Raw genomic sequence first — 68,035 nt, 5'->3', positions numbered from 1 at the left:
TAATGAAAAATCAAAATTAATACCCAATTGAAAGAAATGTTACTTAAAAGCTAAATTAATAAAATATATAACTATCACGACAATGTTCATCACTATAAGAAAACGGGGTAAAGGTTGGACGGTAAATGTCCTGGTGTCGCCGCTAAAGACCCTGATCTGCAATAGCGGCGACATGTCGCCGGTAAAGGTTGGACGGTAAATGTCCTGGTGTCACCGCTATTGCTTCATGTCGCCGCTATTGAGATAACCCAATAGCGGCAACATATGTCGCTGGAATTAAGTCGTTAATAATGGTATGGATTAACAGCGGTGACATGTGTCGCCGCTAAAACTCTTTTTTTCAAACTTTTTGCTGCATTTTCTATATTTTCGTTATATACAAACATGCCAATTTTCCAGTTTTATGCAACATAAACAAACTAAATAAACATAATAATTTGCATACTAAAATTGCATAAAATGATGCGGTGGCCGCAAAAGTGATGGTGGTGGTCCGATTTATGTAGCATACACACATACAAACACAAAAATTTAAGGGGATAACATATATAACAACAATTATAGAAGAAATCTAACAAAAACAAACCTTAATAATAGATATTGGAGCGATCCGGTCGTGCAGCAGAAAGGAGGTGAAGAGATTTGGGGAAAAGTGAGAAAGGAGGGAAGAAACCCGCCTTTTAGTGTCTGCAGCATTTTAGGGTTTTAGGGGTGACGGGTGTCGCCGCTATAATGTATACATGTCACCGCTATTAACTGGGTTAAACCCCAGCCATTGGATCGAGATAAAGAATGAGTGGTTGTGGTTTAATCTCAGACACCGTGTTCCTGTAGCCATCATTTATTTGCCTCTTTTGTTGGGATTGAACCCTATCAGAGGAACAGATAATGTAAAGCCAAAACCTGATCACAACAATGGATTCACAATAAGCAGAAGTTTACTCTAAACTCTCCCCTTGACAGTGGTTATCTAACAGCTGATGGATCTTGAGTGCTGCTCAACTACAACAACTGATAAACCAAACTCTGATGATTATCCAACGACTGCTGAAGACAAACACTGATGCTCTATCTACTGCTGTTTCCTAAGTACTGCTGAAGACTCAAGCACTGCTCTCTCAAAGACTGATCACCTTTGAAGAATGCACTGAAGATTCAACATCTGTGCTCAGGCTACAACAGTGGAACGTGAAGCAGTAGTTTTCCTTAGCTTTACATTTTATTACTTATCAGATGTTACATGTTAGTAGTTTGTATAGAACAGTGTTTATAGTTTGTTAGGTCGTTAGATGTCACTATCATGGTGACGTCAGCTGAAGTTCATCAGTAGTTTGGTTTGCCTATAAATATGACAGTATTCTGTACTGTTATATTTGATCGTTTTGAGTGAGTTCTTCTCCTCAATTCATCCTTTCATCTTGTGCAACCAACTCTGGTGTATCAGGCTGAGGGGGAGTTTAGATTGTAAGCTTGCATTATAATCTTTTGCTTTTATGTAAATCTTTTGACTCAATGAAAAGCAATTGTTTATCAATCTATACTTTCCTTCGATTGTGTTTACAAAGTTTGCTACTCATTTCCGCTGCACTTATATCATTTCATATGTTCTGATTAATCATTTTATGCCAACAAACACTATCATGACGACCCCAGATCCTAACAATTGGTATCAGAGCTTCGACAGTCAAATTCGATCTAACAATCAATTTGACATAACAGTTCAGCTCAAAAGTTATTGATACTAAAGGATTGGTTGTATTCAGTTGAAAAAAAAAACAGAGTAACGAGTGAATCATGGTCAAAATGGTTATTCAAAAACTCTGTAAATCAACCAAGATGTCATATGACACACAAATCTCACACAACAAGTGTTTTCATGCATATGTCACTCATAGGTTTCAGATCTGTAAAATATCTGATAAATTATGGGATCGTTTGATGTTTTCAAAATTGATTTCAATTGTTGTTTCGATATTTGTGATGTTTTCAATAAACACTAAAGTATGTACCTCTGTTCAGCAAAACTTGTGTTCATCCAAAACACTAGAATACTGCTGACATAGAAAAGGGGGAAATAAAACTTTAGGCAAAATCTCTCATGTGCTCAAAGGCAAGTTGAGTACCTTCAAAAGGACCAAATCAACTTTGTCCGAAACACATTGAGAAAATAAGGTGTCAAAACTGTCCTAATCATAGGTAAATGTGAGATCTGTAATAAAACATGATCAAATATGGTCAGATCTCTCAAAACATTGCTTCAAAGTGATTATGGACAAAGTATGTTCAAAATATAATCTCCTAGTGAGTATTTCTGAACATATGAATAAAAAGGGTAAAAAGCGAAAAAGAAAAAAAGAACAAATCTCAAAGTGTAGCTATCTCAAAAACTTTTGAAATCAAAAGCAAAAGAGTATAAGCATAAAACACTCTTGAGGATCTAGTCAGGTCATCAGTGGTCATTTTGCAACTGTGTGCATTCATCAATACAGGAATTGTTCTGGTAACAATAGCATCTTCAGTGATGGTGCTTAAAAGGAATTTACAATCAATTGACAAGAAAATGACCCAAACAATGGTCAAAATAACTTGAGAATAATATGATCATGAATTTACTGGAAAATTGTCGGATCCTTTTGATTATTTTCAAAACTTCCTTTGATTTTTGTTAAGGTGTTTTCCTCTAAAATAAAAACCAGATGTTTTTTTTAAAAAAAAAAATATTATGATCTTTTACTCATTTTTTATAGTAAAAGTTCATCTCTGGTCTGGATGTAATTACCTTATTTTTGTGTGTAATTACTATCCCTAAAACTGATCAAAAGGAAATGACACACATATCAAGGTCATGTTAAACTCAAGTTTAGTTTTCACAGATCAAAAATTGTTTGCAAATTGACTTATACTACTGAGATACTCATGTTCTAGTTCCAGTAATTAGACACAAAATGAGCAGATCTAGTAGAAATGTTTTCATCATCTGGGATGCTAAACCATTGTCTAAAATAATAGACATTTGGCAAATCCTTGAACAAAATTCCATGTAGATAACTGCTGACAATTTAATCTTGATAATTTACATCTAAAATGTATTTTGTTAAGAATAGCATCTCAAATGCTCAACAGATGTTAGATAAGATACTGTGCCTTCACAAAGCAAAATCAAGTTCTACATCTGAACAAGCAGATGCTAACATTGTTTGTCAAAGGTTGAAATACTGCTGCACTATCAGTTGTTGAACCAATTTTATCTTCTACCACTGTTGTTTCTAAAGTGCTGTTGTGCCTTAACATCTGCTCACTAAAGTCTGTCCACTGCTAAAGTGTCAACCTCTGTTCTCCAAAACACTGATGTTTAAAATCTTTGTTCCATCCACTGTTACATCCACTGTTTCATTTTATTACCGTTGTAACTACTGATACTTGATCCATCAGTAGTTGTCAAAACAATTGTCCTCCATTATTTACCATTCCATCAGATGTTTGACACGTGGTCAGTTTTTAGCCTTCAGATCAAAATAACCGCTGCCACATCAGCAATCATTTTTTCCCTAAAATAAAACCTTGATTAAATCCAAACAGGGTTTTACTGTCGAATTGAATTCCAAAAGTTCTCTTCTCATAGCAGTTTCCCTCCCATAACTCCAAAAACTTCTTCGATCTTCTTCATCCAAAATGACGAAACCAAAATCGAAATCAAAATCAAAACCATCATCTTCCTCCACAACAGCAGATGCCACTCAAATGGCCGCTGAAACACCAGAGATTCGTTACAAAGCTCCACACAACTATGTAGGTATTCTCACAAAACCTACCGATAATCACACTTTCGACTCCATCCTTGTCATCCTTTCTGCATCAAAGTACAAAACTTTGATAACAGTAGACACTCCTATCTACCTTGATACCCAGAGAGAGTTCTGGAAAAATGCCACCCTTGAAAAACAAGGAGATATCATCGCCGCCATCAACTCCTCGATACAGGGTAAGAAGGTAAACATCTCACCAAAATCCATCTCTGAAACCTTTAAACTCGATGATTTAAATGGAAAAACCTCATTTACAAAAGACGAGTTGGTAAAGGATTTCATGAACAGGGGCTATGCAGAACAACCAAATAGGGATACCCTACAAAAGGGTTACTTCCCTTCTGCACCCAGATTTTTATTCCACACACTGCTCATGTGTGTTTCTAATAAAACAACGTCTTTTAATGAGATACCAACAAAAATCCAATGCCTGGGGTATGCAATTTTAAATGATAAAAACTATAACTACTCCCAGGAAATATTTGATGATTTGGTAAAGAACGTTGATAATAAAGCATTTCTGCTCTTTCCAAGATTTTTAAGCTACTATTTTGAACAAAAGTTTGTTGAGAAAGATGCAGAATTGCCCAAACAAGGTGTCTCATTCAAAATAAACTGTTTAACAATTGAAACATTTTCAAGAATGATGGCACCAATAAAATTAAAAACAAAGGAGGCTGAGCAGGTTTTAGAAACTGCTACTGATCCTCAAGCAACCACTGCTGAGCCCACTGCTCCAGGTGATCAAAGTAGCACACCCATTGCTTTGAAACCAACACCTGCCACCAAAAAGACCAAAAGAAAAACTTCCAAAAAACCCACCAAACCCACACCAAAGGCAACTCTGGAAGATGAGATCCCAGAGTCAATGCCAGTGACAACACAAAAGTCACAAGAAACCACTGCTGCTACTTCCTCACAGCAGATGGAAGAAAAATCTCAACCCCAGCCTAAAACTCCTCCTGCATCCTCACAAAAGGATCAGGTTGTAAGCACAGGGACACCGAATTATGAAGCTCTGTATCCACTCGGATCCATCTTCCACAGTCCTGATCCCAAGGACATGTCTCTTTCAACACCCATACCCTCACCAATCATATTACCACAATCAATAATACCCCTGTTGCATGCAGTTGATATGGCACAGACACAAACCAGTTCCTCTCTATCACCTATTACTGAGAGTATACCTCCACAAGTGACTGAGTCTGATGCTCATACCTATGCTACCCCAGCAACAGCTGAGGAGGTTACACCCCCTGAGTTACAAGTAACTCTTGGTGGTAGTTCAAGTGGAGCAGCAACTATAACTGATGGATCAACAGATCTTCAGTTGGACAGTTGTTACATTACTAAGACTCCCTTGAAGGCAATTTCTTCCATGGCAACATCGGTAACCACCAGTAAGTTATCTTTAACTGCTGGTAACATCAAAGGTTTATCGGTTGCTGAAGAAAGAAGTCCCCAGTACCAAGAAAAAGGAGCATCAATGGATGATTTTTGGGACTCTGTTCCTAAGTCACACATTGATACAACCACCACTGGTGGGGATTCAGATGATCCTGTTAATTCAGGTGATGATTCAAAATATAATGAATTGACGGCCAGAGTTGAAAACCTGGAATCTTCAGTCGCAGAAATAAAAGATATGGTGCAACAGCTGTTAGAAGCTCAAAAAGCCCAATCATCTGCCCCTCCTGCTCAAGCACCTGCTCCACAAGCATTTGCTGCAAATGAGCTTTGGAATATCTTCCAGCCCATGCTTGAACAACAGCAACAAATGGCTGCTAAAAAGCATGCTAATCAAGTACAAATGCTGACCAACATGGTAGAATCTCGGTTCAAAGACACTCAAGCAGATATCAAAGCTATAAAGGCTAGCATACAACAGAATGCTCAAAGTGAGAAAGGTCCATCTACCATCTTCTTCATGGATACACCCCTGGCAGATAATGCCAAAAAGGGGGAGAAATTCAAGCTGAAAAAGAAAGGTATAGAAGATGGGTTGTACATTGAACCAGAGAAACCAAAAAAATTCAAAACCTTCAACTCAAACAGCTGATACAACAGCAGTTACAAAAACTGCTGTCAGTAGCCAAACAGTTGCCATCTCATCAACACACACACCACCAACACACACCACCACAACTACTGTTCCACCACCACCACCTGTGTCCACAGCACAAAAACCCTCATCAAAACCAAAAACCACCAAACCATCATCATCTAAAATTATACCACCATTCCCTCCTGCCATAAAACAGAAGACAACAGATGTTACAACATCTGCTGTAATGACAACAGTGATTGAAACACCAGTTGTTTCAACCACTGTTAGTCAATCACAATCACAAACCACTGCCATCAAATCTCAAACCACTGATCCACCCAAAACATCATCAGCCTCTCCTACATTAAAAAGGAGAAGGGTTCTCATTCCTGATGATGATTCACCACCACCACCACCACCATCCCCTGCTCAAAAGCAGAAGACATCTGCTGACATATCAGCAGTTGTAATGACAACAGTGGATGAAACACCAGTTGTTTCAACCACTGTTGGTCAAAAATCCACCACTAATCTCATCACTCCAACACCACAACCTACAAAGCTTCTCAAAAGAAAAAGAGAAACAGCACAGGCTACTGATGAAAAGTATAATCCTGTTGCGGCTAAGTATCCATTGGAATTAGAAGCTGTGAAAAATGAGATGAAGCAGTTTTACACCATAGATGATCCTATAAAAAGGAAATTTCCTTCTCTCATAGGTTTCATAATTCCAGAAAACATGAATGAATATCTTGAAACAAAAGCAAGACAAGCAAGGATAAGAGCCAAAGTTGAATGCAAGGATCAAGGCGATGAAGCCATTCTGGAAAGAAGGGAATTCATGCTCAACAAGGTCAAACAAATAGCAGAATATGCAAGTGAATTGAACAAAGAGGTGTCAAGCTTATTTCCTGAAGCAGAACAACGAAATGAATTAAGAAAGGAATATCTTGCATACATAATGAAAGAAAAGTTCTATTCTGCTAAAGAAACAAAGTTCAAAGACTGGCCATTCATTGCATTGAAGCTTGAAGCTGACAGAATTGAAAAGATTACACTTGATCCACGGAAGAAAAAGACAGCACCAAATTGGAATAAATACAACAAATTCATAGCTGATCTTATTTCCGAGCATAAAAGGAAGAAGCAGGAGTTGGTGGATGGAAAGGTGGATACTGCGGAGGCCATAGCAAAATGGTCAAAGCAGCAAATTGATGAAGCTTATGAAAGGCTTGAGAAGCAGAGGTTGAAAGCCTCTAACCCTCCCAAAAAGTCTGACTACAAAAAGCTACAGGAGCAAGTCAAAGCAGAAGATTTTGTCACAAAATTGAGAAAAGAAAAGAAAGAAATGCTATCTGCTGGAGTAGAAAAGAACAAAGAAGCTGAACAGATAGAAGAAGCTATGAAGAAAATAGCTTCGGATAAAGAAAGATTGGCAAAACTACAAGCCCTTGCTAAAAAGGTCAAAGTAGTAAGCCAAAAGTCATCAGCAGGTGTCACAAACAGTGATCTGATTGACAAAGAAGGTGAAGCAGACATAGCTGAAGCCAATAAGATTATTGAACAAGCATTCATACGAGTGTCTGAAGCTCATGATACTGCTCTGCACTTCTTTTCCAGGCCAACCATTTCAAGTTCATCAGTAAATAAACCTCCCCCAAGAAACCCATTTGGTTTTAAAATACTAAAGTGGCTCTCTGATCAAAAGACCCATGTATTGACTCTGATCAGAACCAATGGAGAAGTGAGACATATATCAAGGAATCAAGCACTAGGCCTAAGTGTTGAAGATCTACAAGATCTCCTTGAGCTCTCACTGTGCAGGGATGAGGATGATACAAGTTCCAAAGAATTTGAAGAAGAATTTAAAAGAAAAGCAAAGGAACTTCTGATGAAGAATAAAGATCCTGAATAAAGACAGGTTTTGGCATTATCTGTTCCAGGGGGAGATTGTTGGGATTGAACCCTATCAGAGGAACAGATAATGTAAAGCCAAAACCTGATCACAACAATGGATTCACAATAAGCAGAAGTTTACTCTAAACTCTCCCCTTGACAGTGGTTATCTAACAGCTGATGGATCTTGAGTGCTGCTCAACTACAACAACTGATAAACCAAACTCTGATGATTATCCAACGACTGCTGAAGACAAACACTGATGCTCTATCTACTGCTGTTTCCTAAGTACTGCTGAAGACTCAACTGATCACCTTTGAAGAATGCACTGAAGATTCAACATCTGTGCTCAGGCTACAACAGTGGAACGTGAAGCAGTAGTTTTCCTTAGCTTTACATTTTATTACTTATCAGATGTTACATGTCAGTAGTTTGTATAGAACATTGTTTATAGTTTGTTAGGTCGTTAGATGTCACTATCATGGTGACGTCAACTGAAGTTCATCAGTAGTTTGGTTTGCCTATAAATATGACAGTATTCTGTACTGTTATATTTGATCGTTTTGAATGAGTTATTCTCTTCAATTCATCCTTTCATCTTGTGCAACCAACTCTGGTGTATCAGGCTGAGGGGGAGTTTATATTGTAAGCTTGCATTATAATCTTTTGCTTTTTATGTAAATATTTTGACTCAATGAAAAGCAATTGTTTATCAATCTATACTTTCCTTTGATTGTGTTTACAAAGTTTGCTACTCATTTCCGCTGCACTTATATCATTTCATATGTTTTGATTAATCGTTTTATGCAAACAAACACTATCATGACGGCCCCAGATCCTAACATCTTTACATTCCCAACCATCTCAATCTCATCTCTCTTATCTTATCTGATATACTAGCCACCTCACATTGTTCCCTACAGTCCTCATTTCTTATCTTATCCAGCCTAGTGTGCCCACAAATCGACTTTAGCATCCTCACCGAGTATGAAACCGAAAGAGAAGAGAAGATAAAAAGGAGAGAGAGGGGGTTAATGGTGGGCCCAAACCCCTTTCAACCAATCACTTTTTTTTAATTCTTTACCACTCTCTATGTGTTTGACCATTGCTAAGGTTATAAATACTCTTGAGGCAATTCGTAGAGATTTTATTTGGGGGAGGAAAGCTGGTAAAGATAAAATACGTTGGATTGCATGGGGAAGAATGACTAAAGCAAGACAATATGGCGGTCTGGGATTAGGAAATCTGAAAATAACAAATCTTGCATTTATGTTAAAGTGGTGGTGGAAATACAAGTCTAAACCGGAGGAACTGTGGACGAAAGTAATCAAAGCGATTCATGACAACAAGAGAAGCTATAAATTTATACCTACTAATAATAATTTTGCAGGGGTTTGGAAGGACATATCGGCTGCAGGTAAAGAGTTGGAAGATATGGGTGTCTCGGTCAAGAACGAATTAATTCCGGAGATAGGCAACGGAAAAACAGTAAGATTTTGGCTGGACCGATGGAGTGGAGACAGGAACCTCAGAGAAACGTATCCTGCAATATTCAAGATCGCTTCAAATAAAACGCCTTGGTTGCGGAGAATGCTACAATATTACATGATGAAATCCAGTGGTTCATAACGTGTGACCGACCACCGAACACAGTGGAGGAATGGTGTCACACCCCAACCGATGGCGGAATCATCGGGGCGCGGCACTGAGCGAAACAGATTGTCCAGAAGTTTCCACAACAACTATTATTACAAATTCAGTTAAATGATACGTCCCATACCGTATCCCAAATAAATAAACGAGTTATCATAGAAAGCAACTAGGCAAATAAATTCCGTTCCGACAACTCAGATTCAAATATTATTACAGCAATTGTTTATCTGCTTCTAGACCCCTATTATGTTGACTTTCTGGCTGTAATGCCAGAGGACAAGATCTATAGACAACTATGCCTTAGACGCTTGTTCTTGGCAAACAACTATTTGTTGGGGGCTTCTAGAAGCTTATTCAAGCCTCGCTTTCCTAGCAGATAAGCATCCTAATTACCTGTCACATACATTAAAATAAGGTCAATACATAAAATGTAAAGGTGAGCACACAAGTTTGATAGTAGCATATAGAGTTCGAATAGTTTACGCATAACCAGGCACGTACACAGAGGAAAACGATGCATGTTAATTATCGACATGGGACCATCGATACCAACGACTGCGGGTTGACCGTCCGAGACGGTTCGCAATACATGATTACCACCGTAATCCATGCAAGTAATTGTCCTTAACAACCCCCGTGTGAACGGGTGCTGAGTCCAAACTATAGTACTACGTTACTAAGGCATGTAGATAGCACTCCACGTGTAAACATAATAAACAGCATTCATTTAGTCAAATAGCACATGCAATTGGTTAGCGTTCAAATAGTTTGTGTTTGATTGTGATTTGATAAATAACGTATGTAACACCCAAAAGTGCTAAAAGCAAAAAGGGATCGAGTATACTCACAGTGGTTGATTGTGGATTGAAGGGAGCGCTGAGAGTAAGATTAGCCTGAATAGTTCGATAGCATAACGATAAGTAACACAAAAAAGTAAACAAGTATGGATGGATCGAATGGGCTGGTCGATCGAACGACAGGTTCGATCGAACGGGCTGTTCGGTCGGCTGGTATGTCCGGTTGGACAGTCCTGTTCGATCGGCCGGCAGGCTCGATCGGCTGGGCCATTCGAGTGGATTGTTTCTTCCTCTGGTGTGTTTGTGTTTGAGGATTTGAACTTTTGAAGTTTTTGTTGTAGTATTTGAGAACACTGAAGTGTTCCTACCTTTCAAGTCGATCGATCGAATGATTCGTTCGATCGGCTAGCTCACTCGATCGGCTAGCTCACTCGATCGGCTAGAAACTTCAGAATTGGTCCTCAACTGAATGTCACTCGATCGAACAGTCTGTTCGATCGGCTGGCATCCCCTAATACGAACGAGTTGTGAAAACGATTAAGTGTTGAAGCATAGTATCTCATGATCCGAACAGTAATGTTCACCAATCGAGTGCCATATTCGATCGAACACCACTTCGTCAATACTATACCTCAAAAGTTTGGAAAAGTGAGACGCCATGTGCTAGCCGATCGGCTGGCCCGGTCGATCGGCTGGTGTGCCCGATCGGCTGGGCTGTTCGGTCAGCCTAGCCGTTCGGCCAGCAAGTCTGACTTGGTCGGCCTTTCGTCTAACACTTGGTTGTCTGATCACTTGTCGTTATATCGAGGTAGTTTAATGAGTTGAACTATGATACCTTTGTTCTTACTTGTCTCTCCGGTTCGGACAGGAATCACCCAAATCCGTCCGTCGAGCGGCTCGGAACGTCGGCTTAGAGTTTAACCCGAAATCGATGAACCTTGTTCATAGAACCCGAATCTTGAACTTTTTAACTTGTTAGAATGATTAGTTAGCCGGTTCAAGCTCCGTTTCTATCGGTTTGAAGGCATTGAGTGTAAAAGAGTTGAAAGAAAGTTGGAATTCCTTCTTTCAATCCTTCACAACTTGTGGATGTTTAGATCTTTGATAGATCTTAACTTGTTTATGTGGAAATCGGTTAGATCTAAGCTAATCATAGTGGAATGAGGCCAAAACATGGTGTTTTTCAAAAACACCATGATGACATCACCCAAGAACACCTAGATCTTGGTGATTTCATGGTTAGAATCCAAGTTTTAAAAGATAGAAAGGTGTAGAATCAAGTAATGATAAAAAACGTACAAGAATTAGAGTGAAACCTTACCGGGATTGAGAGAAATCTGAGAAAAGGTGAGGAATAGGAGCTGGCCGGTCAAAACTTTCCAAAAGTGAAAATGAAGACAAGGACAGCCCTATTTATAGGCTTCCAAAAGAGGAAAGTGGCAGCCGATCGACCAAGAGCTCCGATCGAGTGGGCTGCTCGATCGGCTGGCAAGATGCTAGCCGATCGGCTGGCCTGTTCGATCAGGTTGCCTCCTGTTCGATCCGCGACACACTTTGGGTATTTTGTGACGATTTTCGACGTTTCGATTTCGATGGACGATGATACGAATACGATAGAGTTCCTAGTCAAATTACTTTCAGTCCCAACTACTATATCTAACATACAATCCTCTATAAGTCATGTTTCGATGTCGGTTCGATTGAGTTCGATTGCCTTTCGAGTTTCGATTTGATTTTCGATTAATTTGCTTGAATACCACACCAAACATAAAGTAAACATGCACAAGTAACACATAAGGCACACACACACGTTCAACAATACCACAATTCGCATAATTCGAGTCTCGGGTTTGATGATTGTTAGATCGGTTTGATTACTGATTAGGTTAACTTTATCGCATTGTTACTTCCTATCTTTCACAGTCGTAGATCGGTTCGCTTTATAACACATTTGATTACTTCGATTCTTGCTGATTACAACACTTACTCCACATAATACAACTAAAACATAAATACGACTATCTACAGTCAAAGAAAGTCAAAGTTGACTTGGACTTTGACTTTGACTTTGACATTCAAAAACACGGGGTGTTACAAATGGGCTCAGTGGTCCAAATTGATGCAACAGATCAACGACATAAAAGTTAGGAAGGGCGAAGATAGGTGGGTATGGAAATCGGACAACAGTGGATCGTTTTCGGTTGCTACAATACGGAACCATTTAAGCAAAATACAAGCCAACGGTGACACCGACGAACGGAAGTTCTGGAATGGCTGGTCTCCGCCAAAAGTAAATTATTTCATATGGAGAACAGTGCTAAAAAAGATACCGGTGAAGCAGGAATTGGCGAGGAGATGTATTCCAATAAGTAGTGTATTGTGTGCAAGATGTGGACATCAAGAGGAGTCTATGGACCATCTCATTTGTGAATGCAGGAGATAAGAAACAATATGGAAAGGTATTTTTATTTGGTTGAAACTTTCATATGCATATGGATTTCGGTCATGAAAAGAAGTGCTGGAATTTGGTTATAATTTAAAAGGATCAAGCGAATGGAAGAAGGTCATCAATGTAACATTCCAAGTGACCATTTGGAATATTTGGAAATCCCGTAATAATAAAGAATTTGAAGATTATTTACGGATGGACAAGGAGATAATAGAGATAATAAAGGAGGATAGTTTCATTTGGCTAAAAACAAGGTCGAAAATGCAAAATATGGTGTGGGATTGATGGGTGGATTTTAATATTAGAGATATAGTAAGCTAGACGTAATGTAAAGGGCGTGTTATTTTCCTTTTCTTGTACTGTACTGTTGTTGGGTTTTTACAGCATATGTTGTCCCTGTTCTATTTATCATAGAATCTTACCGTTCAAAAAAAAGTACAAAATAGGAAGTGGAGTGAAGAATTGATATGACATAATATTATTGCTAGATAATAACTTAAACACTTATCAGTCATTGATTGACCACTCCCTCCACACTAACCACGTTAAATTCAAACTTCGATTTCCATTAAAAAAAATTTCTTTCCCCTTTCCGAACGGAACTTGAAAGAAAGTAAAACCCTCGTAATCTTAGCTCACTCTCTCTGAAACCAGAGGAAAAGATGATGGATGCTTCAAGGCAACGGAACGGCGACGGTGACGGAGACTATAGGTCTGGTAACCGGAAGAGAAAAAGCAGCAGTTTCCTCGATTTATTCAACGATGAATGTGAAGTTGAGGAGAACGGGCCTTCTAGCGACGTTGAGTTCCAGATAAAGAGTAAGCATTCTTCCGATCATCGTCATTGCTTGCTAAATTTTGTTGATTTAGGGCTAATTGTCTGTTAGATTTTTTATATTCTTTACGTTTTAAACAACTGGCGAGATAAACCGTATCGATCATCCTCATTGTTTTAAAATTTTGTTGTTTTAGGGCTATTTATTTGTGAGATTTATCAGATTTTTGGCGTGATAAACGCTAACGATTCTTCCGCTAATAAGTTGTTGTTTTAGGGCTATTTCTGGCATTGTTTTTGCTCCTGTCTGATTTGGTGGTTGGTTTTTTTCGTTATTTATTTTTTATGCCTTTAAAGTTGTTTTTGTGTGTCAAGTAGAGGAATTATAAGGCAACTGGGCAAGATATAACTCAAGGATCTTTCTTTCACACATACGAACACAAAAGTGATGGTGGTGGTCCGATTTATCTAGCATACACACATACGAACACAAAAATTAAAGGGGATAACATATATAACAACAATTATAGAAGAAATCTAACAAAAACTAACAAAAACAAACCTTAATAATCGATATTGGAGCGATCTGGTCGTGTAGCAGGTGAAGAGTTTTGGGGGAAAAGTGAGAGATGAGGGAAGAAACCCGCCTTTTAGTGTCGCCGCTATTGATGTATACATGTCGCCGCTATTAACTAGGTTAAACCCCAGCCGTTAGATCGAGATAAGAAATGAGTGGCTGGGGTTTAATCTCAGACACCGTGTTCCTGTAGCCATCATTTATTTGTCTCTTTACATTCCCATACCATCTCAATCTCATCTCTCTTATCTATACTAGCCACCTCACATCGTTCCCTACAGTCCTCATTTCTTATCTTATCCAGCCTAGTGTGTCCACAGATCGACTTTAGCAAACTCACCGAGTATGAAACCGAAAGAGAAGAGAAGATAAAAAGGAGAGAGAGGGGGTTAATGGTGCGCTCCAACCCCTTTTAACCAATCATTTTTTTTAATTCTTTACCACTCTCTATATGTTTGACCATTGCCAGAGTGCAAAATAGGGAGTGAAGTGGAGACTTGACATGAAATGATATTATTGGTTAGAAAATAGATTAAACACTTATCAGTGATTAACCACTCCCTCCACCCTATTAATGTTAAATTCAAACTTCGATTTCCATTAAAAAAAAAAAAACAAAAAAAAAAAAAAACAAACCTTTCCCCTTTCCAAACGGAACTTGAAAGAACGCAAAACCCTCATAATCCTAGCTCACTCTCTCTGAAACCAGAGGAAAAAATGACGGATGCTTCAAGGCAACGGAACGGCGACGGTGACGGAGACCATAGGTCTGGTAACCGGAAGAGAAAAAGCAGTAGTTTCCTCGATTTATTCAACGGTGAATGTGAAGTTGAGGAGAACGGGCCTTCTAGCGACGTTGAGTTCCAGATAAAGAGTAAGCATTCTTCCGATCATGTCATTGCTTGCTATTTTTTTTTTTATTTAGGGCTAATTGTCTGTTAGATTTTTTATATTCTTTACTTTTTAAACAACTGGCGAAATAAACCGTAGCGATCATCCTAATTGTTTTAAAATTTTGTTGTTTTAGGGGTAGATATATGTGAGATTTATCAGATTTTTGACGTCATGGCGAGATAAACGCTAACGATTCTTCCACTAATAAGTTGTTGTTTTAGGGCTATTTCTCGAGCTCGTGGCATTGTTTCTGCTCCTGTCTGATTTGGTGGTTGGTTTTTTCGTTGTTTATTTTTGACATACATTGATCCCTTTTAAGTTGTTTTTGTGTGTCAAGTAGAGGAATTAACAGGCAACTGGGCAAGTTGTGTGTTGTAGAGAAATACACAATGGCAAGATATAACTCAAGGATCTTTCTTTCATCGTCATTGTTTGCTTATGTTATTTTACGGCTAATTATATGTGTGAATTGGTAGATTCTTGACGTGATTCACAGTAAAACGTAAACGATTTTTCCGATCATTGTCTTTTTTTGCTAAATCATGTTGCTTTAGGGCCAATTATATGTGACTTGTTAGATTTTTGACGTTTTTAAGGATGACAAAGATAAATGCTAACGATTCTTTTGAGTTTCATCATGGTTTGTATATCTGCTATATTTTGTTGTTGTAGGGCTAACTGAACTCATAACTAGAATCCATACACTATATTTTATATTTATCCTGCTGCATGATGATTGACTAAACATATAAATACAATCCAGATACTAATAAATAAAAAAGAGTAAACTATGCTGTCTTTCATTACATCTCTATTTACCAGCTGTCCATCTTTGTTGGTTCTTGTGTGAAGTAGAGCATTTTGCATTTGATATATGTAATGTTTTGTAATGCAATCCATGTTAATTTTAAATTCAACTAGTAATGTTGAGAGTATTTTTAATTTTTTGTTGGTGAGGTACTTGGTTTAAAAAAGCACGCTTAAGCGCAAAGCGCATCTAGGCGCAAACCCCATCGCCTTGTGTGACATAAGGCGCACAATGTACAAGAAGCGCAGCTGAGGCGCGCTTTTTAGGGTGAAAATCGACCTAAGGCACAGCTGAGGTGCACGCTTTTTGTTCATGGGGTGTTTCCATGCTTCTGAGTGTTGTACAACAGGATTTTTATGCTGTACATTTATGTTTTTTTTCATTTTAAAACATATATAAAGCTTAATTATAGCTAAATCATAGGTATTGGATGCTAAACACTTATGGTATATATAAAATAAATTATATAATCACTTTGCGCTTTGCGTACGAAAAGCTCACCGCTTTTGCGCTTCGCTTTTTAAAAATCGATTTTAGACCTCATCGCTTTTGTGCGCTTCCCGCTTTTTTAAACCAAGGTGAGGTAACATGCATATTGTTCTTGCATTTTGGGTGTATACATATATGCTAGATAAACGGTAACGATTCTTCTGATTCTCGTCATTGTTTGCATATGTGGTCATGATTTTAATTAATCTTCCCGCATCCCTATTAACTAAACATATATTAGCTGGAGTGATGTGGCTAAAATAACCAAACAGCAAGACATAATAGTAACTATTTGGTTCTTTGCTGTTGGTTTTCTCCTGGTTCAATCTTTGTTTTAAATTCTTGACAAATAGTGATATTTTAAGCTGGTTTAGTTTGTGAAATTATCTCTGTTATAGAGGAATGCCATTTGAATGTGTGATGTCAGATATGTTAACTTTTCTAATACAATCGATATTACTTTTGAACTAAAGAAGTAATTATTTGACTTATTATCTTTGTTTTTCCTTGTTCACATATATTATTAGTCAAAACTGCCACTGGAAAGATCATATCCCTTAAAGTCAAAGACTCGGACACCATCGGCAGCATCAAACTCAAGATCCAGACTAAGGAACGTATTCCATTTCACCAGCAGGAACTGATCTTTAAGGGAAGGGTTGTTGAGGACATCAATACTCTTGCCGACGTGCGCGTCAAGAAGGATTCCGCCCTCACACTTGCACGTAAATCAAGCGCTTTCATGAATATATCCATCAAGAATGTTGAAGGAACGGTAACATATTCTCTTGAGGTCAAGCCCACCGATACCATTGCCTCGGTGAAAGAAAAGATCAAAATGAAGGAAGGTATTTCTGTTGATGAGCAGGTGCTGATCTTCAACAAAATGGTTCTCGGGAACAGCGTCACCCTTTTCGACTTCCATATCAACAGTAAATCAACCCTCACACTGATACGAAAGTCAAGGGGATTGATGACTGTCATAAGGGTCAATCAAAAACCTAAATAAGCTACGTAGATAGCGTAAGTAGGGTATCGTATCCACGGGGAATTTGTGGTCAGTGTCACGTTTCTATCTAAGAACTAACTTAACTAGATTGAGGGTTTTGTGAATTTGATTATAAAAACTAGAAAGCTAATTAATAAAGTTGTAATCAATACGAGAAAGAGTAACCTCTACCCGGAATCCCAATTACCCGTTTAACATCAAAACCTGTTTACCGATTCAAAACACCACATAGACATGGCCTCGGAATTAATGAGTCTGATTAATTATCAAGGATAGTTTTTAAGATTCACTATGCCACCTAATAACCCGTTCAATTGTATCAACTACCCGCCAATTTACCAACCCGCTAACAACGCAAGAAAGTTGCCAATACGCTTAATAAACGACAAATAATTCAAACACAATGAACGTTTACCAAGAATCCAACACGAGTGGTCAAGCTGTACCAGTTATACGAATCCATAAACAAGAATTAATGCAAAACAATGTAAAAGTTCATCCGAGTAGAAGTTACAAGCGAATTAGCCGCGCATCATGGTCATTGTTGCTTCAGGATCTGCCAGAAATTGATTAATCATGAACAAGTTGCTTGGAAGATGGAAGATGATGGAAAGTAATCGCCCAAAAGTGCTCCCAATCGTCATCTGGCGGCTGCGTAATCAATTCCCCACGTTTTCTTCGAACTAGGTTAAAAATTACAAATTTCCACGCTGTACCACTTTCGCGCCACGTTACAGAACCTCTTCACACCCTCGCGTGGCGCGAAGAAGCTTATGCTGACTAATCGTTGACTTCCACCTGTCGCGCCACGTGACACCTCACATAGACTCCCTCGCGTGGCGCGAGGGAGCATGGTTTCCAGCATTTCTGCTTCCTCATTCCGTATTGCCTTGTAACACCCGTTTTCCAGCTTGTATGATCATTGTACTGCATTTACGCGCTGTTAAGCCTGAAAAACCCGACAACCAATAAATACACCAATTACTATGAATAAACACACTCTAATGCTTAAAACCGCCACAAACTATACATAATATGACGTGTTTACACCCGCACATCACATCCCCACACTTATCTTTTTTCGTCCCCGAAAAAAATTATTCGCAGTGGAATCACAATCAAAACAAATGGCTTTCGATATCTTCAATGATATTATTAGACAAGTCTAACCACACGTTAACCAAGATTGTGAATATACGATCCACTTAAACCCAACCGCCGGTTTCCAAGCCCTTATTTTCGATCCGTTAAGTTCAAGTAATATATAGTCATCTATGGGTCCCACACTCAAAAGACTACGGGTCCACCTATTTCCGTTTCAAGCTTATGAGATTAAAAGCTATTAAATCTACCGTCTTATATAACAAACTCTTATGTTAGTCCGATTAAACTTTATGATGGAAGAATGGATGATATTGCGAGCTTACATGCTTTTGTATACGATCAGTTTAGCGGACATACGCCACACGAGTCACCATCCCCATGGTTAATGCCATAAACCTCACGTTTTTTTTTCTTTATACATGTGCTCAGATGAATGGACGGATGGAATGATAATATTTTTTTTTCGGGCGCCACACTGTTTCGGATTTGTTTCACAAAAAGAAACAGGTGTGCCAGTTTAATCGGAGAAACTTATAAGTTTCTTACTTATGACGTACCTCTTATACCCTCCACAGTTTCATTTTCACTATAGCTCCTAAGGCGGGAACCCACAAGACTCCTATTTTAAGTTATTTTATATCAAGCCTAAGGAACCTTTCAACCGGCTGGGCCTACCCACATATCCTAAACTAGACGTGTGACCGATTTTTTTTATTATCTCATATATATAGTAATCGAAAGGCCACTGATTTAATTACACCTATCATTTTCCATTTTGTGCGAAAACCTTAACGGGATATTTTCTATTTTTTCAATTTTTTTTCTAAACGAACTAACTATGACACGACAACCTAAACTAGACACTAGTTTCCCCCTCCCCACACTTATTTCCTTCATTGTCCTCAATGAAGAAGGAAACTATGACTCAAACAAACTGAAAATAAAAATAGAAATAAAAATAAAAAAATACAACAACAAATGGAACAGACTCCCCTGATTTTCGTGCCGCTCTGCATCTGTCTAGTTCCATGCCTTCCAAAGCGCACTAGTACTCCAACCACAGTTCCCAGCCAAATACCACTCATGACTAATTCTAGCAACATCACCAACATAATCATAGCATAATATATATATATATCAGCCCAACCGGTTAACCCTTACAATTTTCCCCAAATGTGTCAAATATCAAGTTAAGTACAGACCATCATCAGCTAAAAACAAAATAAAAGGGAAAAATACAAAAGATAACCAAAATCACCGGCGCTAATACTGCTAGAACCATCTACTCGTCATCCCCTCCAGACTCCTCATCACCCCCAGCAGCCTGCTGTGGTGGTAGAAACCAATCCGGCACCTCTATGTGCTGACGCTCCATAATGTATCTCAAGACGTCATTTTGAACCAGCAACATATCCCTCAACGACTCCAGTGTCAATGGTGCTGATGCAGGCACACGTACCTGGCGTTGCGCACGAGGATGTGCAGACGGAGGACGCTCGGACTGCAGACGCACTCTCTGTCTGTGAGGAGGACCCTGCTTTACCGCCTCCCAACGAAGCGGCTCATCCAAACAAATCATCTGCGCTCGACGCAGCTCTTCAATCCCAAACTCCACTGTAACTGGACCAGGGGTCAATAAACGCTCCTCATATATATCAGTAACCCCCAAATGCCTTGCCAACCTAGTCACATAAGTACCCAATGGCAACCTGGGTTGACCACCCTTTCGACGACCCCGTGCAAATGATGCCAACATCACTGTCGCCAAATTCACTTCTTTCCTATTCATAATGCAATACAAACAGAACAGATCATTCTGACTCACCTTATCTTCTCCACCCTTCCTACCCATGACTGTGCATGCGATGATCCTATGAATATATCTAACAAACGGGTCCCGAATCGAAGATGCCACCGCACGTGTCGACCATTCTGAGTCCGCTATCGTCAGCCAAAACTCAGCTAACTCTGCTTCCGTCACATGATAATCCTCTCGATTAACTGTAACTCCCCGTAACGATCTCCTAAAACCCACTACACTTGACTCCTCCCTGGTGTAAAACCCAATCGCCTCTGCGAACTGGGGAACACTCATTCTAAACGGTTGACGCCCCAACATAAACTGAACCGTATATGGTTGCATGAACCTCTCAGGCGAGTACTTAAAAGTAGAATGGAACTCAACAGTGAGTTCTGCATACTGTGGCTCTGCGCACCGTATCGCCTCTAACCATCTACGTCCTAACAACCCTTCCAATCTCTCCCGCTGATCCATAGCATCAATCATTCCCCAATTCACGGTCCTGTGCTGAAATAACTCCATTTCCAAAAACTTTTCGCATCTCTCATATTCGTCGGTGCCCAACATGAACTGTAACAGTGTGTGATTTCGCAACTCCCGCTGATCAAGAGGCACTGCCACTGCATTAGGTTCCGGACGCTCCTCTGGCATCCTATATTGGACCGGTTGATTCTTTTTCGTTGCTTTGCGCTTGCGTTTTCCTCCTGCGCTTGATGCACCTTCGTCCGACATCCTGGATCTCGACTTAAACTCGAATTTGGAAGAAGATTATAAGCACTCGCTGGTTACTCGGCTCTGGGCGGCGCGCGGCAGTGACCGGTCGGCCGTCAATGGTGTTCTCCGATGAGTAATCGGAGATGGTGGGTGTTCGCCGGCGTCGTCAACAGAAGTTGACAGTGAACGATTGGGTGGTCGTCGCCGGCTGCACCGGTGGTTATGGTGAAGAAAGTGGTGGTTAGGAGATGATGGATTCACGGCGGGTGATGGTAGACGGTGATGGAATTTGAGTACCGGAAGTTAAAGGGGGGAAAAAGGTGAGAGGAACGGTGAAACGAGATAAGGGTTTTATGAGAAGATGACTAATTTTTAGGTTAAAAAGATTGGGGCCGGAAACCTGGACCGTCGCGTGGCGCGCCAGGAAATGTCAAGCTCTCGCGTGGCGCGAAGAAATATGGTTTCCAGTGAGTTTACTCTTTTTTATGGCTTCCATGCCTTAGAAAATTTTTCTACTTTTTCTTGTTTTCCTTTCCTTCACCCCCAAACGAATTTTTATGAAGATTTAGCAATAGAAACGTACCTGGGGCTCCTTTTCTGATAGCTTTCTTTTTCCGAATCATCTCATATCCTGAAATACTCCGAAAACATACCAAAAACAACCGAAAATTGTGCAAAAATGCTCCCAAAACTGATTTTCCGGCCGTAATTTTTATGTGATCATAAAATCTCTTCTCTTTGCAAATCACCTTGCCCTACACCCCAAACGAGTGTGCGTTGCCCTCAACTGCACTAAAGCTTAACCAAACCACCCGAGCATCCCCACACTTGATTAACGGCACGGTTATACTCGAAAACTCACTAAAATTAGTCTAACTAACTACGAAAGCAAGAAAAATAATTACAAATGAGCCTTAGGCTGCCTCCTAAGAGCGCTAAGTTTTAGATCTTCAGCCCGATCGTACCTGTGCGATTACTCAACATACTCGCGGACTGTGCTCACGTATAGCACCTCCACGTTCTTCCCATGACCGTTAATTTCTCGAGCATTGAAGTACGGCTTCAGTCTGTGGCCGTTCACCATCTGGCAGATATGATCATCAAAGTCCTCAATCTCAAAATCACCGTGTTTTCCGACCTTCGTCACACGATAAGGCCCTGTCCACTTACTCTTCAGCTTTCCAGGGAACAGTTTCAACCTGGAATTGTATAACCACACAAGCTGGCCAACTTCAAACACTTTCGGCTTAATCTTCGCGTCGTGCACTTTCTTCATCTTATCCTTATATGCAGCAGCACAGTCGTACGCTTCATTCCTTATCTCTTCCAGTTCACCCAATGTCAATTGTCTCTCCTTACCTGCAGTATCATAATCAATGTTAATCTGTTTAACTGCCCAAAATGCACGATGCGCAATTTCAACCGGTAAGTGACATCCTTTCCCATAGACCAATCGATACGGTGTTGTTCCAATCGGTGTTTTGTACGCTGTACGATACGCCCACAAAGCATCGTCCAATTTATTGGACCAATCCTTGCGGTCGGCTCGCACAGTTTTTTGTAAAATTTCTTTAATTTGCCGATTAGAAACTTCGACTTGCCCACTCGTTTGAGGATGATACGGAGTGGCAATTCGATGATCAACACCATATCTCTTAAGGAGTTTGCCAAAGTTGAAATTCTTGAAATGAGACCCCCCATCACTTATGATCACACGAGGGACACCAAATCTCGAAAAAATGTTCGATTGAACGAACTTGCAAACAACCTTATGGTCATTAGTCTTGGTGGCAATGGCCTCAACCCATTTGGACACATAATCCACTGCCACCAAGATGTAAAGATTTCCAAACGAATTCGGGAATGGGCCCATAAAGTCAATTCCCCATACGTTGAAGATATCGACAACGAGGATTGGCTGCATGGGCATCTCATCCCGTTTCGAAATGCTACCCATCTGTTGGCATCGTAAACAATTCTTAGCGTATTCAAACGAATCCCTAAACACCGTAGGCCAATATAGCCCACACGATAGCACTTTTCGTGCCGTTTTCTGTCCACTGAAATGTCCACCACATGCGGACTCGTGCACCAATGACAAAACTGATGGAATTTCTTCATCCTCAACACACTTCCGGATAATCTGATCAGCTCCAACTTTAAACAGATCCGGTTCATCCCATATATACTGCTTTGCTTGTGAAAGAAAGTGCGCCTTCCTAGATCTCGACCAATGGTCCGGAATGATACCTGAATGAGCATAATTAGCAAAGTTAGCAAACCATGGTTGAGTATCAATAGTAAGTAAATGCTCATCTGGAAAAGTTTCCAGAATGTCATGTTCAGGTCCTTCAATCTCATTCACCGCTCGTGACAGATGGTCTGCCACCACGTTTTCGCTTCCCTTCTTATCTCGTATCTCCAAATCGAATTCTTGCAATAAAAGGATCCATCTGATAAGCCTTGGCTTTGCGTCCTTTTTCTCCATAAGATACCTAATTGCAGAGTGATCCGAAAACACAATTACTTTACTACCACAAATATATGGTCTAAACTTGTCTAAAGCATAGACAACAGCAAGCAGCTCCTTTTCCGTGGTTGTGTAATTCAACTGAGCATCCGCGAGAGTCTTGCTCGCATAATAGATTGCCACCGGTTTCTTGTCAACTCTCTGTCCCAAAACTGCACCTACTGCGTAGTCACTCGCATCACACATTATTTCAAAAGGAAGTGACCAATTAAGGGATTGTAGGATGGGTGCTTCAACTAACTTTTGTTTTAGTGTCTCAAAAGATCTTTTACAATGCTTGTCAAAAACAAATGGGACATCTTTTAACAAAAGATTACACAACGGTTTAGTGATAACTGAAAAGTTTTTAATGAACCATCTGTAAAAACCGGCGTGTCCAAGAAAGGAACGGGCGCCTTTGACACTTGTGGGTGGTGGTAATGTCACACCCCCAAATTACCACATAGGGAGTGTCCCTGTTAGGCGTGTGACATACCAATAACGAGCCACCAATTACATTGAACCCATACAAGTTATAAATAAAATCCCTATTATTAATTAAAAACATCCTCAATAAGTTTAAACGAAAACCAATAAGTTCAGCGGAAGCAAATAGTAAACGAAGTTAAACTGTTTCAAAACCCAAGTATAGTTTCATGAAATCAATCGCATAAATCCTCCCAGTCGACCCATGACCACTCCAGCTACTCCAGACAGCAAGTTCCCCAAATCCAAGATACCTAACGACCTGCGAGCATGCAACAAGTGTATCAGACAACGCTGGTGAGTTCATAGTTTTACAAAAACGTTAGTTACCAAGTGTTTAATCCAGTTCATTGAATACCATTTTGAAAACAATGTTGATAATAACCCGAATACAAGACGGCTTCTGATTATTTTGCCCTTTCTCCAATGCCCCTATCAAAGCATTGGTCATGACTAGGTCATTAGTTCAACACCCGTCCTCCCAGGTACGGGGTGAGGTTGCCAAACCTAAGTAGCGCTACTAACTAATACCATGTTACCTTCCTGGTAACCAAACAACACGGAGGGTCTTTAAAGGTGATAGGAAGAGTATATTATCCAACATTCCCGTTTTTACCCAAAAGACTTATCCCTTCCCAGGATACCCACTGACTGTCCCAACCACCGGGACGCATGCTCAAGAGAGATGAACTCACCTTTGGTTTGCTCGGTAAGATTTGTTACTTGTTATTCAATTGAACAATCACGTCCTAAAAAGGTTACCGATAACAGTCAGTTCTACATGCACATGTACCACACCTTTCACGTACAAATAATCCAAGCATTCATGGTTCACATCAAACACATTTATTGCACACGTAACGCACCCACATAATTCAAATCATGACAATTTATTCATTCATTTAGCACCACCGAACAATCGTTTAACTTGTAATCGCTTAAACATACTATATACATACGTACATGCAAAATCTCCTAGCACACGCTTCAAGCCTAGTTGTCAAACATGTATGACCCAATGGTTTTAACGAGTTCTTTACGAATGTTATGCAACCCAGTGGATGTATGTGTAAGAGTAACCCAGCCGGGGCCCATAACGTCTAGCCCGAAGGCTGTTTGCCCGGTATCAATGGACCCGCGATCCCGCTGCCAATCTGTGGCCCCGTTTTATTTATTTATTTATTTTTTTATCCCAGCCCAACGAATAAGATCCCCGGCCCACAGTCCATTGCAGTTCGTCTTGAGTTACTGGCCCAACCTAAACGACCCAGCTATGACTTTATACTAGTCCAGTTCTTGTCTAACTTATGCATAGTTATGTAGCCCAAACCAAGAGCCCACTCTCATCTATTACTACTTAACAATTTCAACCTCTAAATACAACTTGTTGACATTCTGGAAACTATCAGTAATCCACATGAAAGAAAACAATAATAGATCATCATAAGTGTGTTTATTATGAATTTATATCTATGCACTCCCTACTTCACTTGATTCCATCGACCACTAACATCATATATATATAACAACACTCACAGATTCGCAGTTCATCGAGCTATCATATGATATCAACAACAACAATAATTATTTCCCAGCCGAGTTATTAATGGCACAAAACAGTTCTCTCATATCATCGATTATATATCATTAATATGTTTTAATCGTGATGTTCGTACTACACATGCATATCTAACGTTTCTTATCATATATTTAAGAAAGCATGATCTCACAAAATATCACATATATATGGACAGTTCATGTAATCACTTTGTCACGCAACCTATTAATCCTATTCATGTTATACCGACCCAAAGACTCGCATCCCACTATTTTCTTATTGATTCGGCTTAGCATATATATCTAGATTTCATATGATTTGCCACTGTTCCTATGATCATGCTTCTAAACCATACCAACAACTTTGTTAATCACTATCATTCATTCACACAATCATTAGCACTTAATACACTAAAACACAGCCATGAATCATAATAAAGATAAAACACAGTCATGTATATGCAGAATTTAGAATCACACCACGTAACATACTAACCGAATGAAGATGCGTAAGGGAGTTCGAGCAAGAGGGGCTAGTGAGAGAGAGAGATAGCAATGTGAGAAGGGGGCTGCTGCTGTCATGCGTCCAGATGAGAGGGAGTAGGAGTTAGGGTTTGTTGAGAGTTATAAAACAAGAACAACTCATGCACCATATATTTAATATATTGAGAACATGAGTTGTGGCAGTTTGGAGCTGCACAAGGGCCGAAATAATATCAAACTTGGGCTGAATCTTTAGTGCAAGTGGATATGGGTTACGCATGGCATAGAAGGTGGGCTTGCTCGCATTCTGTTTCTTTTCTTTTTTTTTTTTTTTTTGAATGTAATTCATTTAATAATTACTACAGTTTGCCAAAAAAAGAAACCTCATATGGTTAATACGTAATATCTTAGTCAAGTGAAATTCCCAATCTATTTTATACAAGTTTTACAAATAGATGAGTGTTAAAGCATGTTGGGTGAACCTATGGTTTAGCAATAATATGAACAATATACGACATGTTCAAAAATTAAACATGACATAATGATTGATTAACTTAATTACTAAATATACTCGATCAGTATTATCATTGTTAAACTGAGTGTTTGCCATATTTATAATATGAGGTAAATCGCTAAACTTTTCATGTCGATATTTTCAACACTGTGAGATTTCTTGTCCTATTGGATTCTATCTCATAATCTTAAATGAAAGAAACGTAATAATAATAAAAAAAAACAGTCGATGAGAACGAGCAGTTTATCTTGGAAATACGGGTTGTCACAGGTAAGGTCGAAATGACTTGAATTTTTGCGTGGTCCACTTCAATCCCCTTACTCGAGACAACGTGTCCCAACACGATGCCTTCCTGAACCATAAAATGGCTCTTTTCCCAACTTAACACCAGGTTTGTTTCAACACATCTTTTTAGCACTCGTGACAATTGTTCCAGATAGGCCTCAAAAGATGTGCCAAAGATTGAAAAATCATCCATAAAAATCTCCAAAGACTCCCCGACCATATCTGAAAAGATACTCATCATACACCTTTGGAAGGTGGCCGGGGCATTACACAGTCCAAACGGCATTCGCCTAAATGCAAAAGTACCGTAAGGACAGGTAAAAGTAGTCTTTTGTTGATCATCAGGATGAATAGCAATCTGATTATAACCTGAGTAACCATCAAGAAAACAGTAAAATTGCTGACCTGCGAGCTTTTCCACAATCTGATCAATAAAAGGAAGTGGGAAGTGATCCTTTGAAGTTACAGCATTCAACTTTCTATAATCTATTCAAATTCTCCACCCGGTTACCGGCCGGGTGGCCACTTCCTTACCGTCTTCACCTGTAACAATCTGGATGCCCGCCTTTTTAGGCACCGTCTGTGTCGGACTCACCCAAGTACTGTCCGATATGGGATAGATGATCCCTGCATCCAGCCACTTTAAAACTTCCTTTTTCACAATTTCCCGCATGTTTGGGTTCAGTCTTCGTTGAGCATCTCGAGCCGGTTTTGCTCCCTCCTCCGTGATGATCTTGTGCATAACAATGGATGGACTAATCCCCTTGAGATCAGCGATTGTCCACCCAATTGCAGCCCGGTTGGCTATCAACACTTCCATCAAAGCTTTTTCCTGTTCAAGTGACAAATTGGAAGCAATAATTACCGGTAGGGTGTTGTTGTCGCCCACAAAAGCATACTTCAAATGCTTTGGCAATGTCTTCAACTCGACTTGTGGAGGTGACTCAAGTGATGGCTTCAATTGAGTGTCAATATGATCCGGTAAATTCTCGACTTGATGTGTCCAAGTCGGCTTCAATTCCTTAACAGCCATCACCTCCAACTCTTCTTCCGCATATTCCAATTCCACCTCTATTTCTGCCAAATCCCTGTCACAAACAAAACACGTCTCTATAGTGCATTCCCCACTTTCGTGAGGATAACACCCGTCAATAATGTCCGCCATAAAGCATTCATCATTGACTAGAGAATCAGATGCACGGGCAAAAGCATTTAATCGGACCTTACGATTTCCAAACGTGATGTCAACCGTACCATTTCTACAATCGATTAGTGCATTAGCGGTTGCTAAAAATGGTCTACCAAGTATGACATTAGGTTGTTTAGTATTTTCAATTTGCACGTAGTCAAAAACCAAAAAGTCAACTGGGTAATAAAACTCGTCAACTTTGACAATGACATCACGTAAGATCCCCCGGGGTAGTTTTAACGTCAAGTCGGCCAACACCACGGTGGTGTCGGCTTGTTTCAATGGTCCGAAGTCGTATTGATCGTATAAACTTCCCGGTAAGATGCTAACACTTGCTCCCAAATCCAGCAAGGCTCGACTCATCTTAAATTCACCCACTTGAATGGGGATTAGAGGAGCACCTGGATCTCGGAGCTTTGGTGGAAGCTCGCCCGACAAAACGGCACTAACTTTTTCGGTTAAAGCTATCTTTTTCGGAAATTTGTTGTGCCGTTTTTGGGTGCAAAGCTCTTTCAAATATTTTGCATATGCCGGAACCTGCTTGATTGCGTCTAATAACGGGAGATTAATTTTCACTTGTTTAAAAACTTCCCACATCTCATCCTGTTGTGGGCCCCGTTTATTAACAACTTTTGTTTCGGGATTAATTAAAGCCTTAGGAAATGGTACGGTATTACCCTCCATACCCTTCTCCTTTTTATCACCCGGTTCAGTATCTATCACCCGATTATTTTCAAGATTTTCTTTTTTATTCTTTTTAGGGCTCATAGGTTCCGGCTCCGCGTCGGACTCGTTTTCCTCATCAACCTCCTCCACAACACCTTCAACAAACTGTGGAGGAGTCCCAACCTGATTATCATAAACTTTCCCAGAACGAAGAATACTTACCTGATTAATTCTGGCGTTAGACGAACTCCCTTGATGCTGTGGATTCTTCGTGGTATCACTAGGTAATCGACTCGAATCTTTTCTCCCTTGTGCCATCTCGGTCGCCAGTTGGGCGACTTGCTTTTCCAATGCTTGATGAGATTTAGCTTGCACTTCTTGGTCTTTTTTCATTTGCTTCAACATTTCCATAATCTCCCGATTGGAAACCTCCTCATTTGAAGTATTTGCCTTGCCTTGCTCCTGTTGTTGTTGATAACTTCTTTGGTTGCCCTTGTTGTAGTTTCCTTGAGGGTAATTCTGATTATAATTCGATTGACGGTTCTGGTACGGCTGGCTTCCTTGATTCGGTACCTGAAAATGAGGATTCAATTGATTAGTATTACTATACCGAAAATTTGGATGATTACGCAAACCTGGATGATATGTGTTTGAATTCATATCATAATTCCTTTGCTCTCCATAAACCATGTTCACGTCCTCCTCAGCCGCTACGAACTGACCCGGACATGCATCCACCGTATGTCCCAAATCTCCACATGAATCACAAACCGGAAAGGTTTGCGTCGCATGCACTGCATTCCGTTCGCCCAAACCTCGAAATTTCGCTAACTGGCGTTCCAATGCCTCCTTTTCTCTCTCTAACTGAGCAACCCTTGCATTAGAGGCTCCTGTACTTGATGGTGCCACAATTGGATACTTTTTATTCCTATCCGACTGTGCCTGCCTCTTCGAATCTGCTGCAACAATATCCAAATAATCCCAATCTACATCCACATGATTTTTCAAAAATGTACCCCAGTGATAGCCTTAATATCCCGTCTATCTTCATTGGAAATCCCATCGTGGAATGCAGTAATCAACTCCCATCTTTGAATACCGTGATGAGGACAATTACGGATCAATTGAGAACCGTTTCCATGCCTCGTAAAGAAGCTCACCCGGTAATTGTTGGAACTCTCTAATTGCTAATCTCCCCGTTTTAGTTCTTTGCGGGGTATAGTACTCATCCAAAAATTGTTGTTGCAGCTCTTGCCATGTATAAATGCTAGCATATGGCAACGATGTAAACCAATCCCTCGCAGCATCCTATAATGAAAACTGAAACAATACCAACTTAACCTGATCTGGCGTGAAACCGTGTCCCGCAATCATACCACAAACTGCCTCAAAATCTGCTATGTGTGCATATGGCTCTTCAGTACCTTTCCCGTGAAAGGTAGGTAACATGTTCAGAATATGTGGTTTTGCTTCAAACGAGCGTTCTACATTACCCGGTGCAACTGGCATCACTATCGGTGATGCATGCTCAGCAATGTGTGGCCTGAAGTGGCTCTCAACCCCTCGAATATTCGGATCCGGAAAACGAGGATCTCTTTGTCTTTGGCGAGGTGCAACCGGTGCCCTATGAACCTGTGGTTGGGTTTGATAAGCATCTACTCCCCGTGGCTGTCTTTGTTGCTGATACATCGGTTGATTGCGATTAACTGGCTGATTTTGGTACCCAGCTGGATACCCCATATACCCATCGTTTATCCCCCATTCATCGTCTCCGTATCCATCATCCCATGTCTCTGTTCTTGCCCTATGATCCACTTGCTCAAACATAGCACCCGACCGGTTCGGGTGTGGCACCAGGTTTGGTTGATTCACGGTCCGTAAAGGATCGGGCTGTGGTGGTAATCGGCTTTCTAGAGAATAAAGTGGTCCACCAATAAAATGAAATTCTCCAGTTGGAGCAGAGGTTGGTTGGGTGGTTGTGCTTGATGATGGTGCAATGGGTGTGGTTTGTTGTTGTGGTTCAGATGTAAATGGAGGCGGTGGCATTGGTGGTAATTCAGTAGTTGATGTTTGTTGTGGTGTTTGCTGTTGTGGGGTGGATTGGTTTTCTGATGGATTCATAGTGTCTTGAATTGCTTTTCCTATCAAGGCTGAACGAAGAAGAAGATTTTGGCGTGCGGTTTTTTCAATTTCGGGATCGAACAAGAGCGGAGAGGATCTTCCTGAAAACCGAGTATGCATGCAAAAAGATCACCTGCACACAAGTAAACAAGAAAACAAAGTGTAATACCGAACAAGACAAAACTAAATAAAAAGAAATATTTTTGGTTTTTTTATGATTTTTTAAAAAACAATAAAACAATAAAAGAAACGACTACTACTAAACTAACACTAAGCGCACGAACTCCCCAGCAACGGCGCCATTTTGATGACTGTCGTAAGGGTCAATCAAAAACCTAAATAAGCTACATAGATAGCGTAAGTAGGGTATCGTATCCATGGGGAATTTGTGGTTAGTGTCACGTTTCTATCTAAGAACTAACTTAACTAGATTGAGGGTTTTGTGAATTTGATTATAAAAACTAGAAAGCTAATTAATAAAGTTGTAATCAATACGAGAAAGAGTAACCTCTACCCGGAATCCCAATTACCCGTTTAACATCAAAACCTGTTTACCGATTCAAAACACCACATAGACATAGCCTCGGAATTAATGAATCTGATTAATTATCAAGGATAGTTTTTAAGATTCACTATGCCACCTAATAACCCGTTCAATTGTATCAACTACCCGCCAATTTACCAACCCGCTAACAACGCAAGAAAGTTGCCAATACGCTTAATAAACGACAAATAATTCAAACACAATGAACGTTTACCAAGAATCCAACACGAGTGGTCAAGTTGTACCAGTTATACGAATCCGTAAACAAGAATTAATGCAAAACAATGTAAAAGTTCATCCGAGTAGAAGTTACAAGCGAATTAGCCGCGCATCATGGTCATTGTTGCTTCAGGATCTGCCAGAAATTGATTAATCATGAACAAGTTGCTTGGAAGATGGAAGATGATGGAAAGTAATCGCCCAAAAGTGCTCCCAATCGTCCTCTGGCGGCTGCGTAATCAATTCCCCACGTTTTCTTCGAACTAGGTTAAAAATTACAAATTTCCACGCTGTACCACTTTCGCGCCACGTTACAGAACCTCTTCACACTCTCGCGTGGCGCGAAGAAGCTTATGCTGACTAATCGTTGACTTCCACCTGTCGCGCCACGCGACACCTCACATAGACTCCCTCGCGTGGCGCGAGGGAGCATGGTTTCCAGCATTTCTGCTTCCTCATTCCGTATTGCCTTGTAACACCCGTTTTCCAGCTTGTATGATCATTGTACTGCATTTACGCGCTGTTAAGCCTGAAAAACCCGACAACCAATAAATACACCAATTACTATGAATAAACACACTCTAATGCATAAAACCGCCACAAACTATACATAATATGACGTGTTTACACCCGCACATCAGGGATTCATGAAGATATTCATCAAGACCCACACCGGAGAGACTCTTATTCCGGAAGTCAAACCCTCATACACCATCGGCAGTATAAAAGCCAAGATCCAGAATAAGGTACTTATTCCGTGTGACAAGCAGGAGTTAATCTTCAACGAAATGGTTCTCCATGACATCAATACCCTTGCTGACTATAACATCAAAGGGGAATCCACACTCACACTAACACGTTTATCAAGTGGATTCATGCAGATATTGATCAAGCCTCTCAGTGGAATTGCTTTTACTCTGGATGTCAAACCCTCTGAGACCATATACAACATAAAAGCCAAGATCCACGATAAGGTACATTGTCACAAAATAAACATTCCATGTGATGAGCAAGAGTTGATCTTCAACGAAATGGTTCTCCACAACAATGATACCCTTGCTGACTATAACATCAAGAGGGAATCCACACTCATACTTGTGGCTATATCAAGGGGAGTCATGCAAATATTCATTAATCTCTCCACTGGAAAGACCATTACTCTAGAAGTCAAACCCTCAGACACCATCCATAATGTGAAAGCCAAGATCTTTGATAAGGAAACTCATCTTCCAAGCGATCTGAGACTGAACTATAACGGAAAGTTTCTCGCGGATGCCCCTACCCTTGCTGACTATAATATCAAGAGGGAATCCACACTCACAGCTGTGCATGGAGTCATGCAAATATTCATTAAAATCCGCACCGGAAACACAATTACTCTAGAAGTCAAACCCTCAGACACCATCCACAACGTGAAAGCCAAGATCTTTGATAAGAAAACTCATCTTCCAAGCGATCTGAGACTGAGCTATAACGGAAAGTTTCTCGTAGACTGCCATACCCTTGCTGACTATAATATCAAGAGGGAATCCACACTCACAGTTGTGCATGGATTCATGCAAATATTCATTAAGATCCGCACCGGAAACACCATCACTCTAGAAGTTGGACCCTCGGAAACCATCCACAATTTGAAAGCGAAGATCCATGACAAGGAAGCTCATCTCCCATGCGATCTGAGACTGCACTATAATGGAATGTATCTCGAGGATAGCGGTACCCTTGCTGACTACCACATCTACAAGGAATCAACAGTCCATGTTATTGCACCTGTGCCTTTCTCAATGGAATCCATGCCTATATTCATCGAGACCCCCACTGAAAAAATCATTACCCTAGATGTCTATCACTATGAAACCATCGGCAATGTAAAATCCAAGATTGAGGAGAAGGAAAGTATTCCCCGATGCCAGCAGGTACTGGTTTGGAATGGCAAGATACTGATGGATGCCATCACCATTGCTTACTATGGCATCCCGGAGGAATCAACCCTCTTTCTAAATATAGAAGGGGATGAATGATGAATGTGTTAGATTAGAGCTGCATATCTTAAGATCCATTATTATAGTAAAAGACGATGTGTATATTTTGAAGTAGTTTTCTTATGTAAACTTGTTATCTTCTATGTGTTTTGAGTTGGGTTGAAGCCTGCACACTCAGTGGCGGATCTTGCCCGTTGAACGTGTTAGGGCCAAAAGACACGGGCACTAAAAAAAGCCCGGGCCAAACATAGTATATATAAAAAATTTTCGATCGAAATGCGGAAAATTAACACTACGGCCGAATAACTTGTCCGGGCCATGGCCCTGTCACAGCCCTTCTAAGAACCGCCCCTGTACACACTACAACCATGTTTAAAATATTGGATGAGTATGTGTGTTGAATGTTGATTAGTAGTCGCACTCTAGCAGTATTACTTGATATTTGATTCACAAGTATGATTTGAATATAAGAATTATGAAATGTTTCGTTAAGGCCTCCTCTTCCTATTTTGCATCACTCGTATGATTTGAATATAAGGTCATGGGTATGGGGCTTGGGTTGGGGGCGTGGGTTGGGGGAAAACGCCCAAACCACCACCCCGGGCGGGCTTGGGTTGGGGCGTGGCCCTAGGGGCTTGGCTTTCAAGCCGGGCATGGGGCGGGGGAGCAAGCTGACATGGCGGGCTGTGAATGGTTATATATATAGGTAAAGGATCCTGTAAAAAGTCCATCTTTTGTAAGAAGTGTAAGAAATAATCTTGGAATGACAAGTGTCCCTCCTCTTAATTAATTCAAAAGGGTAGATTAGTAATTGTACATTTTTGTCATTTAATTGATTTACAATATAACTGAAAAAAAAAACTGGCCATGAGAATTTTTAGGGATTGATCGTTTCATATCCATCTCCGATTCAGATCATCTTCTCCGACCATCTTGTTAACCTTCCGTCATCATCATCACAGTTCACGTCATCTTCTCCGATTTGAACACCTGCATCTCCGACCACCGTCACCAATTTTTTTCGCCTCCACAAATCATTCACTGTCATCGTCTTTTATCTTCGTCATCCTCATTTCTGATCGTGACTTGAATCATAGTCATGGTGTTTTAAAATCTGGGAATGTTTTGTATTGATTGTCCAGATGTTAAAACACCATGGATGTAATCACAATACAATGTTTTCTGGATTCTAGATAAAACACCATGACTTGAATCATAGTCAATTTATCCAGTTATTTTAAAACACCACGCCATGAATCTGATTATACAATGTCTCCATATAAAACACCATGACTTGAATCATAGATGTTTAAAACACCACACCATGAACAATGTCTACAGATAAAACACCATGACTTGAATCATAGTCATGGTGTTTTAAAATCTGGGAATGTTTTTGTATTGATAAAACACCACGCCATGAACAATGTCTCCTGATAAAACACCATGACTTGAATCATAGATGTTTTAAAACACCACGCCATGAACAATGTCTCCAGATAAAACACCATGACTTGAATCATAGTCATGGTGTTTTAAAATCTGGGAATGTTTTCTATTGATAAAACACTACGCCATGAACAATGTCTCCAGATAAAACACCATGACTTGAATCATAAGCGTTTAAAACACCACGACATGAACAATGTCTCCAGATAAAACACCATGACCTGAATCATAGTCAATTTATCCAATTGTTTTAAAACACCACGCCATGAATCTGGTTATAGATCTATTTATGATAAAGTATGAAGAAATTCGTTGATTTTTTGGAGATTGATGACGGTTACCATATAATTCGCTGATCTTTAGGAAGTTGATGGGGGTTTTGAAACGGTTACCATATTTGAAACGTTGGAAAAGTCACTATTGCCCTTCAATTTTTACATAAGGTCCTTCTAATTAAAACACAATTTACATTTTATACCTTATTGATCTCAACCATTAGATCAAATATCCAATGGTTTAAAACACTTCTTACCCTTCTTACATTTTAGACACTTTTTACCATATCCCTACCCTTATATATATATATATATATAAAGAGTAAAATACAACCAACTGGGGTAGCCCGGTTGGCCACCGACACCCACCTTCGAATCTTGGGAGTGGCATATGTCGCCCAGGGTAAGAACTCGGCATGGGGAAGTCACCGCGGAGCTAGCTTGGTCGGGTAGCGGCTCCCGGAGTGAGATCACTCCGGCGGTTGGGAGGACCGTGCACTATCCCCCCCCCCCAAGAGTAAAATACAAATGCGCTTATCGTACGATACGTACGCGATCATCCCAGCCGTTCGATCAGGTGCAGATCTGGTGCGAATTCAATACATATCGCATGTGAAAAAATGGTTAGCATGGAGTAATGTGAAAAATGGCATGGGGTGTGTAGATGGACAAAATCGCATGTGGAAGATTTGAATATCGCATTTGAAAAAATGGCATGGGGTAATGTGAAAAATGGCATGGGGTGTGTAGAATCGCATGTGGAAGATTGAATATTGCATGTGAAAAAATGGCTAGCATAGGGTAATGTGAAAAATAGCATGGGTTGTGTAGAATCGCATGTGGAAAATTGAATATCCCATGTGAAAAAATGGCATGGGGTAATGTGAAAAATGGCATGGGGTGTGTAGAATCGCATGTGGAAAATTGAATATCGCATGTGAAAAAATGGCTAGCATGGGGTAACGTGAAAAATGGCATGGGGTGTGTAGAATCGCATGTGGAAAATTGAATATCGCATGTGAAAAATCTGTGTGTGTGTTAGTGTTCATCTTCTTCGATTGTTGATCGATCATTGCCAGTCTTCTTCCGTTTGACCCTTACAACTCCCAAATTAGCAGTTCTTATTATCGATATCGCACTAAAAGTAACGAAGGGAGGTTGGGGAAGAAGATTTTCAGGTTTTTGAATTTGATTTAGGGTTTGATTTTGAACTATCATCGGTCAATTACAGAGATTTATGACCTCGCAATGACGTTTAACCTTCCTGGTATGATTTAGATATATTAAAATGATTAATTTAATCATTTAAATTAGTTTCGCTCGCGTTTGATCGATTGAAGATCGTACGGCTGAGGGCATCGCGTACATAATGTATGATAAGAGGTATTGTACGTTAACCGGCCTCTATATATATATAGGGGAGCGCTATGAAAACCACTCCCAGTTGTAAGAACCGAGGGAACCACTTTTCAACCATTAGATCTTCAAGATCAATGGATGAGATTAAAAGTGATTAGAAAATATTATTAAATATTTTTTGTCTTATTATGTCTTTAATATTATAACCTAAAAGGTTAGTTTAGTAAATTTACTCAATTTTGTCTTTTTGTCTTTATTGTTTTATATTACTATTTTTGTATTATTATATTAAATGTTATTTTTTAAACAGAATTTTTTATTAGAAAACCATTTTAAATTCAGATTTTTTAACAAAACATTTTTTTTGCGTGCCGTTTTTTACGTCCGGCTTTTTCACGTGTCGTTTTTAACGCGCCGTTTTTACGCCCGGCTTTTTCACGCGTCGTTTTTTAACGCGCCGTTTTTTACGTTTTACAATTTACATGAAAAAAAGTTTTTCGTTTTACATTAAAAAGTTTACGTTTTAGGTTAAAAAGTTTACGTTTTACGTTAAAAATTTACGTTTTGCGTTAAAAAGTTTACGTTTTACGTATTACATTAAAAAGGATTACGTTTTACGTAAAAAAGTTTACGTTTTACGTTAAACTTTTTACGTTTTATGTTGTTACGCTTTACGTTAAACTTTTTACGTTAAAGTTTTTACGTTGTCGTTAAACTTTTTATGTTTTTACGCTTTACGTTAAACTTTTTACGTTTTACGTTAAAAACTTTACGTTTTACGTTTTACATTAAAAAGATTACGTTTTACGTTAAAAATTTTACGGAACCTTTTCTTCCAACTAACGACAATTCACAGAAAACAACGGAAGACAGAATCACAACCAAATCGATCTCTTCAAGTTATACAAAACTTTTTTTTTATGAAACTCATCCACAAAATCACCCCGATCGAGTCGACACCGACCAAATTTATGAAACTCATCCCCAATCAGCAATCCAGCTAATGGTGATCTAAACATACATAACAAGTTCAACACGAAATTACATTTCTAGAAATTTAATAAAATCATCAAGCTTCTGGAAATGGAGAAATAAAACAACCATGCCCCAAAAACACAACCCACTGGGAAAGAACAAAGATTCTTCCGTTTTTTTCTTTTTTTCTTTTTCTAGCAGTTTCTTGAACAAATCCAACAAGAACAACTAAAAACCACCCTTTTTAAACCATAAATAACACCCCAAAATTCAGAATAAATATGAAACTCCTCTCCTTCATCATACTAAACAAACCCAACTTATAAAGTTCAAATCTTTATGCAAAAAAAAAAATTATAAAAAAAACTTTACCTAGGATTCTCATTAAGAAAGTTCATGCACCTATTGAAAGGAAAAGGGGGAACCCCTGCCCCACCCATGGCTGCAATCCTCTGTTGCTGTTGTTGAATAGCTTTAATTCTTATCAAATCATCAAAGAATATCAATCTTGATGGTCGGAGACACAACAACACCGGTCAGAGAACCGAACTCTTCGGAAGCGTACGACGCGGGTCCAGGGCTGCTACGGTGGTCGGAGAACGACGATCATGGTTGCGGCTCGTTGAGTTGTTCGGTCACCTGAGAAGCAGTGGTCGTTGCGCAAACACCCACCCCCGACCTGTGCTGCCGTCGTTGTCATATAGGGGTGGCGCCACCGCGGTTGCCGCATGAAACAGTGGTCGGTGGCCGGCCCTCCACCTCCGCCATCTTCCTTTCTCACTGCTCTATCTTTAGGATTATGTGTGTATTTAGATTTTGTGGGTGTTTGGGATTCCTTCTCAAAAAGGACTTTTGAGCTCAAAAGGACTTCTTAACCTACTAAAAGTCAAAAGGAATGCCAAACATCATCTAGAAAAGGACTTATATATCTAAAAGGAATGCGAAACAATCTGTGAAAAGGACTTATATGCATTTTTTTGCCTTCAAGAAGGAGAAGTCAATAAGTAAGAATTTCTTACTTTTGCTTCTCAAAAGTCCTTTTGAGTTAAAAAGGAATCCCAAACATGCCCTTTGTGTGTTGGAGATTGGAGGAATATGAGAGATGAGAGAGGTTCACTTTTTGGGTTGGGGTAAAGTAATTCAGTTGGTCTGCAACTTTAAATAAAGAGAGAGAGAGAGAGAGATTGTGATGGACAAGACATTTGGGGTAAAATGACCAAACTATCTCTTTTTGTGATTGGTTGAGAGTGGTTCTCGCGGTTCTTACAACTGGGATGGTTTCTATTTTAGCGGCTCCCTATATATATATATATATATATATATATATATATATATATATATATATATATATATATATATATATATATATAGAGAGAGAGAGAGAGAGAGAGAGAGCCGCTAGAATGAAAACCACCTCGAGTTGTAAGAACCGCGAGAACTACACCCCACGGAGCGCCGTTCGCCATTATTTTTTTTTACAAGTAGATGTGTATATTATAAACACAGCCGTAAAAAATCATGGCGAACGGCGCTCCGTGGGGTGTAGTTTTTTACACCACAAGTTTGGTGAAAAAAAAAAGAAAAAATAAAAAAAATTAAAAACACCAAACTTGTGGTGTAAAAAACTACACCCCACGGAGCGCCGTTCGCCATGATTTTTTACGGCTGTGTTTATAATACACACATCTACTTGTAAAAAAAAATCATGGCGAACGGCGCTCCGTGGGGTATAGTTCTCGCGGTTCTTACAACTCAGGGTGGTTTTCATTCTAGCAGCCCCATATATATATATATATATATATATATATATATATATATATATATATATATATATATATATATATATATATATAGGGTGGGGTTCTAGAGTGAACACTAGTGTATTTGCGAACTGAGTGAACAAATCCTAGCCATTGATCTACACACGTGTATGGCCGGGATCTCACCATCAAATCGTAAAATACACTAGTGTATTTCAACATTAAATCCTGGACATTGATATACACACGTGTATGGCCAGGATTAGTTCACTCAGTTCGTAAGCTACACTAGTGTTCACTCTTGAACCTAATCCTATATATATATATAGGGGAGAGTTCATTGGGGAACACTAAAAAAGCGGGGAACGGGGGAACACTCTTAAAAATTATACTTAACATGTTAAAAAAAATGTTTTTCTAACTTTTTTTAGCGCTTTTTCTTATAAATACAAGTAGAAGCATTTTTGATAAAAAAATCAAAAACTAAAAATATAAAAAAAGTTTAAAAAACAGTTATATCTTATAGAATTAACTTAACATGTTAAAAATATTTTTTTAAACAATTTTTCAGCGCTTTTCTTTATAAAAAAGAGAACTAGTCAAGCAAAAAAATTATTTTTTCTAAAAAGACATTTTTTAGCCTTTTTTAATTGTTTTTTTAATTTTTTTAGTTTTTGATTTTTTTTATTAAAAATAATTCTACAAGTATATATAAGGAGAAGCGCCGAAAAAGATTTAAAATAAAAATATTTTAACATGTTAAGTTAAATTTTTAAGAGTGTTCCCCACTTTTTTAGTGTTCCCCAATGAACCTCACACTATATATATATATATTAAAAAAAAAACTGAACCCAAGCCCCCTTCAAAGTGGGTTGAAGACTTGAGTTTTGAATTTCCACGTGTTAACCCAAACCCCAATCTAAGCCCCATCATACCCCATGGTCTAAGAATTATGAAATGTTTCTTTAGCGCCTCCTCTTCCTATTTTGCATAGGACGTTATACTTATGATACTATATTATATATAATAACTTTTTAAAAAAACTAAAAATAAACTTTAAAATGATTTGTCGTTTACATAAATGGTATATATAATAGGTGAAGGGTTCAAATGAGAGGAAATTTTTTGTAAGAATAAAAAAGAATAAATTTCAACCAATAAGAACCCTTCATTTACTTCATTTAATTTTTGCATTTAATATTAGTGTATGGGTATATTGGTAAGCTTAAATAGATCATTAATTGGTAGTCTTTCTTTTTAATAACTAACTACATTAAATTTGTAACTTATTTTCAAAAAACATATTTTTTCAAAGAACAAAAGAAAATTAACTTAAAGTGTATGATGATTTACGAGATGTGTATGATGAATTAGGAGGTGTGTAGGATAAATTTAATATGTGTAGGATAAATTTCAAAACGCGCAGGATAAATTTTGATGCGTGTACGCAAAAAATTTAGTGTGGAGGATGATAGTCTTTATGACTAATTAATTAGTTAAAACAATCATAAATGAGATGAAAAAAACTATTTAATGTTTTACAATTATATACTTTGTTCTTTTTCTTCTCAAATTAATTTTCTTCTCAAATTAATTTTCTTCTCAAATTAACCTTCCCCTATATAATAGTGCAACCAAACAAATAAAAGGATTCTACGTTTGGTATATATACTATGTCAATGTCAATTAGGATTCTCTGTTGCTTTTTTAATAACTAGAATTTAGCCCTGCGCGTTGTGACGGGTTGTGTAATATGGTGTCAAGTAGCATCAATGGTAAATTAGACACTATTTTGGTTTAGTATTGTAACTACCCGTGTATTACACGGGTCGAATAAATGAATTTTATATACTAAATAATAAAACAATATTGTTGTAAAACAACGGCTTACTAGCGACTAGTATATGAATATGAACATAATCAAAGGAACACATAGAGAAAGATAGAATAAAGAACTATTATTCATTGAGATGTACATCATTTACAAATGCCAATATATATAGGCACTATGACATTAATACATACATAAATGATATGGGAGTTGGTAATGTGGATGGTCACTAGTAAATAATATATTCATAACACTCCCCCTTGACTATCCACATATGATAAAAGCAATGGGTACATTATCCTTTTAATATGCTTGGATATGCTGCCTCGTTAAAAACCTTGCCAGGAAAACCCAGTGGGACAAAACCTCAGCTAAGGGAAAAAGAGTGCAGCGCGTATTGTCTCCACCTGATACTTCTGGATCAGGTATGTTGCCTCATTAAAAACCTTACTAAGAAAACCCATTGGGATAAAACTTAGTTAAGGGAAAAAGAGTGCAACTTGAATAAATCTCCCCCTCATTATAATATGTATCCTTTAAGTAAAGTGTGTCCATCATCCTCGAAAGTTGCTCAAAACTTTTGTAGAATGATTTGTCGTTTGATGCCTTGAAGTGCAATCCTTTATATTGAGTAATGTTGTAAAATCTTCTTGTGAGACTTCTAGTGCTTCCTCTTGCGAACAAATACCATAAGATCCAAGACTATTTGTGTTACATTCTTTATATCTACAAGACTAACAAAACTAGCTTTCATGGGTTAGTAAAATTTAGACACATATCATTCTTACCTTTAGAGTATCGACATATCTGCTTTACCATTCAAATGAATCCTCATTGGACATGTGCTATATCATGTTGATAAATTCAAATAAAAAAATATATATTATCTTGCATAGCTAGAAAGTTAAGTTAATGCACAATTGCACTTTAGCCATGGTACTTTTGAAATAAGAATCTCTACTTTGGTAGGAGATGATAATAATCATTTCTTATAAAAAGTGTCTGAACAACCTTTAACATACTATAAGGTTGAGCTCTCTACACACTAAAATGTCCCACCAACATCTTCTAGATGTAGTTTGATAGATGAATAAAAGTATGATTACAAATATGTTCGAACTGCAAGTCGAGTAATAATTAGACTGTGCTAGGGTCATTAAAAAAAATTCCCATTCTAAAAGCTCGCCAGTTTCTCTTGATGATGCTCAGGCATCATCACTGTAAATTGCGATTATAGTGAACTTTTAAGAAAGAACATTTGATAAAGATAGATAACATTATCAAACTTATATTGCTCTTTATCAGAATATATCATGAGTTGTACAACACTCAACTTGACTATTTTAGTTCATACTATCTTTAACTTTATAAAGATACATTCTTGAGGACTTGAAATCAATGTTTCAGGCATTGGCAATCATATACATACTTCTTTCAACTTTGAAAAACAATGTATGTGCATTCACTCTTTAGGAGTTCTATTATATATTCCTCCTCATTGATTTCTATATCATATGCAAGGATATCTTGAACATTTAATCCATATTGTACCATGCTTATACATTCTACATTAAGATGTCATAATAACCAGGCACAAGATTCCTATGTATAGTTATTGGTGCACAAGAATTACATCATTAAGATGTTTCAACTAACCTTATAAGCACTTAAATGCTTTACGATACTCATAAGGAGTTCCAATTATATTCAACGTATTCAAATATGAAACTGTATACAACGATCGTATCATTCTCAAGAACTCATTTTACATGATTTTTGATAATTCAAATCCTTGAGGGACTTTCATGTAAACTTTTAGTATCAAGTGATACATAACATTCATAAGACGCATATCAATTCTCTCTTTATATTACCAGACTAATAAAATATTGGAAAGTCATTACATCCACCACTAGAGAATATGTCTCAATATAATCAATCATGGGTATTTGCGAAAATCCTTGTGCCCCATATTTGCCTTATCTCGTTTAATTTGATTTTCACATGATTCGCATAAAAGTCCCATTAATATCCAACATACTTTACAAATTCAGTTGTATGAACTGTTGGTCCGAAAACTTTCCATTTCATTAGAGAATTTAAATATGCCATACTTTGCGTCTTTCCATTTTGGCCAATCATTTATGTATTTTCATTCATAGGCAGATCTTAAATCTTGATCCTCGTCATTACATCATTTCAAGCGCTATATTATATACAAAAGTATAACGACGTCGATTTTGTAATCTAAAAAAGAGAGTCCGACTTGCATGTGTTTCGATTCCATACATATCTTAGACATGATACAGCTTATCGAGATCTCTTTATTTTCAGGTACCTGAGGTTCTTCTTGAACCATCATGTCTATTATCCCTTCAGGGGATCTTATTACTGTAACCTCGACTTGACCGTCTTAATTACTTGCTCCAATTTTCGAGGAATTTATTGTTGGAATCAACTAGTCTACCACGCTATAGGCGTGCAATAGACTCATTACAAAAATATGTGGTTGTCCTCTTAGGACTCAAATATAACTGGAGCATAAGCAGTTGATTATGTGACTTACTTAGTCACTCTATTTAGGTCAGTGAACTTGTCTGGTAATTTGTTCTTTAATATTGGTAAATGAATTATAATTTAAACTTCTAGTTCATAGTTTATAGTCTGAGAATCAAGATGACATGATAATTCATTTCACTTTTCACTTTTCAACTGCTTGTTATCTCCCCCTAATGTTGGGAACATTCATTCATTAAAGTGAAAACCAATGAGCCATAAACGAATTTTTCTCACTAATGGCTTTAAGTATTTAATCATAGACGATTATTTATACCCAACATATTCTCAAACTTTTTTATAAGTCCCATCTTTGTGCGGTGTGGTGGATGAGTTTCAATATTTGTCGCACAACCAAAATCTTTGATGGGACATCTTTGGTTCCTGACCAAAAACCAACTGTATGGGGAGAACTATAACTTATTAGCTTGATGTGAATTGATGGTACACATGTAACATCACATGTACCCAAATACAAATATGAACTCTTGCTCTTATGATCATTGGCTTTGCAATCAATTATGAACCTTTAGTGGTCGTCTCAACAAAGAAATTCTTGTATAAACATAAGCCGTATGAAGTTCAACATTTATTCCAATAATCATTAATAACTTTGGAAATGAATTCACCGTTATTACCAAAATAAATATACCAATCTGGATTAATATGCTTGCTATCACATTAGCTAAGCCACAATCACACAAACTTCTGGTTGTGGATTTGATAACCATTTAGACGATGCATCGATTTAAAATACTAAATGGTATCATGTTGGGATATGCATATTCTTTAATCACTTCCAGAATATTTAGGGATTTAAACCATACTCTACTTGGTATATCATTAACTTCATTTGAGAGCAAACATTACATGCATAGTTACCAAGAAAAAATATTGTTCAATACATTTCACATCACCAATGACTCGGTGTGGTCTAACCGGTCATGCCAATTACATATCGTGATCCATAAACTTATGGTTTATAACCATAAAGTATTAGTTGCACTACATATTATGTGCACATCGTTTGTATAAGAAACATATACAATATGAGAACATCGTATTATCATCTCAAACTTTCAAGACTTTATTCTCATATGATCACTCCATTTTTTCACTCATTCTGGTGGTCTATTATTACATTTGTTGATAAATGATCTCATTATTAATATGACCATCGTAACAATTTCTCAAATACGTCCATGATCACAATGATCAATACATAGTCACATTTACTTCAAGGAATGGAGTAGAGCCAAAAATAGCCTCATAGGTCAGGTGGATATAATATCATTTTAAACTTTTCATAATTTCTTGATGATATTACTTCTTCAAGAGTATATCTTAGATGTGACAAATGGAAAATTATTTATCCAACTTTTCCTTCTAATTAATCTTCTCACCACATAATGTGAATTTAGAAGATATTACATGACCGAGTCATGTATTATTGGTCTAAAATAATGAGAATTAGAGAGTACGACACTTCGAGTGTCATATTAGGTATATTTATACTCTTTATATGAGATCGATAATAAACCACCACATTGGTTTAATTGTTTGTTTAATATTACCCAATAAATAATAACATAATCAAGGTATACATAATATTATAACATGTCACCATATAACCAAATGATAAGACTTCATAAAATAAGATTTATTCATCCCGATACAAGAAAATATATGTTTATAAATATCTATATAAATATTCAATAGCATTTATAAAACATATATAACACAAAATGGTTTGATCTAACTTTTCATCGGTTTATTAATATAAACTACATGACTTTGAAAACGTTATCGTTCTATAAAGGACAAAAATGATGAAGATATTGTAAAATTATGCATCTTTAATACTTATCATGTGCATATGGAATTCATACTTTGAATGTTACCTATTTTTCTTATTACACAAATCATTGTTGACAAAATAAAATCAAATCCCATAGCAATGGACTTTAACTCTAAGTAAGATCTTTTAATTTTTATTTTTAAATTCAACCAAATACTTATAACTTTAAAATTAATTTAGGTTAGTTGTTTATTTCAGTATTGTCTATATAAATAAATGACACCATAGAATTAACAAGACATACCATAAAATCAAATTATATAACATAAGCCATTATAGTATGTAGTCAAATAAAAACAAGTTATACCAAAACTATATGATATAAAATGCCACTTTCATCAATTACAAGCAATATATTTATTTTATGTAGCAACTTATTATAATACTACTAATCAACTTTGTCTCACATCTAATATTTTCAATGTTTTCGCTTTACTTTAACAAGTACAAACTATCTCCATAAGTAACCATGATGTTTAATATCATATCCGTTTAATTATTTGCAAATAAGTTTTTCTTCCTTAACATTAGAATTCATAAAACAAAAAATTACTTTGCAAATATATCTTTTACCACACATAAATTTCATATATATGAATCTAATATAGTTCATATATAAAGCTAAAATATAAACACCCACACATCATTGTGTAATCAAAGCATACCATGATCAATTTTATTTATAACGATTAATAGTTTAATTATATATTTTCTAAACCTAAAATCAATTAATTTAAAATTCTATGGTGTATACATATTCAATCGAAGATACATCAAAACATATATAAAAACGACAACTTAATGCATATTAGTTATAGCCTATGTCATGTAAATTCATTTCTTTTTGTAGGTCCCTGTTTCGCGGAGGATTACGAACCTAAACCTTGTTATACAAACCTACTAGCGAGTGCGGAATCCAAGCTAGCAAGCAAACCGAGTTAGTAGCAAGTAGAGAAACAAACACACAAAGATTCACCGATTAACACTAGTCGTATTAATGCAAATGAAGGTTCGGTTACAAGCTCAATGTTTACAGAAGTGTTCTATAAACTCTCTAAGTGTGTGTGTGAGTTCTGGGCAGAATGCTCTCTAAGCTTCTATCTCTCGGGTGTGTGAAAATGGCAGAACTCACTAACACTCAACACATGCATGGGTATATATACCCAGCTCAGCAGGTCTGCTCGAAGGATTCGACAGATGGTCCGAAGGATCATCTGTCGACCACATGTTACACGAAAGATCAGCATGGACCTCGAAGGATCATCCTTCGAGGTCTAATGGTCGAACCATGGTCGAACCATATCTTTCGATCACCTCGAAGGATCAGGTGTATCCTTCGAGGCTATCCTTCGATCAGAACATCTTTCAACTGTTGTCCAAGTCAAACCGGAGGATGGTTGACTTGGTCAACTTACAATACAAATCAGGACATCGTTTATATCAGACCGAATACAGACAAAGTACAGACACAAGTGCACCAACAAACTCCCCCTTGGCTGTAGCTTTGTCTTTGATCTCTAATCTTTGTCTTGTTCTTCTAAAAGTGTAGACTCGTCTTGAACTTCGACGGTCTTTGGTCTTCAAGTCTTCAAGACTCTGATGTCCTATCATGTCTTCAATGTCGGAGGGTCTTCAAAGTCTTCACGTCTTGAAAGTAGAAAGTGTATCAACAAACTACCCGTATCATGTAGGAAGTGTGTTGACAAACTCCCCCTTAACATAAGCTCCCCCTTGAGTTATGCTCGTGAAATACTTTAACTTTATGAAGTAAGATCCTTCGAGGTGATGATGATGGCCAGCGGCAACTCGATCATCTTCATTCATTGAGTGCCTTCGTGTCTTCATTCCAAAGCTCGTCAACGACCATGTTCTCCTAGCCTTTAGAATCTGCACATGCAAGAAATCTAAACGCGTAATGAGAACAATTGCTTGGAATATAGTATAAACAAATGACACACGAATGACCATGTCATAATCAAACACCGTCCGACAGTTTGAAAGTTTAATAAAATTTGTCAATTTTAAATTCTAACTTTCAAAATCTGCAAATTTTGACCGTTTATGAAGATTTAGTCAGTTCGGTTTTCAGTCAGGTTTCAGGTAACGAAGACTTGAGCTCCAACATCGTACGATCGAAAATAAAGCATAAATAAAATCTTTTTGGCTTTTATAAAGTTTATATTAAAACACGCCTAAAATCTTTTTGGTATTTTTGAAATTAAAAGATAACAATTTAAAATCCTTTGAGTGTTATCAAACGACATCACCGCTAATGTCGTGCTGATATGCACCAAACGACGAAACTGTTTAAAAGAAATAATAAAAGTTAAACAGTAAATAAATAAATATATACAAACATTCTTTTTGCGAGTTTCGAGGGTAAGAGAATCATATCAGTGTACGGTCATGCCAAAACACTCTTGTTGTTCAGTTAGTTAACATTAAGATAAGCATCCTATAACAATTATCGGTATTGTTGTCCACTTAAGCTCAACTTATCAGATGTAATCATGGCGAGGGGATACGTTAAGGTATGATTTATACTTATCGACCGGTGTTCATCCACATCACGACACATTCCCGTATCAAGGTATGCACGAGAGTTCATCTTACCAGTGAGTATACCGATTATCATCTGTTTGACCGTATAAATTGTGAGATACTCACTTATTTTGATTTGAAAACAAGTCCTATGTGATATAATCACTTATTGATGAGGAACTTGATTTTCGTATGCATGAGGGCACAGGTGCAAGTCCGTGAACAGGTCAGTACTTCCGTACAGCAGAGAGACGAACTTGACACCCGGAAAAATGTGATATTTTATCACTTATTTGATTTGGACATGTGATTGTTTATCACTTATTGAGGTCGAATGCAGTATGCAATATGTACACGTATGTATAGTATCATGGAAGATCTAGACTTGCGTCCCCGTTATTTTTCGGTAAAAGATACAACCATGATACCCAGATGATAAGCAGCATAAAGACCGAATATCTCAGAACCTCGGCAATCTATCAAACGAAATTTCGGTACTAAGACCATATGCCAATGAATGGTTCCCACCTGATCTTCAGTCGATTAAGATTTATATCACCCTGCACACTTTAAAATGATTGTGAGCCTACCGATACATCTTATATAGAGCTGCTTATCGTTTTGCATTTAAGGTTTAAAGAGGTTTGGATAGACCACTGATGTACTATCATTTTCTCTTTTGCTCGCCAGGAAACTCATTTTTGTTTTTCTATTGTTTTTGTGTTTTTGAATTTTTCGATGTTTTTGGATTTTCCGATTTTTGGATTTACTCCCCCTAAAATCAACAAACTAAGATAAATTTAAAAACACAAAGGTATTTACAAAAATGATTTTCCGATGTTGGTTTTACTCTTGCTTGACCTTAATGCCGTTTACCAATAATAAAAAGTCAAATCTTGATTTGTCAAAAGCTTTGGTAAATAAGTCGGCACGTTGGTCATCGGTGTGGACCTTAACAACATCGATTAGCCTTTTCTCAAAGCAATCACGTATGAAGTGATATTTGATTTCGATGTGTTTGGTCTTTGAATGCTGCACAGGATTTCTAGTGATATCTAAAGCAGCAGAATTATCAACGTAAATAGGAGTAGTTAGGAATTCAAAACCGTAGTCCCGCATTTGTTGTTGAATCCAAAGTACTTGGGAGCAACAACTTGAGGCAGCAATGTATTCAGCTTCGCATGTTGATGTAGCTACACACGTCTGCTTCTTGCACTGCCATGTGACTAGGCGATTTCCTAAAAACTGACATCCAGCCGTTGTGGATTTACCGTCGATTTTGCATCCGCCAAAATCAGAATCACTGAAAGCTACCAATTCAAAGTTATTATCCCTAGGGTACCACAGACCGGTGTCGGGGTACGTCTTCAAATAACGAAAAATCCTTTTGACAGCAGCAAGATGTGAGGCCTTCGGGTTAACTTGATATCTGGCAAGCAGGCACGTCGGGTACATTATGTCTGGCCTTGATGCTGTGAGGTACATGAGAGATCCGATCATGGCGCGATAGATAGAAGGGCTAACAGCTTCTCCCTTCAAGTCTGGAGTAATTCCGTGATTAGTTGGCAATGGGGTACCAATGGGCGTTGCATCAGACATCTGGAACCGGCTCAAGATGTCACCAACATATTTAGTCTGATGGATGAATATCCCAGACTCCGTTTGTTGTACTTGTAGGCCCAAGAAGAAGGTCATTTCCCCCATAGCACTCATCTCGAATTTATCCTGCATAATGCGCTCGAATTCCCTACACAAGACATCATTAGTAGAACCAAAAATAATGTCATCAACGTATACCTGTACCAGAAGAAGATCTCCATCTTGTTCTTTGATGAAGAGAGTACAGTCGATAAGACCTCTACGAAAACCGTTCTCCAGCAGATAGTGAGATAAGGTTGCATACCAAGCTCGTGGTGCTTGATGAAGACCATAAAGAGCTTTGTTGAGCAACCAAACCCGATCGGGATGGATAGGATCTTCAAAACCTGGAGGCTGTTCGACGTACACCTCTTCTTCAACCACACCATGTAAAAATGCACTTTTCACGTCCATCTGATAAACCTTGAATCCTTTGAAGGACGCATAGGCTAGAAAGATTCGAATTGCTTCGAGACGTGCCACTGGTGCATAGACTTCGTTGTAGTCGATCCCTTCAATCTGACGAAAACCTTGAACGACTAAACGAGCTTTGTTTCGGATAACAACTCCGCGGTCATCCTTTTTGCATTTGAAAACCCAACGGGTACCAATCTTCTTGTATCCAGCAGGTTTCTCTACTAGTTTCCAGACACCCAGCTTCTGGAATTGTTGCAGTTCTTCCTGCATTGCTTCAACCCAAGCATTATCTTTCAAGGCTTCTTTCCACGTTCTTGGTTCTTCTTGTGAGACATAACACGCGAAGGACCAGTCGTTTTGTTGCCCGGATTCTCGAATAGCTGCATACAAGCCTGCATTGTTGTTGTTTCGCAACATGTTTCTTGTTTGTACGCCACTTTGCACATCTCCAATGATGTTTTGTTGAGGATGGGTATTATGAATCCTTGTTTCTGGATTGTCTGGAACTGGAACATTTATACCCAGGTTGTTAAGATTAAGATCAACAACCAATTCAAGACCCGGAATTGACGAAGAGGATGATGCAGTAGTCTCAGCTGTTCTATGTGTTTCCACTGGAGGAGTACCCTCTGAAGTACCATGAACTGCTGTTGTAGGAGCTTCTTGATCTGCATCTAGAAATTCATCATCCTCTGAAGATTCGTTCAATTCGTTTGCATCATGAAAATCCTCATTGTTGAGAGTATTATTGTTCACCGAAGAAGATGGTTCTTGATTCACAAGAATTGGACGAACCACCGGTGAAACTGTTGCATTGTCACTCTCGAAAAACATCCTAGCCGCAGCATTTTCTTCAGCGGCTTCAACATTGATCGAATTGAAGAAGTCATCGTACTCAAACATCCAAGGTTGACCCGGATTTTTGACTGGCAAGGTGTGCCTTTGTACTCTGACCTCAGACCATTCTTCAACCCTTTTAGTCTCTAGATTCCAGACTCGTAGGTTAGGGGTGGCATACCCAAGAAAGTATCCATCAATTGCTCTTGCCCCAAACTTTCCATTAGGATCGATGATTGTGCATGGAGCTCCAAACGGTTCTAGATAAGACAAATCTGGTTTCCGTTTCTGAAGAAGCTCAAAGCAGGTCTTGTTGTGTCTTTTGACTGTAAGGACTCTGTTCAATGTGTAACATGCAGAGGCCACAGCTTCAGTCCAGAATGGAATGGGTAGCTGCGACTCTACCAACATTGTCCTAGCAGTCTCGATCAATGTGCGGTTCTTACGTTCAGCGACACCATTCTGTTGAGGAGTATAAGCTGCACTAAACTCATGAAGAATACCCTTTGAAGTGCAGAACTCCGTCATGGAATGATTTTTAAATTCAGTACCATTGTCGCTACGTATCCGCCTAACCTTCAACTTATACAAATTCTCAATCTGAATGATCAAGTTTTTGATGATGCCAAAGGTTTCACTCTTGTGTGCCATGAACGCAACCCAAGAAAATCTTGAATAATCATCAGTAACCACGAGGCAGTATTGATCACCCCGAATACTCTTGTGCTTGACAGGACCGAACAAATCCATGTGCAAACGTTCAAGAGGAACTGCCACTGTGTTGATCTTCTTTGTAGGGTGCTTCTTCTTTGTTTGCTTTCCTTTCTGGCACGAAACACAGATGTCTTGAAGATGGAAATTTTTGAGAGGAACACCATTCACCAATTCATTTGAAACCAAATGATTCATTTTGCGTAAGTGAATGTGACCCATTCGTCTGTGCCAAGAGATAGTGTCTTTTTCTGTGGCTTTAGAAACGAAACAAGTTGCTTGTGCAGACGTAGTAATAGCCTGGCTCATGTCAAGGACGTACAAATCATTTATCCTTGGAGCCGACAAGAGAATCCATTCTTTTGGAATTTTGAAGCCGGGTTTCAGCACATAACATCCATTAGCATCAAAGTGTACTGAGAATTTCTTGTCACAAATTTGAGAAACACTGAGAAGATTGTGATCAAGTTGTTGCACAAAATTGATCTTGTCAAAGCTGACAATCCCGTTAGATATCATTCCTTCACCCGTTATATATCCACCTTTATCTCCAGCAAAAGCAACATAACCTCCTCTAATAGATTTAACGTCGTAGAGAAGCTTCATGTCGCCTGTCATGTGCCTGGATGCCCCACTATCAACAATCCAATGACTACTGATAGTTCCTCCTGAAGCACCCTGCACATGAACTCAAATGAATTAGTTGGAGATGGGGACCCAAGCCATTGTGGTCTTGGGTCTTCCATTTTCATCAATGACAATCACTTCTTGTCTTTGATGGTTGGTGAATTGTGATGGTCCCCCTGATTCAGTAACCGATTTAGGTTTCCAAGTCTGTTTGGTTTCACCAGTATTTTTCTTTAAAATTTTAACTTCTTGATGATTTGAAGTTTTAGAATTTTCTGGTTTTACAACAACAGATTGTTTTTGAACCACATCGGTTTTAATCGCCTTTTCAATCTTTTTGACCTGTTGGCGTTTCTGTTTCTTTTCCCTTTCTTTTACAAGGCGGGGATCTTGTTTTGTGGAAACAGTTGGCTTACGGTCAGCTTTGCCACGGGGATCATCAACCTTTTCTTTTTGTTTATGAAGATATGGGCAGTTTCTAATAATGTGCCCAATGGTTCCACACTCAAAACATGATCTTCGTTCTACAAACCCCGAAGAATCATGTGATCGTCTAGCCGATGATGTTGAACTTTGTGAACCCGAGGTACTAGGTTTTGAACTGCTTGGTTCATTTCTTTTCTCGACAATAGCTTTCTTGACAAAATCTAAGTTAGATTGATTTTCAAACTTCTCAATTTTGTCTGTTCCCGTCGATTTCACAAAGTTAACATTTTTCTTCTTCTTTTGATTCGGCTTCTTCTGCACTGGAGCCGGTGCTTTACCTTTGGGTTTGGTGTGATTTTGCTGTGTTGGCACTGTTGGCAATTTCTTGTTGCCAAATTGCTTTCGAACTTCAGCCTTTGGGATTGGAGGACACTGTGTGACTGTAACTTTAGGTCCTGCCTTTCCCAAGAACTTACTCGTCGAATTCTCAAAGACTTTGCAGATTAAGGATTGATTAACATTCTTAATGGGAAAATCTTTGTCTGAGTAAATTTTATCATCACCAACTAGAGTGTACAGCAAATTCACACTCTCCGGCTCTCCTGCAGATGAGGACTCAGTTGCAACAGTCTTAGCGGGTTGAACAGGGGGATCACATAGAATGTGATTCTCAAGAGGTATGTCCTCATTTTTGACTACCGCATCAGACTTTGCTGGGACAGTATCGTCAGATTCATCATCAGACGAATCAGCATCCTCAATCACAACCGGAGGATCTTGATTCTGTTCAGCACTCACAAATGTATCTGCTGACACATCTGAATCTGAGGATACTTCCTTTTGGTATCCGAGTCCTGCAGCAAACTCCTTAACATCTAGAGGCACAGAAGGTTCAAAGAAAACCCTGTCCTCTTCATCAGGCATGGCATCATAATTATGTCTCACTGGTGGTGGACACTTCTTGTAGCCAATGCATGTGACATCTCTCTTTTCCTTCTGAACGTCAATGATGTGATCTAACACATAGCTAGAACTCAAATAACTGTCTAGCTTGAGTTGGATCGCATCACTTTCGGTTTTCACACAAGCCATCTCTTTTTGCATACTCTCAAGGCGAGATATATACAAATTAATATCAGTTTGTTTTCTTGAAACCATTTTAGTCAGTTCTGTTTTATCCTTCTTTAATGTTTCAATTACTGACTTAAATTCTTTTTCATGGTTTTCATAAAACATGTTGGCTTCTGTGCATTTTGAGAGATCCACAGTCAATTTCTGATTGTGGATGAATGTCACATCATATTTCTCTTGCAAAGCCTCATGCTTGCTTTGCAAGTCACTCCAATTCTCATTCACAGTAGTATGTTTGTCTTGCAAGTCAAACAAGCTAGCTTGTAAAGCATCATGTTTGCCTTGCAACTCAGACATACTTTTCTCAAGATCAGCACATCTAGCATGCAACCTAGCACATTCATCACAATTAACAGCAGTGGGTTCATCGACACATACCTGACTTGATGAACCGTCGACATTAGCCATAAAGGCTGAATGGAGAGAAGACGAAGAGTAAGCAGCTTGATCCACCAGAATAGATCTTCTTTGAGTTTCTGCTACAGCTTCCCCCAAGAGTTCATCAATGTCAATATCATCCGAAACATTAGATGTCTCACCCACATGATCATCACCAGAGTTGGATGATTCTTCATCAACACTCCTGCTGTATCCAGAGGAGTCTTCATCTTCAGACGATTCATCACCACTGGCAGAAGATTCTCCACCACTGGTGTGAACTAGCTCCTTCACAATCTGAGCAAAACATGCTGTTCCATCAGGAGCATCACCACCCAACTGGATTGACCAGTCACAACCTTCATCCACCTGAACTGCAAGTGCTCGGTTGGTTTGGTTGTTGACAGGCACCAATGTACGATCATTGTTTCTGTTCTGCTGGTTGCCTTGGTTCCTGAAGGGGTTTTGATTCCCGTGCTGGGCTGGCTTTGTACATTCCCGTTTAAAGTGGCCCCGTTCACCACAGTTGAAGCACTTAACAGCTTGCTTATCGAACCCATACTTGGTGTCTCGCTTACTTTCCAAGCTGGTTCTTCCAGTACTTTCCATCCAATCCTTTGCTCTTCTCACAGCACTCGCAAAGGCCCACTTGATGTCCATCAAGTCCATCTCCTCCTTATCAATCTGCCTGTAATCTTCTTGTGTCAGATTAATGTTTCCAATCTGACCTTCTATCAACCCACAGTACGCGCTCACTACAGTGTTAAGCAGCTCCATGTGTTCCTTAGCTACTTCTACACTGATTTTAGAGAAGCTTGACGTGTCGAGCTGTACTGTACTTGACTTTGATTGTTGACCTGCAGCAGATGATGTTCCTCCATAACATGCATATTGAGGTTGTTGAGCAGGAGGAGGATGAGGTGGTTGTATTGGATTTCCATACAGATCTGTGGTTGGAGGCGGCTTTACAGGAACTTGCACTGGATTGCCATACATATCCGTGCTTGTGACAAACGCCGTTTGAAGTGGAGCATGTGATCCAGCTTTTGCAGATGAAGTAGTGGAGGTGCCATAATACATCTCTGGATTCTGTGGCACTGCAACTCTCTTTGCCTTCAACGTTTCTTCCTGATCCTTGTTCTCCAGAAGCTGCACGAAATCGTTGATATTGGTAGTTCTCAACGTTCCGTTGTACTTCAAGATTTCCAGGAAGTTGTTCCATTGAGGAGGCAATGCATCGGCAAACTTCTTTACCACCTCTGTTGGAGTCGTTGTGACTTCAAAGTTGGTCAGCTCAGTAAGTAGGTGATAGAAACGGCTTGTCATATCTCCTAAGGACTCCTTATCCATACATGTGAAGCCATCAAATTCTTTCTTCAGTAGATCTCGTCGTAGTTGACGTGTGGCTTCATTACCTACTCCTCTTGTCTTCAAGGCATCCCACAGCTTCTTCGTAGTCTTGAAACTGACGAACTGATGATAAATATCCTTGCTCAGTGCTTGAGTAAGAATAGCGTATGCTTTCTTTTCTAAGTCATACGTCTTCTTTTGATCATCAGAAAGATCGGCAAATGTAGCTGTCGAAGAAGCAGCAACCTCGATAGTTTGATCGAATTCCGTAATGAACCGTAACCACAACTCTGTATTTTGACCAAGAATGTATGTATGGAAACGATCAACCCATCCTGGATATTCATGAAGATGCATCAACTTTGGAGGCCTGTTCAAACTTCCGGTTTCACTTTCGCTTAGAAGAAGACTTTGAATACTCGGAGTTTGATTTGAAACAAACGCCCATTGACCAGCTGGAGTGGCATTTGTTTGTGAGGATGTAGATACCGGAGATTCGGCCCATGATGGAGATTGACTAGTATTCATGTATTTTCCACTGTCTGGAGCCGGACTTCCCCACCAACTCGGATTCATGATAGATAAGCAAAATAAATGCTAAGTAAGAATGATCCGAAAGATACACAGCCGAAGGATCCTGGTTGAAGGATCTGAAATCACAGAAACTTGTTAGCAATAAACTGACCACAGTCGAAAGATCGATTTATTGTTCGAAGGATCAACAGTATTCGAAAGATTACTGTTGACTCTCGAACAATGACTTCGAAGGATTCAAGAGCTCGAAGGATTCCTTTTTGAAAGATCCTTATCTTTCGAGTTAACTCTTTATCTTTCGAATAACAGATCTCGAAAGATTCACCAATACGAAGGATCCTAATCTTTCGGACACTAATCTTTCGAAAAGATTCCTCTGTCGAAGGATATGTTTCAGACTTCGAAGGATGGGTCGAAGGATATAAATCTTTCGAGCCCTCCTTGATCGAAAGATATCGAAGGATGATCTTTCGATGTCGAAAGATATCTTTCGAGAGCTCTGACACAATCTGATCTTATGTGAAAGGTTGGTGAAAAGGTGACAGGGGTTGGTGAAGTTGCTTTCGGCAGAAAGGATGTTTCTGCACAACTTTCCACCAAACTTTTTGACTTTCAAAAATTATACCCAAAAAGGCAAAACCTTATCCTCAAGTTCAGTCACCGGAAACACACCGGAATACCACCGGAAAACACAAGGTTTTCTAAAAACCAATTTTTATGTTACCCAACCCAACCTGACCACTCCCGGTTAGTTTAGACACGTTTTTACTCAAAGAAAATGCAAGAAACTTAGTAAAAACAGGTGCAAAACCAGGTGTTTCAACACACCACAACTTGTAAAAACCCGGTTTTAAACAAGGTTAAGAGCCTTAGCTCTGATACCACTTGTAGGTCCCTGTTTCGCGGAGGATTACGAACCTAAACCTTGTTATACAAACCTACTAGCGAGTGCGGAATCCAAGCTAGCAAGCAAACCGAGTTAGTAGCAAGTAGAGAAACAAACACACAAAGATTCACCGATTAACACTAGTCGTATTAATGCAAATGAAGGTTCGGTTACAAGCTCAATGTTTACAGAAGTGTTCTATAAACTCTCTAAGTGTGTGTGTGAGTTCTGGGCAGAATGCTCTCTAAGCTTCTATCTCTCGGGTGTGTGAAAATGGCAGAACTCACTAACACTCAACACATGCATGGGTATATATACCCAGCTCAGCAGGTCTGCTCGAAGGATTCGACAGATGGTCCGAAGGATCATCTGTCGACCACATGTTACACGAAAGATCAGCATGGACCTCGAAGGATCATCCTTCGAGGTCTAATGGTCGAACCATGGTCGAACCATATCTTTCGATCACCTCGAAGGATCAGGTGTATCCTTCGAGGCTATCCTTCGATCAGAACATCTTTCAACTGTTGTCCAAGTCAAACCGGAGGATGGTTGACTTGGTCAACTTACAATACAAATCAGGACATCGTTTATATCAGACCGAATACAGACAAAGTACAGACACAAGTGCACCAACACTTTTAATTTCAATATAAATCATGTACAAATAATTGAATAGTGACTAATCTATATTATTATAAAAAGGAGAAGTGATGTACAAAAAGGTAATTTTGTTATAGGTACAAATTTTGAAGCAATGTATACAAAGAACCCAAAGCCTTTTGAGAGGGACATTTTAAGACGTTGTGGGGGTAAATACGAGAATTCCTCCTAGAGAATCCCAACTGTCGGCTTATGACGGGGAGCAGAACTGATCGGCCGTGAATGAATGTTTTAAAAGAGAGAGAGAGTGTGTTTATGGCAGAGCGTTAGAGAGAGAGAGGGAGAATGCAGGAGAAAAGGCCGACCCGGTCAATCAACTGCGGTCTCCCACGCTTCACTTCACTTGGTCGGAGAACGAACACGCCTACACCCCGCTCCGCCAATCATCCCCCTTCTGATCTTCTCTTTTCTCGTGATATTATTGTTTCTATATACTTTCAGATTCATAATTAGGGTTTTTTTTTACTTTTGTAAACTATAGGAATTCATGATGGCTTCGAAACGGATCTTGAAAGAACTCAAGGATCTCCGGAAGGATCCTCCTACCTCTTGCAGTGCAGGTATTGTTTTGATTTTCATCTGTTAGATTCTGATTTTATTTTTTTAAAATTTTAGGGTTTTGTTTTTGATCTGTTATTTTCCAGGGTTATAAGTTGTTTTGTTTGTGAGTTTATGTTTTGTGGTTGAAAAGTCAGGATTGGTGGCTTGATGTTTAGGTAAATAAGTTTGTTAATCATAATTGAGAATTATCAAAGGTTTTGGTTCAAATATGAGGTTTTTGGTGGACTATTATTAGTTTGTAGATGAGATATTGTTATTGATTATTATGGTTAGGGTTTATAGCTATGAGAATTGTGTATATATTGGTTTATCTGAGCACCGCTGCACCGACAACGGTGTAGAAATAACTTTCGAGGTAATAGTTTTCATCACCCAACTAAAATTTGGGGACTTTCTTGATGACAACTAAAATTTGGTGACTTGATCTCAACGTTGCTTTGTTGCATGAAACATTTATCTAACAATTAAAAATATTCAGATTTGAGTAGCTTATGATTCATAAAGTTAAAAACATTTACCCAGGTTTCTTTCTATCGGGCTGAAGGCCTGCTTGGTTCATAAAGTTCAGAGAATGTATTCGAATTCATCCACAGGTCAGGTTACTTTCTCTGTAGGTCAAAATCGCTTCTGTATGTTATGTGTATCCTCACTCACTGTGTTTCACGTTTGATTTAGAGCTTTGTGATGGACCAATTAACGCCTTTACAGTAACGTGTACTGTAACCATGGGTTCATTTATGTAACCTCACAGGTCGGTTAGTTTAGTACTTTTTCTTATTTCATTTCATCTTCTGACATGTTGAATGCGTGAATAGGGTACGTTGGAGATCTGTCTACTTCTATCTTTTTTAGCATATGACAATTATTGGCCAGTACAAAAGGTCATTTGTTTTGACGTATAGTTTTATTGTTTTGCTCTCAAGTCAAACGACTTGTTTGACCTTTGACGTACAAGCTGTTAAAATTCATTTGTGCTTGGACAGATCCCCTTGAAGGCCACTCGGCATCAAGTAACATACTTTGCTGAGAAGAACCTATACCCACTTATAGTTTCTGTTCCTGCGAGTAGATTCTTTGGTTGACCATTAATATAATGTGTTCTATTTCAAACATTCATAATTACATTATGACAAATATTAATAGTATAAAAGATGAACCAGTTTTCATATTGGCTCTTTGCAGGTCTCAAAGCCTATAAATCAAGTGCTATCAACTCTGGTTGATCAAGAATCTGGCCACCAAATTGAGCATGATAATTTAAATCTTGATGGTACTTAATACTGTTGAAGAATTCGAGGTTAGAATTTTGGAACCAGAGAGTTCTGGTGGGCCATGGCAAATAAAAGGAACTATTCACATACAAACTTCTGAGCCTGCGTTAACTGTCAGTGGTTACATTATCTGTAAGTTTCTTTCATTTCAGTCATTATTTATATGTATTTATTGTACTTATTATTGTTGTTTTTAATTGTTTTGGAATGAGGTAGAATACAACAACAAGAGAGAATGAAACTCTGTTGGCAATTGGGACTGCCTATGTGCAAGGGGAAGATGTAGCTGCAAGAGGACGTGTTCTTTTGTTCTCAGTTGAAAATAGCACTGAGAATTCACCGGCAAAGGTAACTTGATTATTGTTATCTTATTTTAGGATTTAATATTATTTTCAGTGGCCGAGTTTCATGTGGGGGCACATGTGACTAAATTTCTCCGGTTACAGATGCTTCCAGCTTCTTCTGCTGGTTCTGATAAAACAAACCATTTCGCCCTTGTATTTGGAACCCTAGATGGCAGCATTAGTCAATGGTTGATGTTGATTTTCAGGCAAAGTGCTCATTGTGGTGGCTCAATGGTGATTCCAACAAGGCCGTGGGCGGCTGGAGCTTTTTGTTGCTGTTGTTGAAGCCTCCTTTAGTTCCTGGATTAGGGGTATGTTTTAGATGCTATTTTCAACAAAGATTGTTTAAGGTTTTCATATTGTTTGTATAAATTATATAATAAACATACTCCTTTTATATGACAAGAATGCACTATGTTAATGGTTATAGTCTTTGTTTCAATTTGTGTTGTAGGGGAAAAGTAAGGAGCTAGGATAATGATGTAAACTGTACTGTATATGGTGATAATTTGGTCAACTTTGTTTTCATATTTTGCACCTACACATATTTTTCTCATTGATGTTCTCATGTTTCCTAGGCTTACTTTCTTACGTCTGTGCAGTGCCCCGATTTGAGAGGAGATCGGGTTTCTACTCCCTTAACTGACCAGGTACATGCGTTTATAGTGCTCAGTATTGGTGAGTTCTTTAACTTTTGCATTGGCTCATTTCAATATGCAGAGAATGTTACGACTTGTGTTTCTTGGGATGGTAATGGGCACGGTTTATGCGTAGTCAAGAAACTTACCGTATTGATACGTAGTTCTTTAACTTTTACACAGCCTTTGGAATGCCTTTGTGATCATAGATCTTATGACGTAGTTTTTTCCTTACGTCTCATTTTGCCAATTTATTTTTCTACTTTTGTACAAAAATAATGTTTGGGATTAATAATTGATACGTTTTTTTTTTATTTCAGTACAGAGGATAAGATCATCGTCTTGTAGCATTAGAACTAAACCAGATTGTCTCTAGGTTAGTTTGATATAAAAATATTGTCATTTGTTTATGGATCACAATGTAAATTTCCTGCACTATTTCTCAGCTTAATAGTAAAACTATTTATTAATATTACTTAAAAGTTAATTAGTTTTACTGATTTGTTGCCTACACTAGAATCTTGAATTTGTCTTTTAGCAAGAGAGTGTTTATTTTTTGTTTTTGAAGGCTCGCATAAACTTAGCACAATGGTTCAACAACCTTTGAAGTCAAACATTTTACCTGTAAAGCCCTTTTTTATTGATAAATTTAGCAATTGCAGTAGCAAAATGAGTTTTGGAGGAAAATGGTTCAAGTTCAACTTAAAGTGGACGAGTCTTTCATATCTACCCGTGAAACCGAACTTTGATTCAAGACATGACAATCCATGAAACGAATGAAGTTTGGTTTGTTTTTGTAACTTTTTTGTCCCACATTGCAGAACTGAAGGCTCATCTTCCCTTTCATGTGCCACTATCAATTCTTTGTCTATACTCAATTGTTATATTAGTTGTGTTAACAAATTGGTTTAAAAAATAAACTGTGTGAACTCATTGGGCAACGTGCGGTAAATACCCGCGGCAATGCGCGGGCCTTCCCACTAGTTAAGAAAAATGATAAAATATTAAATGGTGAAGAATAAGCATCCTCAAATATTCAGGTAATACAGTGTATTGTGAATGTTTTTTTTCTTTAATATAAAGCAATTCAATTTAAAATACTTCAAGTTTTATTCTCAATTAAAATATATTTAATCCTTCAAATTTAAACTTCTTACTAATAAAGTCCCTTAAACTTGAAAATTGTCCAGGTCTCAACTCTCAAGTTTGAAATGGCACCCAATCTGATAAGAAACGTAACCGATAATCAACTATATTAAAAATTTATTAGTTACTAACACAGGATGAAAATCTCCCTTTTTGTGTTGCTCGGTTAAAGAATCATCCAATATCTGTTGTTTCTTATCAAGATTATGTGTGTGTATATGTATGTGGTATATAAGAAATGGATATTGAAATCCTTACCTTGAATCAAGATGAATAACATGATATCGTTTGGCACTGTACTTCTATGATAGGGACTCTCGGTTGTTCCTTATATTTCTTCTCTTGCAACACTTTCCTAACCCCATTATTCTTCTAAATAATGGTGAGAGATGTGATGAACATAGAACTTAAAAACATAGAAAAATAGCAAGTCGTGCTGATAACGTGTTGTAAAACAACGGCTTACTAGCGACTAGTATATGAATATGAACATAATCAAAGGAACACATAGAGAAAGATAGAATAAAGAACTATTATTCATTGAGATGTACATCATTTACAAATGCCAATATATATAGGCACTATGACATTAATACATACATAAATGATATGGGAGTTGGTAATGTGGATGGTCACTAGTAAATAATATATTCATAACAAATATATCTTTAAAAACCCCTTTTATTGCAAGGGTTGAATAAATATAATTTTATATATTAAATAATAAAAATATAAGAACCATATTGTACGGGTTGAATAAATATAATTTTATATACCAAATAAAAAAGTTATATCTTTAAAATCGCTTGTTTTACACGAGTTGAATAAATGTAATATTGTTTACCAAATAAAAAAATAATACATCTTTAAGAAACCTCATTTATTACATGGGTTAATTAAATGTAATTTTATATACAAATAATAAAAAAACACATCTTTAAAAATATGTGTATTACACGAGTTGAATAAATGTAATTTCCGTTACTAAATAATAAAAAATATATATCCTTAAAAAAACCCCGTGTATTGTACAAATTGAATAAATCTAATTTTATATATCAAATAATAAAAAATTATATCTTAAAAAACCTCATCCATTACACGGGTCGAATAAATGTAATTTTGTATAGTAAATAATAAAAAAAGGTATATCTATAAAAAACCACGTGTATTACACGGGTTTAATAAATCTAATTTTATATACCAATAATAAAAAAATCATATCTTTCAATATACTAATGGATAATACGCTATACGCGATGGATATGGTGATTGTGAATGGTATTCAAAATTTAAAGTAGGATGAAATTTAACCTTTTATTTAAAACTTGTAAATGTAACGAAGTCTCAATAAATTTAACCATTTATTTAAAACTTGTAAATGTAGAAATGATAAATAATATTAGTTAATTTTATTTTAAGTTTCGTAAAATCTATTTGATATCAAACTAAACAAAACGTCCAAATATATAGTTAATATCAAGAGTAAATTATGATTTTTGCCCCTGTGTTGATATCACTTTTACCCTTTTAGCAAAAAAAAAAAAAAGACGAATATTTTAACATCTGAGCCCACACCGTCTTTTTTTCTAACCCTTTTGACCCCTACCAAAAGGGTTAGAAAAAAGACGTTGGGGTCCAAAAGGGTTAGAAACGTTGAAGGCTCAGATGTTAAAAAATTTCTTTTTGGGTTAAAAGGGTAAAAGTGATATAACCACATGGGCTAAAATCGTAATTTACTCTAATATCAAATTAGATAACTTAGTTTGAATTTGAAGTAAATAAATAAATATAAAAGTAATAATTAAACTAAATAATATTTAGTAGGAGGATTATCTATAATTAATTAAAAGAGATTAAATTAAATTATAATTATAATTATCCATTAGACATGGCCTATATGATGACAAGTGTCCTCAAAGTGGTTCATTTTATTATAGGTATAGATGAAACTTACGGTAACCTAGAGCATGGGACAAAGCTCTTCTGAAAGGATATCAACAAGATATTGTTGAAACAATGTGAACAACTTATCGGGGCTTGTATCAAGAATCAAGGGACAAATTTGATACCCGATTGAATATTTATCCGCTAGAAATTGTTGAAACAGTGTGAACAACGTCAGTGGGAACCACTAATCCCGCTACCTAACAGAAAAAAGTTACCTCACTAAGTTTTATAGCAAAATGTTAAATTTGAATTTGATTTATGAAGTGAAAACATCCCCCTTTCCGAACGGAACTTCAATCAAAGCAAAACTCGTAGGTATACCTGATACCCGATGAATATTTACCCCCTAGAAATCCGACGAGTTTTCAAACAGATTTGGGACAAGTTTATCTAATCGGGTTTGAGTTTAAGATTACCTAAACCTGTCCCTAACCCGACCCATTGCCATTCGTGTTCCCCAACTTTACTTCACTATAGGGTGCAAGTTTTATAGCAAAATGTACAACCATGTTCAATTCAAACTTTGATAGTCTTTCCCCTTTCCAAACGGAGCAAAACCCTCATAATTTTAGCTCACTCTCTCTGAAACCAGAGAGAAATGGTGGATGCTTCAAGGCAACGGAACGGCGACGGAGACCATAGGTCTGGCAATCTGAAGAGAAAAGGCTGCAATTTCATGGATTTATTCAACGGTGAATGTGACGTTGAGGAGAACGGGTCTTCTAGCGACGTTGAGTTCCCGATAAAGCGTAAGCATTCTTCCGATCATCGTCATTCCTTGTATATCTGCTGAATTTTGTTCATATAGGGCTAATTGTATGTAAGATTTGATATGTTCTCTATGTTTTTAACAACTGGCTATATAAATAGTATCCGTCTTCCGATCATCGTCATTGTTGCTAAATTTTGTTGTTTTAGGGCTACTTATATGTGAGATTTATCAAATATTTGACGATATGGCGAGGTAAACGCTAACGATTCTTCCGCTAATAAGTTGTTGTTTTAGGGCTATTTCTCGAGCTGGTGGCATTGTTTCTGCTCCTGTCTGATTTGGTGGTTGGTTTTTTCGTTGTTTATTTTTGACATACTGTGATCCCTTTTAAGTTGTTTTTGTGTGTCAAGTAGAGGAATTATAAGGCAACTGGGCAAGTTGTGTGTTGTAGAGGAATAAACAATGGCTAGATAAACCTCAAGGATCTTTCTTTCATCGTCTTTATTTGCGTATGTTATTTTATATGTGTGAACTGGTAGATTCTTGATGTGTTTCACGATGATGAGTAAAACGTTAACGATTTTTCCGATCATCGTCATTTTTGCTAAATCATGTTGTTTTAGAGCTAATTATATGTGATTTGTTAGATTTTTGACGTTTTTAATGATGACAATATAAACGGTAACGATTCTTTTGAGTTTAGTCGTTGTCTGCATATCTGCAATATTTTTTGTTTTAGGCCTAATCCATTTTGCATGCCGATTAACTGAACTCATAACTAGAATCCATAAACTATATTCTAAATCCATCATGCATGATGATTGACTATGCATATAAATACGACCCAGATACTAAATATAAGAGTAAACTCTGTTGTCTTTGATTACATCTCTATTTACTGGCTGTCTATCTTTGTTGTGCCTTTAAGTTGCATTTGATATATGTAATGTTTTGTGATGCAATCCATGTTAATTTTGAATTCAACAAGTAATGATCTGACTTCAAACAAGTAATAATCTTTGTTTTTCCTTGTTCACATATATTATTAGTCAAGTTACCCACCGGAAAGATCATATACTTTACAGTCAAAGACTCGGACTCCATTGGCAGCATCAAACTCGGGATCCAGACTCAGGAACGTATTCCATTTCACCAGCAGGAACTGATCTTTAAGGGAATGGTTGTCGAGGACATCAATACTCTTGCCGACATGCGTATCAAGAAGGATTCCACCCTCACACTTGCGCGCAAATCAGGTGCTTTCATGAATATATCCATCAAGAACTTCGAAGGAAGGATAATTTGCTTTCTTGAAACCAAGCCCACCGACACCATTGCCTTCGTGAAAGAAAAGATCAAAATGAAGCAAGGTATATCTGTTGATGAGCAGGTGCTGATCTTCAACAAAATGGTTCTCGGCGACAGCGGCACCCTTTTCGACTTCCACATCAACTGTAAATCGACCCTCACACTGATACCAAAGTCAAGGGGATTCATGAAGATTTTCATCAAGACCCTCACCGGAAAGATCGTTACTCTCGAAGTCAAACCCTCATACTCCATCGGCAACATAAAAGCCAAGATACAGGATGAGGTGCATATTCCGCCTGATGCTCAAGAGTTGATCTTCAACGAAATGGTTCTCCGTGACATCAACACCCTTGCTGACTATAACATCAAAGCGGAATCCACACTCACACTAACGCGTTTATCAAGTGGATTCATGCAGATATTGATCAAGCCCCTCACTGGAATTGCCTTTACTCTGGACGTCAAACCCTCTGACACCATATACAGCATAAAAGCCAAGATCCATGATGAGATGCCTACTCATAACATAAACATTCCATGTGACGAGCGAGAGTTGATCTTCAACGAAATGGTTCTCTACAACAATGATACCCTTGCTGACTATAACATCAAAAGGGAATCCACACTCACACTTGTGGCTATATCAAGGGGAGTCATGGAAGTATTCGTAAATCTCTCCACAGGAAAGACTATTGCTCTAGAAGTCAAACCCTCAGACACCATCCACAATGTGAAAGCCAAGATCTTTGGTAAGGAAACTCAACTTCCACGCCATCTGAGACTGAGCTATAACGGAAAGTTTCTCGAGGATGGCCCTACCCTTGCTGACTACCACATCCGCAAGGAATCAAACGTCCTTTTTTTTATATGAAGATGAAGGTATTAATTAGATTAGACCCTTATATCTTATGATCCTATATCATTACTATATTATTAGAATTTAGAAGATGACGCCTTGTGCCTTTTGATGTAGGCCTCTTTTGTAAACTTGTCTACCTATTAGAATTAAACTTGTCTATATTATTGTATGAGTCTGTTGGTGGCCGATTATATACTTGCTTACCAACTAAAAGAAATTACCTTTACCTCAATCAAGTTATGTTCACTTTTTACATTTAGTTTGGTAAGACATCATTAACGACGTAGTTAGTCACCCGTCAAAACAATATCAACAATAGTAAATTACACATTTAGAAACTCTTAAGATAGAACTACTAATTGTATGTATACAACTTGATATGATAGTTACAGATGTACCTAATTCTTACCCATATTGGGTTCTCAAGTTAATTGGGTTTGTATTGAGATACGCCATGCCAAATAAAACCTATACAATTCTATAATAGTTTCATAATAGTAGTCTTGTGGCAATCATATTACAGGATCAATGGTAGTCTTGCTCACATGTCTTGGTATTAACGGTCATTGTAAGTAATGCCAGTCTGAGAATCACGTTGTCATGTTCACAAATCCTTGTGTTTAGGGCCAATTGTGTGAATGTGAATCGAATACTCAACGCCCCTCTTCGTGAATACATAATTCTCAAGTAACAAGTAACAACACTTCAAGGTTGATCATTAGCTACCACACAGTCTTACTACTTAGATACTAACACACATTGGTTGTGACAAATTGGTCATGTTACACAAAAGAAGGTACTCTAATAAAGTTAATACAAGTAATGTTGATACATACAATTGGTGTATACCCCATTTGAAAGATACTTTATCTACTCTCGTTTGTAAGAATGAGGTTTAAATATAATAGCTCGTGTCCAAATGACCTTATAACATAACATGCTTTTTATAGGCAAAATGTGCACAAAATGGCCTTATAACATTCTATTGCGTTTTATTACCTTATATTCTCGTCTTTTTGTTTATTATTATTAAATATGCATTGTATAATGTAAAATAATTAAAATAAATGCACTAACAAAAATTTTAAAGATGGATATTAGATTCATGTATCGGGTATAGCCGGATATAATCGGTTCTGTTTCTTGTCCGGTTTCGGGTATGAATCAGGTATGATCAGATCTGGTTCCGGTTCTAGATATTGAGAACAAAATGCATACCCTATCTATATCCTACGGGTAGGGTCGGTTCCGATTTCGGGTATAGAATACTCGGGTATTAAAAAAACCGGTTCCGGGTACGGTTTTTTTGTGCACCTCTACCTGCTCATGTGTCACGTATATATCGAGCAAAAGCTCCTGCATGGAAGAAGTTCTTTAACCATACATCACCATGACAAACGAATTATAAAACCAGTACCAAAGGACGGGCTCAACTTATACCAACTAGGGTTGTAAACGAAAGTGCCTTTTTTTTTTGTTGCTATATAACACTTAGATTTGATTTTGTGTTTTCTTTAATGGTTCAATGAAAGTGAATTATATGTAGTATCGTAGTTATTATTTTTTTTTTCGTTAAATGAGCATATTGGTATTTAAAAACTATGGCTTAGAATTATGTTATACTTTTAGGTAATAATAATCTGTATACAAATTAGAGGGGAAA

The 68,035-nt window shown here is 38.1% G+C and overlaps 2 protein-coding genes and 1 long non-coding RNA gene across 20 annotated transcripts in view; all 3 read left to right on the top strand.

The window, feature by feature from the left end:
• Positions 1-13,245: 13,245 nt before the first annotated feature.
• Positions 13,246-33,490, top strand: LOC110880172 (polyubiquitin-C). Of its 2 annotated transcripts, none has more exons than XM_022128760.2 (3): positions 13,246-13,471; positions 16,723-17,162; positions 32,038-33,490. In XM_022128760.2, the coding sequence occupies exons 1-3, from the start codon at positions 13,315-13,317 to the stop codon at positions 33,415-33,417; spliced, it is 1,977 nt and encodes a 658-aa protein (XP_021984452.1). In that variant the 5' UTR covers positions 13,246-13,314; the 3' UTR covers positions 33,418-33,490. The 2 variants fall into 2 exon arrangements, with proteins under 2 accessions (XP_021984452.1, XP_021984448.1); XM_022128756.2 differs by lacking the exon at positions 13,246-13,471 and adding an exon at positions 14,636-14,878 and having other exon boundaries at positions 32,038-33,479.
• Positions 33,491-57,732: 24,242 nt separating this feature from the next.
• On the top strand, positions 57,733-61,260 carry LOC110880935. 17 transcript variants are annotated; one of them, XR_004862567.1, is made up of 12 exons: positions 57,735-58,140; positions 58,664-58,734; positions 58,817-58,892; positions 58,957-59,022; positions 59,125-59,236; positions 59,324-59,544; positions 59,629-59,760; positions 59,963-60,067; positions 60,211-60,257; positions 60,359-60,434; positions 60,715-60,770; positions 61,057-61,260. It is a non-coding gene; the product is annotated as an uncharacterized LOC110880935 (long non-coding RNA). The 17 variants fall into 17 exon arrangements; XR_004862572.1 differs by having other exon boundaries at positions 60,359-60,406; positions 61,057-61,259; XR_004862591.1 differs by lacking the exon at positions 61,057-61,260 and having other exon boundaries at positions 59,125-59,218; positions 60,335-60,406; positions 60,715-60,866.
• A 2,716-nt stretch (positions 61,261-63,976) lies between these two features.
• LOC110880917 (polyubiquitin-A) overlaps positions 63,977-68,035 on the top strand; it is a 9,054-nt gene continuing 4,995 nt past the window's right edge. Inside the window, exons 1-2 of the mRNA XM_022129345.2 lie at positions 63,977-64,239; positions 65,252-66,378. Coding sequence (XP_021985037.2) covers positions 64,089-64,239; positions 65,252-66,378 — 1,278 coding nt within the window. The 5' untranslated portion in view covers positions 63,977-64,088. The remainder of the gene's footprint in view (positions 64,240-65,251; positions 66,379-68,035) is intronic.

This window comes from Helianthus annuus, chromosome 1, assembly GCF_002127325.2.
Source record: "Helianthus annuus cultivar XRQ/B chromosome 1, HanXRQr2.0-SUNRISE, whole genome shotgun sequence".
Taxonomy (NCBI): Eukaryota; Viridiplantae; Streptophyta; class Magnoliopsida; order Asterales; family Asteraceae; genus Helianthus; species Helianthus annuus.
The sequence above is the reverse complement of the archived record's forward strand: the minus strand, read 5'-3'. Positions and strand labels throughout refer to the sequence as shown.

What these genes read in the sequence shown, in the direction of transcription:
- LOC110880172 (XM_022128760.2), top strand. Translation starts at nt 13,315, where the DNA reads ATGATGGATGCTTCAAGGCAACGGAACGGCGACGGTGACGGAGACTAT. An exon ending in CGTTGAGTTCCAGATAAAGA is followed by an intron (nt 13,472 to 16,722) that starts GTAAGCATTCTT and finishes ATATATTATTAG; the next exon opens with TCAAAACTGCCACTGGAAAG. An exon ending in CACTGATACGAAAGTCAAGG is followed by an intron (nt 17,163 to 32,037) that starts GGATTGATGACT and finishes CCCGCACATCAG; the next exon opens with GGATTCATGAAGATATTCAT.